The sequence below is a fragment of the Nicotiana tomentosiformis genome, chromosome 4 (genome assembly GCF_000390325.3).
Source record: "Nicotiana tomentosiformis chromosome 4, ASM39032v3, whole genome shotgun sequence".
In the NCBI taxonomy this organism is placed as follows: Eukaryota; Viridiplantae; Streptophyta; class Magnoliopsida; order Solanales; family Solanaceae; genus Nicotiana; species Nicotiana tomentosiformis.
The window spans coordinates 51,442,564-51,504,789 of record NC_090815.1 but is presented as its reverse complement, the minus strand read 5'-3'; the positions used below and the strand labels follow the sequence as shown (position 1 = coordinate 51,504,789).

Here is a 62,226-nt window from a genome sequence, read left to right as displayed (position 1 = left end):
ATTTATACAAACCCAACATACTGCACTAACCAACAGGATATGCCTACAAGCCTCTACTGATAGATGTACTGTGATCGGAACAGGGCCCCGACCTACCCATAACATATATACAGATATACATAAGATGTACACAAAACTCTAGTCCTGGCAACTCCGAAAGACGTGGAGCTTACCGATCAGGCAGAACTCGGAAAACACCTACTGAGGAGGTCTACCCGTCTGTCTGTCTGAACCTGCACGCATGAAATGCAGCGCCCCCAAAAAAGGGACGTCAGTACAAAATAATGTACCGAGTATGTAAGGCAATAAAATAACTGAAATCTGAAACTGAACTGATAATATGATAACTGAAATTAACTGGGAGTCAAAGATGATCTGGAGATATACTTACCTGCTGATACTGACTCAACTCCTTCAATATAGTAAGTAAAATAATTGTACGGCCTTATAAGGCTCGGTATATATATAACTGCTCTGCCATAGTAGGCTCGCTCATAGGCGCTCGGCCATACTAGGCTATGTATCTCGGCCATGCTGGGCTCGCTCATAGGCGCTCGGCCACAGTAGGCTCGGTATATAACTTTCCATCTGATCAGAGGTTGCCCAATAGGGGCCTGCCCATCGATTATAGCTCGATGGTAATGAAAATACTGTAATACTGTATATATAGGCTTGCTGCTCTCTTGACTGAAAGAAGACAATACTAAAATTGAATATAGAGTCTCGATAAGGAATAATATTGTAACTTATGAGACTAGAATAGTGTGAATAAATTCATGAATATGAACTTCTCTTTTTGTCTCATTACTAACACATGTAGCTACGAGATCATGCCAAAATGAAGGAAGGCTTAGCCTTAACATACCTTATCACAATCTTTTCAATCACCAAGTTGAACTCACCTCTTCGCACCTTAATCTACAAGAATGATAATAATACTATCGTTAAGTTACGAAAGGTACAACTATCGCACAACGAACGACAAACCTATTTTGTATTAAAACGGGCAGCATCTCCCTTATAATATGCCCTTCCTCCAACTTCAAGATAACACCAACAATACAAGGACAGAACAATAACAACATATATACATCATTTTCCAGCCCTATATACACCATCAAATACTACAAAACAGCCCAACACACCCCAATCTCTTCGTACACAAAACGACCACCGTAGTAGTGTCAAACGACCCGAAAATGTTATGACGAACGACCAGCCAACCACCCTACATTTATATGGTGTTTATAAACCCCCTTCCTCCTCCAAAACTCCACAAAATAGTAATAAAACACGCAGCCCAACAGCAACACAAAACAGTCCACAAAACAGTCCGCTACAAGTGAATAACTCGAACTCACGGCTTCCGATCACCGTCCCGTGAGTTCTTACAAGTATAGAACGACTTACCATGAATTTACAGCAGAAAAAATGGATGAAAGAGAGCAGTAAACTCACCTTATTTGTTGGATAACTCAGCTCCTATCTTGGTTCTTCAAACTCTAAGTTTTACCTCCAATTGGAACTTGAAAGGGAGAGAAAATCAATTAGGGTTTGTGGGAAATTTTTGGGAGGATTCTTTGCAGAGCTTATGTCTGGTTATTATGCTCTATTTTAAGTCTAATATATGAAGAAAATAGGCCCTTAAAAGGCCTCTTTGGACGACCCGAAATGGCCCATTTTTGGGCTTTCATTTAAGCAAGTAGGTGACACACCTACTTGTCACCTAGCAGCTTGCGCAGTATCGCAAAAATGCACATATCTCTCTACTCCGATGTCGTATTGACAAATGGTTTAATGCGTTGGAAAATAGACTCATAGATCTTTAATTTGATGTGTGGAACACACCATAACTCTAAGTATATTGGGAGAAAATTGCAGTTACATTTGACCCAAAGTTTTAGTAAAACTTATGAATGTAACTTGTGATGACTTTCATCGACTTTTGTTCCACAACTCGCTTGACTTAAAAACATAACACACGGATGTAATACGACTAATATAAATCATAACATAATCTCTTTATCATGTTAATCACCCTAGTCTCACCCCAAAGGTACATGTTATAACATTCCCAACTTGTCGACTTTCGATGAAACATTGTTTTATTTAATTGCTTTAGCTTCTGAACTGTCCAACCCTCTTTGTACTTGTTGTTCATGATCTTCAATATTTGTAACCTCAGAGGTAACATGATTAACTTACTTTATATGCTTTTAAATATTATCTCATTTTTTTGTCCTACATTAGTTTGCTTACGACGCATTTTTACATACGAAAATATAGGGTGTAACATCACTCCCCCTTGGGAACATTCGTCCTCGAATGTTTACTCTTGGAGACTTTGGAAACTTTTTCCAGAGTATCCTTCGTACACTAGGTTAAAACCAACCTGCACGTAGCCAGAAACATACTATGCATGCCACACATGGCCAATCTTTATAAATAGCAGCAATTTGCCTCTGACATAATCCTGTCTCGTAGCCCTGCTACATCTGGAACACACAAACGACCCTTGTATCTGAGAACCCCATCTCCCTTGAGCTCTAACAATGGCTTCTTCTGCTGCGGAACTCGCTCTCTCAACTCGACCAACTCTGGGTCCTCGTACTGCCTTTCCTTGACTTCAGCTATGAGGGATGATTTTGCAGTGTTTTGGATTACAACTCCACCATCCTCAGAATCTACTAACCGAACCCCCAACGAAGCCAATTGATGAATATCTCTAGCTAATTGTCTTTTCTCGGGCTCTACATGTGCTAAGCTACCCATAGATCGGCGACTTAAGGCATCTGCTACAACATTAGCTTTCCCTGGATGGTAGAGAATGTTAACATCGTAATCTTTCAATAACTCAAGCCATCGCCTCTGTCGCAAATTCAACTCTTTCTGCTTGAAAATATATTGTAGGCTTTTATGATCAGTAAATATATCAACATGAACACCATATAAATAATGCCGCCATATCTTAAGTGCATGGACAACCGCAGCTAACTCGAGGTCGTGGGTCGGATAATTCCTCTCGTGCTTCCTCAACTGCCTTGAAGCATATGCAATTACCTTCCCATGTTGCATCAGGACACATCCTAACCCGACACCTGATGCATCACAATACACGGCATAACCCTCTAGACCCTCTGGAAGTGTTAGAACTGGAGCTGAGGTCAACTTGTTCTTAAGCTCTTGGAAACTCCGCTCACAAGCCTCTGTCCATTGAAACTTAGTTTCTTTCTGTGTCAACTTCGTCAATGGTGCCGAAAGGGAAGAAAAACCCTCTACGAACCTCCGATAGTATCCTGCTAAGCCTAGAAAGCTACGAACCTCTGTCGGAGTGGTAGGTCTAGGCCAAGATTTCACGGCCTCAATCTTCTGAGTGTCCACCTTTATCCCTTCATCTGATACAATATGCCCCAAGAATGCTACAGACTTCAACCAGAACTCACATTTAGAAAACTTAGCATACAACTTACGATCACGGAGGGTTTGGAGTACCGCTCGCAGGTGGTCCGCATGCTCATCCTCTGAACGGGAATAAACCAGAATATCATCAATAAATACTATCACGAACAGATCTAAAAATGGCCGGAATAGGCTATTCATCAAGTCCATAAATACAGCGGGTGCATTAGTCAACCCGAAGGACATGACAAGGAACTCGAAGTGGCCATATCGGGTCCTGAAGGCTGTCTTCGGAATATCTTTTTCCCGAACTCTGACCTGGTGGTACCCCGACCTCAAATCAATCTTGGAAAAGCATCTAGCTCCCTGCAACTGATCAAACAAGTCATCGATCCTTGGAAGTGGATACTTATTCTTAATAGTTACCTTGTTCAACTGCCTATAATCGATACACATCCTCAGCGAGCCGTCTTTCTTCCGCACAAATAGTACCGGTGCACCCCAAGGTGAGGTACTGGGCCTAATGTAACCTTTCTCCAGCAAATCTTTTAACTGCTCCTTCAACTCCTTCAATTCGGCAGGTGCCATTCTATACGGAGGGACGGATATTGGTTGAGTTCCTGGAAGCAAATCGATGCTAAAATCAATCTCTCGCTCTGGAGGAATACCTGGAAGCTCATCTGGAAACACATCTGCATACTCTTTGACTATGGGAATAGACTGAAGTGTAGGTATCTCAGCATCTGCATCTCTAACTCGCACAATATGATAAATGCACCCTTTTGCGATCATTTTCCTCGCCTTCAGATAGGAAATAAACCTACCTCTGGGTGTTGGTGTATTACCTACCCATTCAAGGACTGGCTCACCCGGAAAATGAAATTTGGCTACCTTTGCTCGGCAATCAACTGTGGCATAGCAAGCTGCCAACCAGTCCATGCCCATGATAGCATCAAAGTCCATCATCTCTAGCTCAACTAGGTCAGCTGAGGTCTGACGACTACAAATTGTCACCGTACAACCTCGGTAAACCCGTCTAGCAATAATCGATTCTCCGACCGGTGTAGATACCGCAAAAGGATCACTTAGTATTTCAGGCACTATACCAAACTTCCTCGCGACAAATGGGGTAATATACGATAAAGTAGATCCTGGGTCTATCAAAGCATAAGCATCGTGAGAGCAAATGGTTAATATACCTGTCACAACGTCTGGTGAAGACTCCTGGTCCTGTCGACCCGCTAAAGCATAGATACGGTTCTGATTACCACTTGAACTGGAACCTCTACCTCTGCCTCGACCTCTACCAGCCGAAGACTGAGACTCACGCCTTGAAGGATGCACGGACATAGACGATCCTGTTGCTGAACTCGCTGGTTGTGCCATTCCCCCAGAATCTCTATTTGGGCAATCTCGCATCATATGCCCCGGACGCCCACATGTATAACAAGCATCAGAACCTGCTCGGCATTGACCCAAGTGTCCTCTACCACAGATGTCACACCGCGGAGGAAATGACCATGTCTGCGCAGAACCTCGTTGTCGCTGCAAACCCGACGCCCGTGAGCTCTCACCTGGTCCTGACTGAGTATAGCGGTCATACCCGTAACCCTGTAACTGAGGTGGCGGAGGCCTAGGTGGCCGTCCGAAGTACTGGGTCCTATAACTACCCTGAGATTGCTCCTGAGACCTGGGAAATCTCATCCTCTTACGTTGCCCTTGCTCAGCCCTCTCTGTACCCTGCTGCCGACGCCTACCCCTTTCTATATTCTGGGCGAATGCCTGAATCCGGGAGATATCCATACTATCCTGCAATGCAGCGGTGGCACATGCCTCGGTTAACTCTGGGGCTAACCCTGCTATAAACCTGTGAATCCTGTCCCGCATAGTAGAAACTATGGATGGTGCATATCTGGCCAATGAGTCAAAACGGAGACTATACTCTCGAACACTCATATTACCCTGCTTGAGGGCTAGAAACTGATCGACTCGAGCCTGTCGGATCTCCCGCGGTAAGTACTGGTCAAGGAAAGCATCTGAAAAATTCTCCCAAATAGCTGGAGGTGTATCACGTCCCCTGGACCTCTCCCATCCCTCATACCAAAGGATGGCTATATCTCGGAGTCGAAAAGCTGCTAGCTCAACTGCCTCTTTCTCCGTGGCATGCATAACATGAAAGATCCTGTGAAGCTGATCTATGAAATCCTGCGGGTCCTCCCTCTGATCTGTCCCCGTGAACTCTGGGGGACTCAAAGCAATAAACTCTCGGACCCTTGAACTCCCAGACCCCTCAGAAGTTCCTGCACTAGCTGATGCCCTAGCATGTTGCTGGGTAGCTACCAACTGTGTCAACAAATGCACCGCACTCCTTAAGTCCTGATCTGATGGAAGTGGAGGGGGAACTGGATGTGCGATTTCCCTAGGAATCTCTGTAGTTGGTGGAGGAGCCGGTAATGGCTGAGTAGGGGTCTCCCCTTGAGCCTCAGACTGGGCCCCATCTACTGGGGGTACCCTGTTGGTCCCCTCACCTACTACTGTATCTCTCCTCTGGCTAGCCGTAGTCTTCCTAGTCACCGTCATCTGTGCATGCAAACACCAACACATAAGTTTAATTCAAATTTCCTATAACTCAGTTCTATAGCACGATTTAGATTTCAAAGAAGTGTAACCAACTCCTAAATGCCCTGTAGTTCCTTGCTTATATAATGTGGTGCACAACACATCTATAAACAAGACCCTACTAGACACGGCTTGTAGACTCCCTAGGACAGAACTGCTCTGATACCAAGTTTGTCACGCCCCGAACCTAGGAGCGAGACAAGCACCCCGTGCCTCACCTAACCTGGCGTACCAAATTGCGACTAAGGGACTCTGAACACATAATGTCATACTTTGGCCATGGGGCCACCTTGCAAGACAATTTGCGAAGCAAAATATAAAACTGAATGGAAACTAGCACTAACTAAATATCAATATAAAGCTAGGCCGACAAGGCCGTCATAGCTACTACAGCTGACAAACCACCAATTTATACAAACCCAACATACTGCACTAACCAACAGGATATGCCTACAAGCCTCTACTGATAGATGTACTGTGATCGGAACAGGGCCCCGACCTACCCATAACATATATACAGATATACATAAGATGTACACAAAACTCTAGTCCTGGCAACTCCGAAAGACGTGGAGCTTACCGATCAGGCAGAACTCGGAAAACACCTACTGAGGAGGTCTACCCGTCTGTCTGTCTGAACCTGCACGCATGAAATGCAGCGCCCCCAAAAAGGGACGTCAGTACGAAATAATGTACCGAGTATGTAAGGCAATAAAATAACTGAAATCTGAAACTGAACTGATAATATGATAACTGAAATTAACTGGGAGTCAAAGATGATCTGGAGATATACTTACCTGCTGATACTGACTCAACTCCTTCAATATAGTAAGTAAAATAATTGTACGGCCTTATAAGGCTCGGTATATATATAACTGCTCTGCCATAGTAGGCTCGCTCATAGGCGCTCGGCCATACTAGGCTATGTATCTCGGCCATGCTGGGCTCGCTCATAGGCGCTCGGCCACAGTAGGCTCGGTATATAACTTTCCATCTGATCAGAGGTTGCCCAATAGGGGCCTGCCCATCGATTATAGCTCGATGGTAATGAAAATACTGTAATACTGTATATATAGGCTTGCTGCTCTCTTGACTGAAAGAAGACAATACTAAAATTGAATATAGAGTCTCGATAAGGAATAATATTGTAACTTATGAGACTAGAATAGTGTGAATAAATTCATGAATATGAACTTCTCTTTTTGTCTCATTACTAACACATGTAGCTACGAGATCATGCCAAAATGAAGGAAGGCTTAGCCTTAACATACCTTATCACAATCTTTTCAATCACCAAGTTGAACTCACCTCTTCGCACCTTAATCTACAAGAATGATAATAATACTATCGTTAAGTTACGAAAGGTACAACTATCGCACAACGAACGACAAACCTATTTTGTATTAAACGGGCAGCATCTCCCTTATAATATGCCCTTCCTCCAACTTCAAGATAACACCAACAATACAAGGACAGAACAATAACAACATATATACATCATTTTCCAGCCCTATATACACCATCAAATACTACAAAACAGCCCAACACACCCCAATCTCTTCGTACACAAAACGACCACCGTAGTAGTGTCAAACGACCCGAAAATGTTATGACGAACGACCAGCCAACCACCCTACATTTATATGGTGTTTATAAACCCCCTTCCTCCTCCAAAACTCCACAAAATAGTAATAAAACACGCAGCCCAACAGCAACACAAAACAGTCCACAAAACAGTCCGCTACAAGTGAATAACTCGAACTCACGGCTTCCGATCACCGTCCCGTGAGTTCTTACAAGTATAGAACGACTTACCATGAATTTACAGCAGAAAAAATGGATGAAAGAGAGCAGTAAACTCACCTTATTTGTTGGATAACTCAGCTCCTATCTTGGTTCTTCAAACTCTAAGTTTTACCTCCAATTGGAACTTGAAAGGGAGAGAAAATCAATTAGGGTTTGTGGGAAATTTTTGGGAGGATTCTTTGCAGAGCTTATGTCTGGTTATTATGCTCTATTTTAAGTCTAATATATGAAGAAAATAGGCCCTTAAAAGGCCTCTTTGGACGACCCGAAATGGCCCATTTTTGGGCTTTCATTTAAGCAAGTAGGTGACACACCTACTTGTCACCTAGCAGCTTGCGCAGTATTGCAAAAATGCACATATCTCTCTACTCCGATGTCGTATTGACAAATGGTTTAATGCGTTGGAAAATAGACTCATAGATCTTTAATTTGATGTGTGGAACACACCATAACTCTAAGTATATTGGGAGAAAATTGCAGTTACATTTGACCCAAAGTTTCAGTAAAACTTATGAATGTAACTTGTGATGACTTTCATCGACTTTTGTTCCACAACTCGCTTGACTTAAAAACATAACACACGGATGTAATACGACTAATATAAATCATAACATAATCTCTTTATCATGTTAATCACCCTAGTCTCACCCCAAAGGTACATGTTATAACATTCTCAACTTGTCGACTTTCGATGAAACATTGTTTTATTTAATTGCTTTAGCTTCTGAACTGTCCAACCCTCTTTGTACTTGTTGTTCATGATCTTCAATATTTGTAACCTCAGAGGTAACATGATTAACTTACTTTATATACTTTTAAATATTATCTCATTTTTTTGTCCTACATTAGTTTACTTACGACGCATTTTTACATACAAAAATATAGGGTGTAACAATATGCGCGCCCAGATTCGCGGCCGCGCATATTTGAGAGTTCCTGCCTCAGGTGCGCGGCCAATGCACGGCCGCGCATGTAGGAACCCATTAAATACCCCCAAGACCGGGTGGAGAGAGATATAAGTCATTTCTTTGAGCTAGGGCTTGTATATCCAGGGGAATCCGTCCAACACCTCCCTCCCATGAACCAAGGTAATGTTTTTGAAGTAATTTTGAGTTGATTACTACTCCTAAACACTTGTATTAACAAGGATTAATCTTGAAGATCCATAGATTTCCATTTAAATCCCCAGATTGGTCAAGAACACTACAAGTTAGGATTTTCATGAGTCTCACTACAAGAGGTATGTCTACCATCTCTAACTAATCTATGGGGATTATTTATGTATGGAATATGTGTTATAACTTAGGGTATGATGATTGGAAGCCATAAGTTCCCAATTTAAATACATAACCATTGTAGAGATTGAAAGGTGATTATTTGATGAAATTTTGTTGGTTGGGTGTGGATGGATGGTCATGTATATGATGTTGGAAGTTAAGAATTGTTTAAGAATGATGGTAGGATAAATTTTTGGTAAATGGTAGTATTTGGATGAACTAATTCTATGGTTAAGAGATGTATAAATTCATGCCTACTAGGTGTTTTATAAAATGCTTAAATGAGCTAAAACCATGAATATCTTCCTAATTTCTGTTCAATTTTGTTACGTCTCAAAATAGATTGGGATTGCTAGAATTTCCGGAACGTTGTAGTAATTTAAGGAAAGCTCAAAGTGAGGTATGTTGGCTAAACTTCTCTCCTTGAATTGAATCCCATGATGTTCTTGTAAGTCCCGAGTTATTCATTATAAATTGACTATTCCGAATAAGCTTTGTGTCAAAAGGTATATGTTCAAAATGTGTTACGAACGCTCTTGTCATATTATGATATCATACGAGAATGTGTTCAGGTATGGGATGTGTGTTAAGATGTTATGACTTCAACAAGTGTTTCGAATGAAGGCTATTATGCCAAATTGTGTAAGAAGTCTCGACGTGCTTAAGACTCTTAATTACTCGTGTGCATAATGAAAGTCGTGATTAGAGATGTTTTGTTGTTGATAATCTATAAAGATGCGTGAAAGTGAAAGGAGAGAATTGGGGATATAAAGTGTGGCCACCGTGCTAAGAATGAAAGTTATACTTCTGGCCAATGGTGCCAATGAAATAAAATAATGTGAAAAAGGTTAAGAAATGAGTCTTGATTCAACTATTCCAAATTGACTCCGAAAATAGAATTATCCAAAGGCTCATGTATTCAAGTCATGTCCAAATGTGGTTGTTCTAACTAATGTTATGCTTGGTAGGTATTTCCAATATGTTTCGAGTTCTTACATATTCATGAGTTGAGATTGTGTATTGCCCTTTTTGAGGAAAGGTATTTCAAGAGTATTCTATATGATGATGTTTATGATGATAATCCTTGAAAGCAAGGAAATAAAAGTGTAGAATATGATATAAGGCCACAGTGCCATGAATGAAGAATAATATGTATGGACAAGGGATCCAATGAAATAATGATGTTGTAAGTAGTTAAAAGTAATTGTGAAGTGATATATGGTGGGAAAGGTTATGAGACGAATGTATTTGTACTTATGTTTCCAATATGTTATAAGCTTTTACGCCCTCATGAGGAGAGGCTATAGTGTTCCTAAATATTTTAAATGTTCTTGATGTCCTATGATCACCTATGGCAAGTACAAGTAAGTGATGGTATGAACATGAAATGTTGCCGTTTGCCAAATGAGAATTATGAGGTGTTGTAAGTCCCTATGATTTCTATCATAGTATGTATGCTACTAAAATAATTAATGTAAATGACTTCGATGTTAAGGCCCCAAGATCATGAACATAGCTAATGACCATAAGTTGACAAGAGAGTATATATGAGGTGGAAGAGAGATGTCCTATGCTAAAATGATGATAAATCTTATGAAAACAAATTTGGGCCATACGCCACTGAAATTGGCTTATTGATTCAGCATACATGTGCTAATGTAATGAGAGATGTTTCTCCATAATGAGCATGAACATGAAGTGTCCCAATGATCCTATGGATGGTCTATGAAATGCATAGGTGTATTGTATATGAAATCTTATGAACGGTCTATGAAACACATAGGTGCATTGTATATGAAATCCTATGAACGGTCTATAAAACGCATAGGTATATTGTGTATGGAACCCTATGGACGGTCTATGAAATGCATAGGTGCATGGTATATAAAATCCTATGAATGGTCTATGAAACGCATAGGTATATTATGTATGGAACCCTATGGACGGTCTATGAAACGCATAGGTGCATTGTATATGAAATCCTATGAACGGTCTATGAAACGCATAGGTATGTTGTGTTATGAAACCCTATGGACGGTCTATGAAATGCATAGGAATATTGTGTTATGAAACCCTATGGACGGTCTATGAAACACATAGGAATATTGTGTTATGAAATACTATGAACGGTCTGTGAAATGCATAGGTATATTGTGTATGGAACCCTATGGACGGTCTATGAAATGCATAGGTGTATTGTATATGAAACCCTATGGACGGTCTATGAAACGCATAGGAATATTGTGTTAAACCCTATGGACGGTCTATGAAACGCATAGGTATATTGTGATATGAAATCCTGTGGACGGTTTATGAAACACATATGTATATTGTGTTATGAAATCTTGTGGATGATCTATGAAACGCATAAGTGCATTGTGTATGAGAAGTATAGGTGTACGGTATGAATAAACACTATAGACGGTCTATGAAACGCATAAGTGTATAATATGATATGTGAACACTAAGAACGGTCTAATGAGACACACTATTAATGCAGATAATAGGTGTCAATTTCGTTGTCCTTGTTTGTACATGTTGTTTCAATTACATTATATTATGTGTTCCACGTATAGATCATATGGGCATTCTATTTTGAAAGAGGATTTCTAGCTATACATACTAGTGATATTCGACAGTACTAACGTCCCTTTTGCCGGGGGCGATGCATCTTTAATGGATGCAGGTGGTTCTACAGCAGGCGGCATTGATCAGTGATAGCAGTACACTCTTTTCAGCTGATTTAGTGATCCCCACTTCATTTCGGGGTCATGTATCTTTTGTTTCTCATGTACTGTGTTTTGAGGTATAGCCGGGGCCTTGTTGCCAGCATTTCCATATTACTCTTCTATTGTACTTAGAGGCTCCGTAGATAGGTTGTGGGTGGTATTTGATGTTGGAAATTGGATTAGAACTATTGATATTTGGCAACATGTTTTTCATTAAATCTATAAACTCATACTATTTTGGAAATATTGAATGATGTTGTTAATTGGAATGAAATGGGAGTTGCTAATGAAATCTTTTGAAAGTTTGATTAATGGAGTACATCTCCTCTTTATTCAGGGATGAATTTGGCTAGAATGAAATCTAACAGGCTTGCTCAGTCGGGTTTACTCGGTTGAGCGCCGGTCGCGCTCCCCGAGTTTGAGGCGTGACAACTCTGAGACCCATGGGTACCTAAAACACCGTGCGAAGACTGAAGTGCAAACTGAACTGGCTAACCCACAAAACCTATACCATGTTGTACCCTGCCTCCAAAATAAGGACTAGTAGATCTCTCCGGTCTGCGAGACCTCTTAGCCTCCATGTCTTCTCTCTCCTGACCCCGCCTGTCCTCTCTCTCCTGGTCCCACATGCCCTTTAATCGATGAGCGATCTCTACCACCTGGTGTAATGGAACATCTGACTCCAACTCCTAATCCATTCTGAACCGGATATCATGTTTGATCCCCTCAATGAATCTACAGACTCGCTCTCTAACTGTAGCGACCAAAGCAGGTGCATGTCTGAATCTAACGGCATACTTTGACACGGACATAGTGTCATGGCACAGCTGCTCAAACTCCATGCGCCATGCATCCCGAAGGGTCTGAGGAACAAACTCTCTCCGAAACATCTCTGAAAACTAAACCCATGAAAGTGAAGCTGCATCTGCCAGGCTACCCAACACATACGCTCGCCACTATTGATATGTCGCCCTTACACTGGAACGTAGTAAAAGCAACCCCACTCATTTCCACAATACCCATAGTGCGGAGAATGCCGTGGCACTCCTCTAGAAAACCTTGTGCACCCTCTGAAGCCAAACCATTGAAAGTAGGAGGGTCATACTTCTTGAACCTTGCAAGCCTAAGTTGTTCTTCCTTAGATGATGCGGCCCTAACCATGGGCTGAACTGGGACCACAGGCTGAGTGACCATCACACCTGGAACTTGACCAATGTGGACTCACTGCTCTGGAGTACGGGCGGCGGGGGTCTGAGTCCCTCCCCTGATCTGTGAAGTAGCTGGTGCAACCGGAATCAACCCCGCTTGAGTCAATGTACCATACATGCTTAGGAAATGTGCTAATGTCTCCTGGAGTCCGGGGGTAACAGCAGGCGTCTCCGATACCTGTCCCCCAACCGGAGCTACTAGCGGCTCCTCAACTGCTCCTCTGGTAGGTGCCCTAACTGCGGCACGTGCTCCTCTTCGGCCTCTGCCTCTGCCCCTAGTGACACCTGTTCCGGGGGCGGCGTCATCAGTAATTGCAGCTCGTGTCCTCATTATCTGTGAGAGAATAGAATAATAAAAATTCAAACTTCGGGATCAATAAACTCGCAAGATAGGAAATGAAGAAGTAAAACTGTCCTAATAATTCTGTAGCCTCTCGAAGATAAGTACAGACGTCTCCGTACCGATCTACAAGACTCTACTAAACTCACTTATGACTCGTAGCACCTATGAACCTAGAGTTCTGATACCAACTTCTCACGACCCAAATTTCCTTACGTAGGATGTTGTGACAGAACCTAGTCTCTAAGACTAGGTGAGCCTAACACTTACTGAATTAATAAAAGAGTTTTACCAACAATTAATAATTAGGAAATAGAACCTTATTACACAACTTACAATTTCTAAGACCGGTAGTACAAGTCATAAGCTCTATTGCATTTGCTACAAAAACCTCTAAATTCAACTGTTTCAAAATAGAGATAAACAGTGCAAGTACAATAACAGAAGGTGACTCCGAGGTCCGTGAATGTAACAACAGGTTTACTTGAGTCTCCAAAACAAGATTCGTACAGCTAGCTAGCGATCGACTGACTCCGAATTACCTGGATCTACAAAAAAATGTGCAGAAGTGTAGTATGAGTACACCACAACGGTACCCAGTAAGTATCAAGACTAACCTCAGTGGAGTAGTGACGAGGGACAGTCAAGACACATACTGGACTAGATAACATGAACAAGTATAGGTATAGAACTAACCGAGTATGATATCTCTACAGAACTACGCCAAATGACAACAATAATACGATGCTTGCAGTAGGAAATAGAAGCAACAATTTGCAGCGGGACACCACAAGTAATAACACGGAAGAGTAAACTGGACATAGTTTAAATTCGGTGAAATACAAATAAAGGAAAGACAAGTAGCAACTTGATAAGAATAACCGCTTTCGCACCAGGTTTATTCAATAATCCCCACGAGGTACCAACCTCAAAACTCACACAATTTATGGGTCCCAATTAATGAACCCTAATAACTTGGTATCTTGTTCCCTCTGTTGATACCCAATTTTGCCCTCATATTTTTCAAATAGTATATATACTTTCAAAATATTATTTTTTACTTAATCTACAAGAGTTATACAAGTATTTTTATAAAACATTTTATGCTTTAAAATTGATTTTCTTACATTTAAATTACTTGAATATGAATTAATTACCCCTTAAATTATATAATTATAGTTGTATTTTATAGCTATTTTATATAATTTTGCAATAATAGCTTGTACTTTACAATTAATTGCATTTATCATATTGTTTAGGGTCAAAAAGTAATTTTTTATATTTTTGTAATCTTCAACTATTTTTTAAAAATGTTAAGTCTCACAAATAGTACTTATTATATTTATTTAGTTATTTTATTTAATTGTTTTCCCCTAATTTCTTTTATTTAAAATCTGGCCCAAAACTAGGCCAATTTTGGAACCAAAAGCTGGCCCAATACTCCCACAACCCAAACCAAACGTCTCTTTAAGCCAACCCGGTCGGACCCCTTCAAATAACCCTCCTCGATTCCCCTATGATCCTGGTCGTTGATCTCAAATGATCAACATCCAATAATAAACCAACCTATTTCCTTATATCCCCTCACCCAATCCCTAATCCCATTTTCCCCTTCGCAGGCGCCTTTATACTCTCTCAACCCCCCCTCCCCCCCACCCCACTTCACAAACCCTAGCCGTCTCACTCAAATCACAACCGCAATCCGATATCACATGGAAATTTTCCATGTTTCCTTTCCTTTCTTGCATACACGAAGATTCTTACCATTTCTTAAACATTACAATGTGTTTGGTACTGATTTATTTATGGAAGTTCATCAACATGCATTCATTCAACTCCGATTCTGTATTATCGCCATGTTCTTGACTTGAAACATTCACCACCGGGTTATATGGGTCTAATTCAGTGAGATTTGTTAACTATTTGGTTCTCCATCTTGAAGTAGAGTTTACCTAATTTTTTTCCTAATCCGATTCTAAATCGATTGAGCATGCTATTATTTTCTTTATTATGTTTAATCGACCGTGTTTCCTTATTTGCTCGTTCAATTTTACTACTATATAAACCCCTCCCCTAATTCCCTTTAACAGACTTTAATCATTGTTGTTTTCTCATACTCTCACTCAGTCGATACTATTCTGAATCTACTGCTCTTGGTCGGCTGAAAGGCAAGGCCGTCGGAACCCTCTCTAATGACCTCCCGAGTGCGAGCACTGCTCGGAGCTCATTTGAGGCTCCTGTGAACTCTGACGCACTAGGATTTGGGTCTTCTGGCTGTTCTCTTTGCTGGTGATATTCGAGCTATTTTTGACACTTAGCCTTCTCTTCTATTTGTTTGGTGAATCTACAAACTGGTGAGTGTCTTGACTTTTGCAATTCTATCCTCTTTGCTTGTTTACAGTGCTTCGCGTATCCATATTGTCTGTACCAATATGACTCCAATATTGTGTTATAATCATCGGCAATTTTACTTGCATTATAGCTATTCTGCAGTTCTGAATCTCCTAATGTCACAACCTTCCTAATTCTTTAAACTCCTATGTGTTCATCTTGAGTGACTTTGTATATTTAAGTTTGCTTTGTTGTTCTGCTGTTTATTATGAGTTTTTCTCACGCCTTGTTTTTGGATTCTCGCATTGAGATTCCTAGGGAATTGTCTCATATCCAGAATTTGCCTTAATGAACTTTTATTGATAACTCCTTTATGTGAACTCTATTTTTATATGTGCTTACATGAACCATAATTGTTGTCGTAATGTTTAACCAAACACGTGGCTTTAAGAATTGTATTGCGGTGTTTAGCAAACTCTGTGCTCTTTAGTATTGCCTAGGTTCCCAGTTGAATCCTAATACACTTGTTTTTATGTATTGTGTCTGGTTGACTTGTTTAAATTCTGAAATCCGTCTGCTCTGCTTGACCTTTTGTTGGCAATACCTTCTACCATGATATTTTTGAACTTGGGAACCACTGTGTTACACTCAGCACAATTAAGATTCTTATTAGCTGCTATAGACCATGCCTACTTGCTTGTTTACTTGCCATTCTTTAACTATGATCGTGTTAGACCTTCATACCTTAAATTCCTAGTTTTGAGTCTCTTTTAGGCTAATTCATGATTTATTGTAATCTTGTTGTTCTAAAAACTAAGCATGTATGCTTACTATGTTGACCTAAGTGATATGCCTCCTCAACTCTGCTAATGTTGCACATGCTATACCCTTTCGCTTGTTATGAACCTATATTGTCAGTCTTTATGCTAAAATGACTCTATTAAGGTTGTTATCTGTTGATCCTTCAGCTTTCATAATTAGATCCCCTACTTGAAATTGCTTTGATTGTTTTTGACCATATTAGTGTTTGAAACTTCTTTAGAAGTAGTCTTTTATCCTGTGATAATCAATCATGTCCTTTAAACATGGAAAATGTAAGCATGAACTCGTCTTGTGTGTGTCCTATCAACATGTCACATGAATTTATCTATACGTCTTGGTGATAATTAGCTTTACAACCCTAAGAAATAAGGTGCGGACTTCCTTCCTTGTTTAGTTAGTTCAACATATAGTCTGTTGCTTGTAATCATGTGTGAATCCTTCGTTTAGGCTTGGTGTCTGTTTTATGTGATGTTGGGCTTGGCTGTTGGATTCAGACTTACTGCTGGTCTTATGAGTTGGGTTTTAAGTCTACTGGAGTTGTCGAAGGTCTAGGAAAAGCACTGGGTTATCTTTACTGGGCCTATCAATCGGCCTATAATTGTCTTCTTCTGCAGCTATTCATATTTAATTTGTATTATTTCATTCGGGCAGTAATAACTTGTAATAACGAATGATGGGGAAGTTAATGAAAGGGGTTGAGGTATTCGAATGCTTGCACAAAAGGATAGAAAACATGCCTATATGGTCTATGTATTCTATTTGTTATTTCGTTCAGCATGCCTTATATGTTATTTTGTTTAGTGTGTTGTACACTAATAGTAAGCATGTCTATAGGAAATCACACATTTCACTTAACTTGTCTAATACTTGTACACCACTCAAAGAATGTTGGTTTAAGCATTTGATGTACTTGTTTCTCATTGTGCATGTTTAGACAGCATACCTATAGGATGCAATAGAATGTGCTTGGCTAGTCTATATACCATAAGGATCCAACTAATCAATCAATCAATCGCCTCTATTGCTTTTAGTATACTGCTCGTCTAGATATCATGACTATAGGACCTTAATCAATCAATCGACTACTTTCGCTACTCTCACCACACTGCCCTGCTTTATATGACATGCCTCTAAGGATAAAGCATTATAAAATCAATTTCAATTGTCAATTATTAGAAATTCTGCCTATAGGATACTGTCACCTGCCTAAGAAACATGTTTATAAAATCAGTGTTGTAAACCCTGAGTTTTCGAACAGCCTTACTGCCTCATCGCACGAACAATGTAGATGTCATGCTTATAGGTTTGTAATACCTTTAATCTGCAAATTCGTTAGTTTGAAGCTGCAACGCTCCCTGTACAATGCTGGAAATCAGAATCACATAGAAACTATGGCTATAGGACTTAATGACTCTAATGCGTCTAAAATTGTCTACTGTCTAACTGCCCGCGTGCATTTGTTGTTTATGTGTGGAGGTTAACTTGAGCCTTTAATTGTACTTATGTGTAGTCCTACACGTTTTTGAATGTGTGCTAGTTTTAACATTTTGAGCTTCCTAAGTAAAGTCTAGAACCACCCAAATAGAGGTCCAAAGCCTCCTAGACCATAGGTATGGGACGGGTAGTGCACGCATAGGGTACGACCTAGAATGGAATTAGAACGCCTTTAGGTAAACAACTTTAACATAGTAATCGGGTAGCAGGAGATGATAGTCTGTGCCTGCTGAATAATATGAGAAACCCCTACCTCAAAGGAGTTGCGAAATATTATTTATGTTGCACGGGGTGATCCTTTAGGCTTAAAAACATAGGACCCCCATTTTCTTTATGTATTTGTTATTTACACTTAGTCATTTAACATAGATCAATGTAGTTGTATTGCTGTAGTCATTAGGATTTGTGTGATTCTCACGTGCCTAAGACTCTTCGACTTCTAAATTTTCCTTTATTTATTAGATCACCTAGTCTAATTACATAATCCACATAGTTTAACGTTCGGCAGTGACCCACAGTTGTGGACCTCGAGGAGTGTTAACACCTTCTCTTTGAGGTAATTTGAGCCCTTACCCGATCTTTGGTGACGCGGACTAGTTAAAACAGAGTTAATTCACAAATAGGTGCTCTAACGCACTTTAAATATCGTTAGGTGGCGACTCTTCTCTTTTAATTACCTTCCTTTAAAAGAGTTGTCACATGTCGAAACCCACTTTTGCGAGAAAACGGGGGGCGACAACATGGCGACTCTGCTGGGGATTACTTAGGCTCTTACCATAATGAACTTGACTTATGTGGATTACTTTCTTTGTCTTAAACTGCTATTACAAGCACATCCCTTTCCCTATTCACCTTTATTTGTTTTAAAATGCTATTATATGAACATCCTTTCCTTTATTCTCCTTTATTTCCTATGACATGTATGATCTCTCTCCATCTCCTTCATCTCGTCTAAGACTGCTATATTATGACTCTCCCATTCCTATTTCCCTACCTACTTCATTACGTTCTCGCACATTTTTTCATGAGCTAAACTGACTTCTTTCTTTTGTCTTTCTTTTCTTTTCTTCTCATGTTCTCTTTTACTATTTACTGCTTTTATGTACTTTAATCATGCAAATACTTGGCAATGTGTTATTATTTCTGCATAAAGCATGCTCTGCATCATACTCCACTCGTGCCAATTATCAACATAGCGACACTTGATGAGTGCCCGCGCTTTCCTGTAATCACCTTTCTTAAATCGGAAAGGCTTATTTGCGGTAGACTAGTCGATCAGTGGTGCAGTCGACAGTCCCGTGCCTTACCCTCTCAAGTTGTCCACTTGGGAGTACCAGTCTAGACCCTTCTAGAAACCCTACTCTAATTTGAAATGTACATGCATCACGCTAAACCTAGTACCGGTTGAAGTGTTGTTAACGTAACAACCCGCTAAGATGAACCTTGTCCAAAGTCCGACGGGATTTCCACAATCCCAGTGGACACTATCATATTATGTGTATTACTTGGAGAAAATGTGCCAACTTGTTGATCATTATTGCGTAAGTAGTATAATCTGGAGGGGGAAAGGGCTAACCTTTGTTTGTTTGCAAAAAATGAAGCACGAAATCCCCATGTTTGGTATGGTCTAGAATATCACGCCTTTGCTACTTGACTGGTGGAAAGACCTTGTGCCTTGTGACAAGAATCATGTGAGGCTCTATTTGGTGACCTTCTCTCTTTGTTGAACATTCAACCAAATAGGGAGCTAATCGAGGCCGCCACCATATTCTCGGATGAGAAAAGAGTTGTTTTCTGATTTGGCAATATAGAAATGACTTCTCTCCTAGAAGAAATAGGAGGTTTCGCCAAGTTTCCATGGATAGTCCGGGATTACTGGTACCATAGAATCGTACTCCCCACAGTTTTCTGAAAATGATGGGTTTTAAGAAGAATGACGAACTGCTCTATCTAATGAAATCATACATCCCTTTTGAATTTGTCTACGAGCATTATGGGCATAGCAAGTCATATCGTTTTCACCATGATGAACTAGCAATTACTTCCTTAGGATGGGTGCACCGCCGGGTTTATGTGTTCATTTTCTGCTTCTTGGGTTTGTTGGTATTTCCAATAAAAGGAGGAAGGATCCACACTCTCTTAGCCATGGTCGCCAGGATCTTAATGGATGGCATCGAGGGACAAACTTACACTATCATCCCCATGATCTTAGCTGAGATATACCGCGCTCTAGATCAGTGCAAGTAGGGATTCAGACACTTTGAGGGTTGTAATCTATTGCTACAAGTCTGGCTGCTGGAACACTTTCAGAGAGGAGGGTATTGTCTAGAGCTTCTGCGAAGGCCATTGAATGACTACATAGCCAACCATCACCCAAAGAAAATGACATTAATTCCAGAAAGGTTTGCAAAGCATGGAAATATTGTAAGTTGGGTGCATTTCTTCAGCACTCTGACAGACGAGCAGGTACATTGGATGTTTGAATGGTTTCCTAGTAGTGGGTTCATCATCAGATCGAAGGGGACTACTCACTTGGTGTTGATCGAGCTGCGAGGTATCTACCCTTACGCTCCAATAAGGGTAATGAGACGGGCTGGAAGAAAATAACTCATACCTCGGGTTTTCAATATGGTCCAGTACAAGGCAGATTTCAAGGGAGATGTCATTCCGTTCATATTCGAAGCGCAACACATGTAGAACCAAAAGATCATTGTGGAAGGGGAAACTATAAAGCCAGACAGGTGTCACGCCGGTCATATGTACTACTATCTGTCATGGCTAGAAGACGACGTAGAAGGGGATATCAAGCTAGGAGTTAATCTAAAGGGTAGGATCATAGATGAAGTGGTTGAGGCACAGGTTAAGTACAAGAGGCTACTCAAAAGGGTGTTCGAGTCCGAAGCTAAACATCTGGAGCAACACTAAGTAAACACGGAAGCAATAAGGGAATGGAAGGATATTGCCACTAAGTCAACAGAAAGATTGGAATACCTGGAATAAGGACTGATGGAGCTAGAAGGAAAGATGAGAACGAGACTCTCGGATTGTCAAGGCATGGACGACGATGAAGGAGGAAATCTGGCAAAAGCTTACTTACTGTTTGATATGCGCGATCTAGGAAATCTCATTGATGGGGTCAAAAGAGCCAAACATAGAGAAGGTCCTTCAGGGACCCAGTAGATTAGGAGATGATATTCTTTACTGATTTCTAGCTTAGATTAGATTTCGATGTAATAAGGCTAAATGCCATTAGTAATTTTATTATATTATTGTCGATTTAGTAAAGTTTGTTTTGGCTCATTTTTGCATTAATGAAATGAAGCAAATGTTGGCACCAATTTTCTCCAAGTCTATGTGTTGCTTAGGCCTACCTCAGGCACAATGAGGTCCCCAAATTAAGACGCGAATTATTGCATGACTTTGTGAAATGTGTTTAAATATTGCGAACACTCTTTTATTTCACCTTACTAACTTGTATCTTTTGTTTTTTCTTTCTTTTTGATTACTCCCGTTCCTAAAGGTTGGTTCGTGCATACTGGCATCACCATCATACCACACCAGATCCAGAGGTCCTCCACCTCCTCCTCCACCTAGCGACCCGAAAAGCAAAAGCAAGGGCAAAGGGAAAATGGATGATCTTAGCGGTATCAGGAAAGACAATGCTGCTATGGCGAAAAACGTTGAAACTTCAAATGGCAGAAGTACTCCGGGGGAGAATGAGTTGGTCTTATGATTGGAGCAGAAAATCCTGGAATTACAGAGCGAGCTTGAGCAGGTCCGAAATCTGGCAAACCTCTCCCTTACCCTTAATGTTCCCGACAGCAATCAGCAAAACCCGACTACCTAGAACCAAACACCACCACAAAACGCACAAAATCAGAATCCACCACTCATAGTTCAGAACCCTCCCGCACAACACCAGTATCATAATCCCGCACCTCCCCAGAACCTTAACCCGCCACCAGTGCCAATCCCCCAACACCACCACCATCATCCAACTTAATACCCGCAAACCTCCATTTATCACACTCCCTGAAATGCACCACAGCCTACTCCCGATCCCCAAAACTAGACCAACGACCCTCCGTATACCCAAGTTCCAGGAACTCATCAAAGCAATCCGATATATGTGGACACCTTACCCCATACCCCGTAGCAAACCCTATACATACCCGAACCAACTGAGAAGGATCTGCTCATTAGAAACATGGCAGAGGAACTCAAAAAACTCACAGGGAGAGTCTGGAGTGTTGAAGGTGGGAAAGGCATTTAAGGTCTAAATTATGAGGACCTGTGTATTTAGCCGGATGTGGAATTGCCGGAGGGTTACACAGGTCCTCATAGTTTAGACCTTCAATGCCTTTCCAACCTTCTACACTCTGGACTCTCCCTGTGAGTTTCTTGAGTTCCTCTGCCATGTTTCTAATGAGCAGATCGTTCTCAGTTGGTTTGGGTATGTATAGGGTTTGCTGCGGGGTGTGAGGTAAGGTGTTCATTCTTACCCACTCCTACAAGCTTGTCGCAGTATGTTCTCAGATGCAACTTCGGATCACCAGTTCCTCATACTGCGACAAGCTTGTAGGAGTGGGTAAGAATGAACAAATCTGTATGAAACTATTTATGCGAAGCCTTACAGGAGACGATTTATCTTGGTATATCAGTCAAAACCCAATGAAGTGGGTTAATGGGGTGAATATGGCATCAGATTTCATGGATAGATTCAGGTTCAACACGGAAAATGCGCCAGACGTTTTCTACATTCAGAACCTCAAGAAGAAGCCGACAGAATCCTTCCGCGAGTATGCTACTCGTTGGAGATCAGAGGCCGCAACGGTAAGGCCAGCACTTGAAGAAGAACAAATGAACAAGTTCTTTGTTAGGGCTCAAGATCCCCAGTATTACGAAAGGTTGGTGGTCATCGAAAATCACAAGTCCTCCGACATCATCAAATTAGGGGAAAGAATAGAAGAAGGAATCAAGAGCGGGATAGTAACTAATTTCGAGGCGCTGCAAGCCACGAATAAAGTCTTTCAATCCGGGGGTATCTCAAAGAAGAAAGAAGCGGGTGCCGTGATGGTAGCCCAGGGCCCTAAGTCTCCCCTCACATACCAAACACCTCCACCCACATATCAACCCTCACCACCAAAATACCAATACCCTGCCACCACCTACCATACCTACACCGCTCAACCTGCATATTACCATTCACCTCCATTCGCCTGCCAAAACTACTCAAAGCCACATCCAAATTTTGACTGCAGACCACCTAAACAATACACCCCAATTATTGAACCCATAGCCCAACTGTATGAGAGACTGAAGGCCGCCGGCTATGTCACCCACATTCCTGCTGTTGTTGTGGGAAATCCCTCCCAATAGATCAACCCCAACAAAACATGTGCTTATCATTCAAGCATGAAGGGTCATACCATTGAGGAGTGCCGCACGTTGAAAGACATGATTCAGACATTGATCGACACTAAGGTTATACAAGCAAAGGAAGCTGCACCAAATGTTCGCAACAACCCTCTCCAGGATCACAGAGGTGAGGGAGTGAACATGATAGAAACTGATGAGGAGTGGGATCAAAAAGGGTCCATTAGACTCATTCGAGAGGGAGACGCTCCTAAAACATCTCCAGTCACCCTCACGCCAGTTTTGGTACAAACCCAGGCACCATTTGAAGTTAAGGTAGTTGCACCCTTCACTGTAATGGTAGCTCCCACACCATATTACAAGCCTGATGCCATCCCGTGGGATTATGTTGCGGAAGCAAGGAGAAAGGGAAAAGCCAAAATGGAAGAAACAGGTGCCGCGCAAGGTATGACTAGGACTGGCAGAGTTTACACACCTGAGAATCTGGGAGGAACAAGCAAGGAAGTTGTACCTAAGCCGTTTGTTTTTTAGACTGGCGTGGACGATCTCTGGAGGAAGACACAAGCAAGAGAGTACTCCATTATTGACCACCTGAACAAGACTCCTGCTCAGGTATCCATCTTATCACTGTTGCAAAACTCAGACGCGTACAAGAATGCTTTGATGAAGGTGTTAAGTGAAGCTTATGTACCCGTCGGCATCACTAGTGGAGAGATGGCTAGCATGGTCAGACAGGTACTGGAGAGCCACAAAATCAATTTCCACAAAGATGAGTTACCACCAGAAGGATTGAGTCACAACAGGGCATTGCACATCACAATGCAATTCGAGGACAAGTTCATCTCCAGGGTCTTGATAGATAGAGGTTCGAGTCTGAACATATGCACACTGACCACTCTAAAGAGATTGGGTAAAGGCATGCACGAGATACGAATGGGAAGCATGAATGTGAAGGCGTTCGATGGATCTCAGAGAGCCACTATCGGAGAAATCAACCTCGATCTACAGATGGGTCCAACTTGGTTTGAGGTTGAGTTCCAAGTGCTAGATATATCTGCTACTTACAATCTATTATTGGGACGGCCATTGATATATACAGCCGGGGCAGTGGCTTTAACTCTGCAACAGACTGTGAAGTTCGAGTGGAATCATCAGGAGGTGATCATTTATGGAGATGGAAGCAACCCCATCTACACCAATCAGACCGTTCCAGTCATCGAGAACAGGAGGAAGTTGGGCTGATAAACATATCACCGCATTGAACGGGTGAACGCAATTGAAAAGGATCGATGGTGGAGTAAGAAGATAGAAAGTATATTGCTATGGACAGGATATGAACCAGGCAAGGGTCTTGGCAAAAATCTTCAGGGGATCACCAAACCCGTACAACCACAGTATCATGGCACGACCTTTGGACGCGAATATGAATATACATGGCAAGAATATCAGGATTGGACACCACCATGACATGCCCCTTATTACCCGCTGGAACAACCCATACCATCGTTGCACCAGACATTCCATCAAGCCAACGTGATGTGGGGAACCGAAGAAGATGAGGTTTTGGCCGGTATGAGGAAGCTGTTTCTAGATGAAGAAGACATGGACTGCAGTGCAATTATTGGGGAGTAGGAGGAGAAAGACCTTACCATTCATACAATGGAAGAAGGAGTTGTTCCCAAAAACTCGACCGCTGCACCGACCCGGGCTCGCCGAGTTCCTGGGTAGCCTGGCAAATAAGCATGAATTATTTTCAAATAGTTTTGATCATTTAAGACATTTTCAGTATTTTGTTTGAAATAATTATTCGATCCATCGAGTCGTACTTGTTGACATTTTATTGCTTTAATACATTACTGCTTTTCATATTTATTACTATCTTTCTACATTCTTTTCAGCATAATTATTACATATCCCGATGAACCTACGACTGTGACATGTAATGAGACAACGCAACATAAGGACAGTGATTCGAAAGATCTGGAGGATGATATAATACCTCAGGAAATCGTCAAAGAAGCATAGGATTTTGAAAATAAACCGAAGTCTAATTTGGAAGAGACTGAGGCCGTTAACTTAGGGGATTCTGAAACAGTCAAGGAAACTCGTATAAGCATTCATCTATCACTGTCAGAGAAAGAAGAGTATATCAGGTTCCTAAAGGAGTATGAGGACATCTTTGCATGGTCCTTTGACGATATGACTGGCTTGAGCACATCCATAGTAGCTCACAAGCTACCCGTCAATCCCATGTGTCCACCGGTAAAGCAGCAGCTCAGATAGTTCAAGCCAGATATGAGTTTGAAGATAAAAGAGGAGGCCACCAAGAAAATCAAAGCCAAGGTTCTCCTAGTGGTCGAATACCTGATCTGGTTTGCCAACATTGTGTCAGTTCCAAAGAAAGATGTGCCTTCGGAGTCCTTGCTAGAAAATTGTTAGGTTTCATCGTCAGTCGCCAAGGTATCGAGTTAGACCGGTCAAAAATTAAAGCTATCCAGCACTTGCCACCGCCAAAGAATAAGAAAGATGTGATGCGTTTTCTAGGGCGCGTCAATTATATCAGCCGTTTTATAGCACAATCAACGGTGATATATGAGCCAATCTTCAGAATGTTGAGGAAAGATGTTGCAACAAGCGGGACTGAAAAATGCCAGAAAGCCTTCGATAAAATCAAGGAGTATTTTTCTAAACCGCCCGTGTTGGTCCCACCAGAACCAGGAAGATCTCTGCTGCTTTATCTATCTGTGTTGGAAGGAGCCTTTGGTTGTGTTCTAGGAAAACATGATGAAACTGGAAGGAAGAAGCAGGCGATATATTATCTGAGAAAGAAGTTCACGTCTTACGAAGCCCAGTACTCGTTATTAGAATGCACCTGATGTGCTTTGACATGGATAGCCCATAAGTTGAGACATTATTTCTGTGCGTACACTACATATCTCATATCAAGGATGGATCCGCTAAAATACATCTTTCAGAAACCCATGTCTACGGGTAAGTTAGCAAAGTGGCAGATATTACTGAGTGAGTTTGACATCATCTATGTAACTCAGAAGGCAGTCAAAGGACAAGCATTGGCGGATCACTTAGCAGAAAATCCCGTAGACGGAGAATACGAACCATTGAAAGCGTATTTTCCCGACGAGGAGGTATCGTTTTTAGGAGAAGATATTATCGAGGCATACGGTGGTTTGAGGATGTTCTTCGATGGAGCAACAAACTTCAAAGGAGTGGGTATCGAAGCTGTCTTAGTATCAAAAATCGGTCAACACTATCCGGTATCCGCAAAACTCAGGTTCCTGTGCACCAACAATATGGCAGAATATGAGGCCTGCATCCTGAACTCAGGTTGGCCATTGATATGAACGTTTATGAGTTGCTGGTAATCGGAGATTCAGATCTATTGGTGCACTAGGTTCTAGGAGAATGGGCTACGAAGAACACCAAAATATTGCCATACTTGCACTGTGTACAAGAGCTGATCAAGAGATTCACAAAGATAGAGTTCAAGCATGTTCCAAGGATTCAGAATGAGTTTGCAGATGCATTAGCTACTTTATCTTCCATGATACAACACCCAGACAAGAACTTTATTGATCTTATCCCAATAGGAATTCATAAGCAACCAGCTTATTGTGCTCATGTTGAAGAAATTGACGGAAATCCTTGGTTCCACGACATCATGGAATAATTAGAAAAAGGAGAATATCCAGAGCACGCTACACACACTCAGAAGCGTACGCTTGGAAGATTAGACAACCATTTCTTTTGAAGAGAAGGAATTCTGTATAGAAGGACTCCTGATTTGGGATTGTTGCGATGCGTCGATGCCAAGGAGGCATCTAGATTGCTCGAGGAAATACATGCCGGAACTTGCGAACCCTACATGAATGGTTTCATTCTGGCCAATAAGATATTAAGAGCATGATATTTCTGGATGACTATGGAAGTAGACTGCATCAAATATGTTCAAAAGTGTCACCAATGCCAAATACATGCTGATATGATACGAGTGCCGCCTAATGAACTTAATGCAACGAGTTCGCCATGGACTTTCTCCGCTTGGGTTATAGATGTCATCGGACCAATTGAACACGCTGCTTGAAACGAACATAAGTTAATTCTGGTGGCTATAGACTACTTTACGAAATGGGTTGAGGCCGCATCCTATAAGGCTGTAACTAACAAGATCGTAGCAGATTTTGTTCGGGACTGCATCATTTTTTGATTTGGAGTACCTGAGTCAACCATTACTGACAATGCCACCAATCTCAATAGTGACTTGTTGAAAGCCATGTGTGAAACATTCAAGATCAAGCATCGGAACTTTACAACATACATGCCGCAAATGAATGGAGCCGTAGAAGCCGCCAACAAAACATCAAGAAGATATTGAGGAAAATGGTAGACAATTACAAATAATGGCACGAGAAGTTACCATTTGCTTTGCTCGGGTATCGCATCACAGTTGATCCACTGGGGAAACTCCCTATCTATTGGTTTACGGTACTCAAGCCGTTATTCCCGCCGAAGTAGAAATCCCTTCCTTAAGAGTCATAGAGGAAGCCGAGCTCAGCGACGCAGAATGGGTACAAAGCCGGTATGAACAACTGACTCTCATTGATGGAAAAAAAATGAACGCAGTATGTCGCAGCCAACGATACCAGAATAGAATGGCAAGAGCTTTCAACAAAAAGGTTAGGTCAAGGCAATTCACACCGGGGCAATTGGTACTAAAACGGATCTTCCCACATCAGGATAAAGCAAAGGAGAAATTCTCACCCAACTGGCAAGGCCCTTACATGGTTCACCGAGTATTAACATGAGGAGCACTTATACTTGCAGAAATGAATGGAGAGATTTGGCCAAAACCTATCAATTCGGACGCAGTTAAGAGATACTATGTTTAATATTATGTTCTCACTTTCTATTTGATGTAACTGAACTACGCTTGACGTGATTCCCATTTAAGAAGGGATACATAGGCAGCCTTGTGGGTTCGGTCATATCATAATAAAATCGTCATTTCCTCTATGGTCAGAAACCGGGGCAAGAACTCGAGTTTGCCCGATCTCATCATGTTTGGAACCGCCAAGGAAGGTATCGCCAGAAGTACGGATTTAAACTGGGGCAGAATTTTGAGGAGGATCCTCAAAATTCCGAGTTAAGGAGGTTGCGATGTCTCAAAAGCATGTCACAGTCATCAATTCAACAAAACTATTTGCTCTCGTGTATTATCACATATTTCAAACAACTATGTTTTTATAAACAATTTATCAAATGTATGTTTTTCGAAAATTGTGTTTCTATAGCAGCCAGACGTTACCCGGGGTAACTCAAGCAGGGCCTCCAGACAAAAGCAAAGGCAAAGAAAGGAATCCAGATCACGAACCAAACTTTCCCCGCAAAACTCATGACTTTTCTTTGAATGCAGGCACAATGAACATAACAAGAACGTCCGCACTTACATACACACAACAAGATCACTATCTTCACATCGACAAAGGGCGCCAAACACAAACACAAACACATCAAGCTAGGAAATACTTTATTCTCTCACATTTAACCATTTGCTTTTCTTTAATAGGGCTAAGTACTGCCCTCATCATCACATAAGGCTAAGCATTGTCTTTCCTTTCCAGAGACTAAGCATTATCTCCACTCCTTGCATATGGCTAAACACTGCCCTCACATTGCATAAGGCTAAGCACTGCCTTTCTTTGCATGAGACTAAGCATTATATTCATTCATTGCATGAGACAAAACACGGTCTCCACTCCTTGCATAGGGCTAAACACTGCCCTCACATTGCATAAGGCTAAGCACTGCCTTTCTTTGCATGAGACTAAGCACTGTCTCAATTCTTTGCATGAGACTAAGCATTGTCTCCACTATTGCATAAGGCTAAGCACTGTCTTTCTTTCCATGAGACTAAACACTGTCTCCATTCCTTGCATGAGGCTAAGCATTGCTTCCATTATTGCATAAGGTTAAGCACTGCATTTTCTTGCATGAGACTAAGTGCTACCTCCATTCTTTAAGCGATGTCTCCACTATTGCATAAGGCTAAGCACTGCCTTTCTTTGCATGAGACTAAACACTGTCTCCATTCCTTGCACGAGACTAAGCACTACCTTCATTATTGCATAAGGCTAGGAATTGCCTTTCCTTGCATGAGACTAAACATTATCTCCGCTCTTCACATCGGGCTAAGCACTGCCCTCATCTCACACAAGACTAAACCTTGTCTCGTCTAGTTCTCGCATATGACTAAACATTATCTGTTTCCTCTCAAACGATCGATATCGCCGTATATTTGCATCTCATGGGCTGAAACATTGCCATATTTTCCGAAGGCGTCATAGTCTAAGGGCATCATCCTCATAGCCCGAAGACATCATACCATGGCCGGAGGATCTCTCGAAATTGCATATCATTACTCAAAGGCGTCATGGTCCAGAGGCACCATCTTCATAGCCCGAGGACACCATTCCATGGCCGGCGAATCCCTTGTCATACACTTCATCGCCCAGGACGCACTACAAGAAATTGAACTTTTTGTGGCGCCGAAAGTCGCTACAAAAGACCTGCGTAAGGCGTCATGGTCTCGTCGCTACAAAAGACCTGAAGACCTTTAGTGGCGACCTTAGGGTTGCTGCAAGTACAACCATTACTAAATGTTTTTTGGGACGACTGCGTTGGTCGCCACAAAATGTCTCTTTTTGTGGCGACTATATCGCCACAAACACTTAATAAATTCGCTACAAATAAGAGTCCTACAAAACAAGTTTTATGTAGGTCGCCACAAAATAATGACATTTAGTAGCGACCATAGTCGCCACTAAAACTATTAGAGCTTCAGTAGCAACTCTTGTCGCTCCAATAGCTTGAGATTTAGTAGCAATGTTGGTCGCCTCTAATAGAAATGGCTTCTGTGACAAAATCCTGTCGCCACTAAAACATATTTTTCCAACAATTATAATGATAAAAATTCTAATACATTTCCATCAATTAATACCACTATTAAAAGCATCCAAAATTATTCAACAACCAAACAAAATATTTCTGAAGTCAGAATATTATACATACTTTCATGATAAAAAGACAATTACATATTTACTACACAATACTTCGTTGGTCACTGTTATTGTACAAATACATACGATAAAAGAAAAAAACAAATATTAAGTGTCTTCAAACTCCTTGATCAACGCTATTTGTGATTGTTTAGGAATCTTGTCCATGTTATTAAAGAATAAATAACACAAGATCACTTTTACAAACTCATAATATAATGCTATTAGTAAAAGGGGTGACCACAATAAAATTTCACTCTAATAAAAATAGTAAAAGACATTTAAATAGTAATGTAAGCTGATTAGGAGAATAACCTTTTACATCAGAAGGACTATATAGGTTACGCTACCAATGGTAACAGTCCCAGTGCATACAAAATTTTAAGTTAAAAATGAGAAGAGGAGTCCGAAGATTTTCTGAAGGAACTCATCTAGAACTGTTATATTTAACTAACAGGGTATGAGGATTGCTTATTTAGTTCCCATTTGACCTTTCTCAACATATGTAATAACATCAGGTGGCATGTTATTTACTTCAACTGCATTTTCACTATTGTTTAAACTATAAACTATACTGCTTTCTTGAGGATAATACCTACATTTCTCTTACTCATATAATTTGCAATTGGGACATAGCACTGAATGCATTTGTATAACAGAGGATATTTCATGGTTTAATGGTCAGTAGCATTAAAACATTTAGCATATAAGCAGAGATGATATTCCTCATATGTTGCTTCTATCTGAACCCTGTACAGCAATATGCATTTGACATTTAAAATGAGAAAATGACAATTTGGATTCCCATGATGCAACAATCTCACAAAAGTTAGCATTGCAAGTATGGAAAAATAAAAAGTTGTAATGCAGCACAATGTCTAACCATAAGGAAGGTAAAGAATTCATTTGTCAGTGAATGACTGATGTCTTAGGTAATTTCTTCCAAATTAAAATTTTGCATTCACTATTTCTTCATAAGCATATATGCATCCTGACAAACAAGTAGTCCAAACAATCATTAAATTCATTACTTGGAAACATGATCATCATAATTTCTTAAAATAATAACGGAAGATTATACCAAGAAGCTAATGACTTTAAACGTTATGGCAATTCCTCTTAGGATGTTATGGCAAACTAATCTCACCTATCATATTTCTAATTTAAATGAAACATTAATTAAACTTTATAGACATGTCATTGTTGTTCAGAACAAGGGCACCAAATACCAACACACTGAGAAGCATTAGTAGGTTGTGTGTGACGGGTATCTCGAATCCAATAGACAAAAATTAAGTGTGTTGCTTTAGCATGATAGTACGGAAATCCTTCCTGCAATAACCACCACATAAATTTATGACTTGTAGCCTAAAAATCAGTATATCCAGAACATATCAATAGACAACTCAAACCAGAAGAAAAGCTTAGATAATGAATATATTTCCCAAACAAAGAAGGTGAAGCAGAGATAAAATACCAAATATTTATATTATACGGCAAAACTTTCACATTAAGTAAAGCCATCAGTTTGCCACAACCAATATCTAGTGAGAGATGAAAAACTAAAGTTGAATTAAAAATTAAAACCTAAGCAGTTATCAATGAGCAAATTATACAAGACCACGACTAACCAAGACACTGTAGATTAACAAGTCATCACTTGCGCTAAAATACCACAAAAGTTTTGAGATGATTGAACAAGATACTGTATGTTCCAGAGAGTTTCTCCTTTAAACAAATAGCAATTGGTACATCATATGCTTTTTCATTCGAAAAACAGATGAAAACTAACAAGGTAAACTACCTCGTCATAACCCTCAATATTGAAATGGTCAATTAGGTGTGGGAACATCATTATAACTAGTCTCAAATAGTCATAAAATCAAAATTATGTGTTTATCGAGCTCTACCTATAACTAATAGATCAAGATTTAGTAGGAAAATAAATGTGTTGATAACTAGAAAAGTTAGAGTTTCTTATTTTTACTTAGCACTAGAAAAAGTTAGCTTTGCATTTTAGATTAGGTAATTGTGGATTCTTAATTATTTTCTTAGCCTATAAAGGCAAGAGTTTTCATAGAGTGTCAGCCAGGGAAAATGAAACTTACTCTTAACTGTCGATTTTGTTTCCATTGTAGCTATATGCAAGAATAATCGTCAAGTTAATATCTCCCCTGGAGTAAATTCACCCAAACCGTATGAGAAAAATCAACTATCTCATATTTTTTCGATTTGCTGCTTCAATTGTAGATATACCATTGATTCTCTTCGAGCCTGAATCACATTATTCACACATCATTTGCTGCTACATTTGTTGATATTCCAGCTCAGAAAATAAAACAAATCAAGTATCATAAAAATAGAACCGTCTCTTGAGGATAAGAGCATGGTAAATAGGGATCACATATGGTGAATCTATAATAATACAATTACTAAATTGCCATAGTTCACAAGGAAATACTTTCTAGTAGAAGTCAACAATATGGATTGCCAAACGAGATGCACTCAGTAAATTGAATTTAACATAGGATACGTAAAGTAAATTCAAAATCCCCCATTGCACAAAGAAGCCCTAAATTTTCAAACCCCAAAAAGTAAAGCACACATACACAATAGCAAACTAAGTAAACCCTAAAATTTCAGAAAACCTCACCGTTGAAGAGCAAGAAACGATCAAAATAATTACGCTAACATCAAAAGGGAGAAAGGAGTAGAAAAAAAACCAAAACCCATTTGCTCTACATCAGCCGCTGAAAGAAAGGATGCTCAATAATCGTCAGTCGAACACATTGGCTCAGAATCTAATAGACCCGTTGTATCAACGATTGCAGGCCTTAAAGCAGAGAGTAGACTCATGGTTTTTTCTTAAAATGCTCGCATTGAGTCGATTTACTAGGGCTCGGGTAAATTTAGGTTAGATTTGTGCGGAAATTATGAAGGAGAGGAGATAAGAGAGGCGTGAGGGAAGGGAGAAGGCAAATCGCCGATTGAATTTAATAGAGCGATGTATGGAGGAATTTTGGAGAGAGGACATCGATTTCGCTGGGGAAAGGCCGAATGGGATTTCTTTTTTGGGGGGGAGGGGGATTTCTTAGAACTTTTATTTTAAGGAAAAGGAGAGAAATCATAATAATTTTACAAAATGAGATAATATATTGAAACATAAAATAACTAAAGAAAATGATAATGATTTTACTTTGTAAAGCTTTGAAAAAATAAATATATTACTCCAAGTATTTAAGCCTTTCAATATATGAGTACTTATTTAAATTTAATTTTTAAATATAAAAAATATCCAAGTACTTAGTTAGTACTAATAAAGTACATTAGTGGCGGCCTAAAAGATTGCAACAAAAGCACCACTTGTAGTAGCGACAAAGTCGCCGCAATTGACCTTTTGTGGCGACTAAATTATCAGTCGCCACAAATAGTTTTCCAGCCATATTTTATTAGAGAAATTAGTATGTATTAGTGGCGATATAAACATAGTCACCACTGATATTTTATTACCTGTAGCGACAAAAAGGTTCGCCGCTAAAACTATAACCTTTTGTGGCAATCTTTTTATGTCGCGACTAAAAGCCCTACTTTTGTAGCAACTAGGTTAGTCGCCACAAATGGTCGCCACAATAAATCATATTTCTTGTAGGGACATCATGGTCTAAGGACATCATCTTCATCGTCTGAAGGCGACCTTCATGGTCCAAAGGAAATTTGCATCATGTTTAAATTATCGCAATAACCCATATATATTCGCATGCACCGTGTTTTAAGTTTTACAGGTAACTCGGGAGTTAACCGTTCTACAAACAGGAGCAATTCTCGCTCCGATTTCCGTTCACAATGTCCACATTCTTCGATCACCTCAAATGTAACTGATGATCAACAATTGATTACCCTTTGTTCTATAACCGTTCAAATATTTGCCTAATATATCTGTAACGTTCAAATTCGCATTCATCGCTCTTATCTGTTACTTACGACACTATCCTACCCAAAAGATCCTTTTTGGAGCATATGACCACTCTTATAACAACTTTATCGGTTTTGTTCGCCGTTGGATCTAGAACTACACACGGTCTGATTCAAGTAACACCAGGGATATGTAGGCAACTCAAGAACCATGGTTCGGCCACTATTCTTTTAAAAAAAAACATCATCCCTCACTCAATTCAGATAAAATTGGTCATCATTTTCTTTACCTGACAACTCTTCCATCATTCCCGGGTAAAGAGTGACAGATGTTAATACCTAATTTTGCCCTCATATTTTTACTTAATCTACAAGAGCTATACAAGTATTTTTATAATTTTATTTTAGGCTTTAAAATTAATTTTCTTACATTTAAATTACTTGAATATGTATTAATTACCCCTTAAATTATTTTGTAATGACTTAATCATCCAAAGTTTTCATTTGCATCTACAAATATGTCTCATAATATTTTACTTTGTTTTTATATAATTATAGTTGTATTTTAAAGCTATTTTATACAATTTTGCAATAATAGCCTATACTTTACAATTAATTGCATTTATCATTTTGTTCAAGGCCAAAAAATGATTTTTTTATATTTTTGTAATCTTCATCTATTATTTTAAAATATTACTTCTCACAAATATTATTTTTTATATTTATTTAGTTATTTTATTAAATTATTTTTCCCTAATTTCTTTTATTTAAAATCTGGCCCAAAACTAGGCCAATTTTCGAAACAGAAGCTGGCCCAATACTCCCACAAAAATGTATATGGGTCTGATTAACTGAGATTTTTTAACTATTTGGTTCTCTATCTTGATCAAGGGTTTACCTAATTTTTCTCCTAATCCGATTCTAAATCGATTCTGTGTTCTATTATTTCCTTTATTGTGTTTGATCGACCGTGTTTCCTTATTTGCTCGTTCAATTTTACTGCTATATAAACCCCTCCCCTAGTCCCCTTTAACAGACTTTAATCAATGTTGTTCTCTCATACTCTCACTCACTCGATTCTATTCTAAATCTACTGCTCTTGGCCGGCTGAAAGTCAAGGCCATCGGAACCCTCTCTAACGATCTCCCTAGTGCGAGCACTGCTCGGAGCTCATTTGAGGTTCCTGTGAATTCTGACGCACTAGGATTTGGGTCTTCGGGATGTTCTCTTTGCTGGTGATATTCGAGCTGTTTCTGACACTTAGAATTCTCTTCTATTTGTTTGGTGAATCTGCAAACTGGTGAGTGTCTTGACTTTTGCAATTCTATAGTCTTTGCTTGTTTCCAGTGCTTCGCATATCCATAATGTTCGAACCAATATGACTCCAATATTGTGTTATAATCATCGGCAGTTTTACCTGCATTATAGCTATTCTACAATTTTGAATCTCTTAGTGTCACAACCTGCCCAATTCTTTAAATTCCTATGTGTTCAGCTTGAGTGACTTTGTATCTTTAAGTTTGCTTTGTTGTTTTGTTGTTTATTATAAGTTTTTCTCATGCCTTGTTTTTGGATTCTCGCATTGAGATAAAAATAGAAAAATTAACCCTCCGAAAGTAGGTCTGCGGTCGCATAATGGACCGCAGAATGGGTATGTGGGTCGCAAAATGCACCGCAAAATCGATGCCCAGAAATGGGCTTCACTGGACAGGTCTGCGACTATTTTGTGGTCGCATAACTACTTCTGTGATCGCATAACTACTTCTGCGATTGCATAATGGTTCTGCGATCGCAGAATTGGTCGCAGAATCGTATTTTTTCATCCTTTGGTAATTTGATCATAACTTCTTGTAGGAATATCCAAATGACGAACGGTTTGAAGCGTTGGAAATGAGACTCAAAGAGATTTAATTTTATAGGTAATACATCATATAACTCTTCATATCAAGAGAGGTATGCTCGTTTGAAGTTAAATCTTGTGCGAACTCACTTGAAACTTTATTCTATCATGAAAATTTTAACTTGCCTTAGTCTTAGGGCTCTTCTTAGACCATAAACCATTCTTAGTATACTTCATACATATATTATCAAGATCAATTGATATCATTCATATAATAGCCCTTGTCAGCACATAAAATAATATAATTAGCGCACATCAACTTTCTAACTAGCGCTCAAGTACTTCGAAAGTTTCCGGGGTGTTACACTTTTCTTTCCCCTCGGGCCCAATTTGCAATATTCATGAGAGAAAATATGTTATATGCAGCACAACCCTAAGGTCTTAATATACTTAGGCCAGGTTGTCTTCCAGTCCATAACTCATATGAAGTTGTATTAACTGACTTTGTAGTCACCCGGTTAAGTACATAGGTGGTCGTAAGCAACGCATCACCACAATAACTAATTAGAAGGTTAGCTTGTGTAATCATTAGCCATTTCTAGGAGCGTTCCGCAACACCATTTTGTTATGGAGCATTTGGGATAGCCAACTGATGAACTATTCCCCTTTCATCATATAACCCACTAAATTGGGTTGATAAGTATTCACAACCACGGTCAATTCGAAGATCTTTTATCTTCTTGTCTGCTTGATTTTCCAATAAGCTCATATAGCGTTTGAAGCAACTTATTACTTCTGATTTGTGAAAACTTAAATAGATATAACTGAAAGAGGTAATGTCATCAATAAATGTGATGAAATAACTTGCTCCATGACTAGCCCTAACAGTTAAAGGACCACAAATGTCCGAACAGACTAATTGTAAAGAATATTCAGCTCTAGTCGCTTACTAAAAGATTTTCTTGCAGATTTTTCTGCTAGACAATTTTTACAAAGTGGACAATTCTACATGTTCAATGCTGGAAAGCAAAACATTTTTTGCTAGCCTTTGCTTTCATTGTTGGCCAATATGACCAAGTCTAGCATGCCAACGTTTACATCACTATCATATTTGTGTGAAGAAATAAACAAAGAAAAACTAGTATTATTAGTAAATGAATCATAATCCAAATCAATAATAATTAAACTTCTGATCACATGACCAAAATTAAATAAAGTTGAACCATAAGTCAACTTGGCAGAATTGCCATGACAAAACGAGTCAAATCCTAGCTTAAGCAAAATAGAAATTGAAATAACATTCTGACGAATTGCTGGTGCAAATTGGACATTATGTAGTATTAGGTCTTGATCGCCACGCAAGACTAACTTGCATGTATCGATCCCTTCAACAGTAACTCTATTGTTGTTGCCCATATATACCCACTTTGTTCCACATGAAACTCGTCAAAATTCAACAAAGGCATTGTGTTGTCAAGCTATATGGTTTGTTGCTCCTGAGTCTACAATCCACAATCCACAAAGGATTAGATTAATTTATAAAAATAAAACTAGAAACAGAAAGTTCACTAATTCGAGCATTATGAAATACCTTTCTAGGAGGCTCAGAGGAATCCTTGGCATAGTGACCCCTTTTGTCACAATTGTAGCATTTTACTTTAGAACCTTTGATACATTTGGGACGTCTGTTCTTGCTTTTTTCAGCTCTTTGCTCTTTTAGTAAGCTCAGCTGGCTGAGGACGAGGTGGCCCTCTCTTTTTTCCCCAATTCTTTTCCTTTGAATCACTCTTAGTTTTGGAGGTTGTTGCTATGTGCAACTCAGTTATTGGTTTTGCAGCCTCAAGTCGTTCATCCTCTAACTCAAGATGCCTTCGGATATCTTTCAAAGTTGTGATTCGCTTATTATCGGTTAAATAAATTTTTATATGATCTCAAGAATTAGGTAAAGAGCGTATGACAACTTGAATCTGTTGTTCATCAGTCAACACTTAACCAGCATCTTTCAACTCTCTAATCATATTTGTCATTTGCCTCATATGTGTTCTAATTGAGTGTTATGGGCGTTTCTTATATGAATCAGATTTGATCGTTAAGGATCGTAGCCTTGCAGTGGAACATATATGAAACCTACTCTTTAAACCATTTCAAAGATCCATAACTCTTTGGTGATCCTTAAACTCCCTTGGAATGTCATCATCTAAGGTGCTCAACAACATAATACAAGCAGTGGAGTTATTTTTCTTCCAACTGTCATAGGCTTCACGTTGACGCCTATGCTGAGCAGTGTTGCCTTTCTCATGCTTATTCATGACATTGTTAACGGCCTCTAGAGCCTCTTGCTCCTCTAGCACATACTGGACTTTCAAGCTCCAGGTCTCATAGTTATCGCCATTGAGTTTCAACCCTTTGTTGAGCTCAACAACAATATTTTTCGAAGCAGTAATCATTCTTTAACAAGATAAAAATATTATGAGGATCATATAAACAAAAATAACGTAAGGCATTATATTCAACATACATACATATTATGACATAAAGTATCAATTGATTAAGTTAATAAACACATATTAATCATGGAGTTGAGAGTTCACTATGTTCCCATTCATCGTTCAAAAATTAAAATATTATAAATATTAACCTATTAAATTATCTAGTCAAGCGTCTTAATCATGTTTAACAAAATATATATCTATCATGATTTTGTAATCTCATATGTATTATAAGTTAACAAATGAACTTATATAAACATGCAAATAAAGTTAATGTCAAACTAATTAATATTTATTACATGCTATACAAATTCACATAAATTTTTTAACGTTAAACTAATTAACATGTTATACATGTTAAACAAATTAACAAGTAATATTAATATTTAAAATAATTAATATTAATTTCATGCTCAATAAATTAACATAAAGCATGTGTTAAACTAATTAACATGAGTAATGTTAAAACAACTAATATTTAAGCATGTTAAATAAATTAACAAATAAATTTATTGCTAAATAAATTAACATTTAAAGCAATTGGGATATAAAATAATTATAATTTTCATTAAAGAATATATACAGTAAATTTATATTCGAAAAATTAGGTTCATATGACTAATTTTATAATCTGAAATTTTAGTAGAAAAAAATTAGAGCTTAATTTGAATTTTAATTAGGCCATTAGCCCAAAATAAAATGAAATAATACATTTAAAAGTAGGCCTTTAGCCATTTTTGTAAATTCTGCCCAGCATTAAAAAGAAAGAAAAGTGAAGAAGCTCTTCTTCAGCTATTAGTTTCAGCATTTAAAGTTGGTCTTAAGCCCATGTTCATAAATCTGCCAACACATGCAGATCAATTTTAAGTGGGCCTTTAGCCCATTATCTGAATTCTGCCAATATCTAAATATTAGCCCTTATGCAAGAAACCATATTTTAAACTAAAGGCCATGCTTCTTTAATACTGGGCTTTTTAAAAATAAAAAAATAATTTAATAATTTATTATCAAAGACATAAGAAGAAAGAGAGAAACTCTTTCCTCTCTCCTCTTCCATGTTTCAGCGCCGTCACTCATTCCACTGGAGCACCCAACTCCAGATTTTTTTAAAAATAAAATCTATTTATTTTTCAATTAATAGAATATTTAGGATTTTGAAGAGAAAACCCCTAGCTTCTCATGTTCCTCCATTCATAACCGTTGCGCTGCTATTATTGTGTAAGAAGAAACAAATTCTTCTTTTCTTTTCATCTGCCATGGCTATTGGAGAATCAATCTCCAATCTTTTTTGTTGGCCATCAGTAAAAGTTGAAGCCTTTCTTCTCTCAATTTCTTTTGCTACTTTGTAACGAATTGATGAAGACATGGCTGGAGGATTTATAGAGTATTTCGAAGTTACACTTTAGTCCTAAAATTAGTTATAATTTTTACTTTTAACCCGTAGTTAGCTTTTGCATATTTGTTTTCCCCTTTAAATACCTATTGTACTGCACTTACAAGAGGTATTTGATCAATAAAAATCTAATAATTTCTCTGCATTTTCCTTTCCTTCTTCTTTTGTATTTCTTGTTTCTCTTCCATGGACTTTCCCATTTGGGAATCGCAACAATTGGTATCAGAGCCGATGATTCTCGGCTGTTTATCGGCGTTAATGTCAGAGTCCGGCGGAGGTTCAAATCAGTTGGAGCAACAGATTCAAGCTTTTATGGAAAGATCGAACAAAAAACTGTAGTATATGGAAGAATGGTATCAAAATTATTTTAGGACTTTCCATAGTTCAGAAAATCAGTATAACCTTCAAAAGTCGGAGTGTGAGCAGTGGGTTTCCGACGACCCGTGTGCATATCATCAGTATCCTGGTGCAAATCCATGTTTTTATCAAGATTCATGTAGTGATTTCACTGGTGGATTCGCTAACCCAACGAATGGAGGATGGAATTATCTCAATTCACCCACAAATGCTTACACTTACCAGATTCCATATGCTTACCATTTTGACGGTAACTATCTAGGTTTTCTATTTGGTTTGGTTGGGTGATGGTTCTGTAGTGACAGTGACAGCTGCTGGGGCTACTCCTACACACAGAGGACAGCAGACAGTGACGAGTAGGTTCATGAAAAATAGGAAGACGAGAGCATACGTCAGTGCCTGCCATGGCAGTATTAGAAAACACAGGAAACATGCCATAGGTTGATGAAATGCTGGTGGAATGCACCATCACAGAATGCTCTTTGACAGATGCCATTCCAGTAACTTAGGGAAAGTGGGTATGAGGTATTTTCACTATCACAGGGGCTTGTCTGTGCAAGAAAGGACAGGAAACTCAATGGAGGACCAACTGTTTGATAAAAGTCCCAACATAAATGAGACCGTGGAAGTTAGCCCTAATGAGATGACCAATATTCAGTTTCAATTGTGTGCAACTTCAATGACTCTAAATTATGTGAGTGAACTTAATGATAAACTGATTCCTGGTGACTATGAAATTGCTTTGATCCAACATGATGGAGAAGATGATGTAGTAAAAAGTGAGATTCAGAAAAATTCAGAAAGTGAGGTGGATCAAGTGTGTGATAAAATGCCTCAAAGGGATGACACCAATGTGTCGGATAAGCAATGCGATGACAGTGTTGGGGATGTGCCTTTGGAGATCGAAGATGAATATGTTAATGTTGTAAACTCCAGTAATCTTGTGGACATGATGTTCTATGAAAGTCTTCAAAAGGATGAAGAATCTCTCCCTAAACAAACAACTCTTAATGAAGGACAAGAAGTCACTTTCAAGCATTCTATCACCGGCATTAGTGAGCAAAGAATGCATTCCAACCCTCGCATAGTAGCTATTCCAAATGGTTTCAACCTCTATTCTAACGAGACAGATTTGGATGTTAATAATCTCTCATTGTTGGTCGAGGTGCATGGAAATTATACTTTACTTGAGCTAAGTCAGTCTCTACATGCTTTGTGCGTGAACGTCAGTCATGATTCATCCACATTTGTGAAAAAGTCCTTGATGGTTTTATATTCCAAGTTTAGGATGGTTGAAGATGTTTATCGTCCTTTTAGAAATCTAGGAATGTCGAATACACCATCGATTGTTTGCACTCAACACTATCGAGAATCACTATTTTTTGATATTTCAAGCAATCATGTGCTTATTTTCTTTGGTGACATATTGTGTTTCTGGTCCGAAGGTTTTGGGATCATTTTTGGCTGGATAAAAGCTGGTAGAACATCACACGTTGATTCCCTACGCAGAGAAGGCCAATTAAATTTTCCTGCAAGTCATTCTAAGTGAAGTCATTTAGTTAGATGTTTTCTGGCTATACATGGTGATATCAAGCTTGGACTTTTTTATATTGGCTCCTCTGCTTTGGGAGGTTCAGGAGCTGGTGTAATAGTTCCTTGGATGTCGAGCTGGCTGTGGGATTATCTAAGAAGAAGTGGTGCGTATGATTTTATATTTTCTCTTTCTAGTGGTGTTGATAATTTCTCAACTGCTGCTACAGTTGGTTCAATGTGCCAGCTTGTAGTAAAAGAAACTGCAAATGGCGATGAGCAGGCTACAGCTGATGTCTTTCGAATTGGCCATCACGCTGATGGTCAGTTTGCAACGGATAGCAAATAGTTAGCTAAACACATCGTTACCACTATGTTTTGGGGAACTAGAAATAATTTAGAAGCCACAATAGCTCAAGCAAAGGTGTTAGCCGATAAGATTGCACTTGTTGGTTTTCTTGTGGATTGCAGTCAGAATGGTTGGATAGAAAAGGATTAGTACTTATTTGAACTCATGGATAAACATTATGGAAAACATGAGCACTCACCGACAAATGAGGAAATCTATGTTGTTTTGTCATTAGTCTTTTGCGCAGTAACTTTTTATCCTCTTCTGAAGTATAGGATATTGATGCATATAACTAATGATAGTGGAGTAACATGTACTCGGCGAAGTAGAATATCTACAGAAACATGGGAGTTGAAAATTCTCTTTATGTGTAAACAATTTGAAAGCTCAAATGCTCTTAGCTTCTTCTGGCAAATCTCTCAGTATGCTTTAATAGGAGCTACAAATATGGTCTTGTGTGTTTCTTTATTGTGGTCCATCTCACAAATGTCTGCTTGGATTAAGGGCATTGGAAATGCATTATCCATATCTCTGTTAAGCTATTTGAGGGATGAGACTTTATTATCAGTGGAGGAAGTAAGAGGTTCCATGGTTGAACAATGGAGTAAGAAGGTGGTGGGTGGACTTTTTCATCTTCCTAATTCATTTACTGTTTTGGAGTTGTTCTCCATTGAAATTGTATGGAGCGATATGATATTTCCATTACTGTCAAGGGAATCACTTTATTCAAGGTTATGGTACAAACCAGAGACATGGTGGTGCGGTCCAGATATTGTGTTATTAGTGCCAAAGAGCTACTATATAATAGATAATGTGGGTCGTGGATGTGACAGAATGCAAGTCTGTGATGGCATTATCGATGTATTAGCTTGCAAGTGTATTTCACCTCTATTCTGGAGCCAAAGTGATGTTGTATCACCTGCTCATCTTTGTCAAGATTACTGGTGCAAAATATGTGGGTCTCTGCAGCATTCAAGATCACTAATCCATTGTCTATACTTTTTGCTATCTATTGTGACAGCTTATCCATTTCTTATTAGTGGTGCCTTGATATCTTTAAGTGGTGTTGCAACTGTTATTCTTAGGATGGGGATTTTTTTGGCTTCCACATTGGTGCTAGAAGGTGTTGAATGGCTTGTGTTCGGACTTAGCATTATTCTTAAGGTTGTTGCCTCATTTTATTAGTTAAAGACTCTTGCTTGAGGCATCAGTATACAAGAAGTTGAAAGTGTCAGTTGCAGTATATTTCATTTTTTCCATTGTGGAGTTGTTCAGTAGTGTTCACATCAACCTTGAGGACAAGGATGCTCTAAGGGAGGTGGAATGTAACGAATTGATGAAGACATGGCTGGAGGATTTATAGAGTTTTTCGAAGTTACACTTTAGTCCTAAAATTAGTTGTAATTTTTTACTTTTAATCCCGTAGTTAGCATTTGCATATTTTCTTTTATTTCTTTAAATACCTATTGTACTGCACTTACGAGAGGTATCTGATAAATGAAAATCTAATAATATTCTCTGCATTTTCCTTTCCTTCTTCTTTTGTATTTCTTGTTTCTCTTCCATAGCCTTTCCCATTTGGGAATCCCAACATACTTTGGTAGTGATTTTTCATAGCTTCTTAATTTTATTTATTTTCATCCATGATTGCTGCTCAAGTCTGCTTCTTCTCGGAGCTTCTATGGACGATGTACAGCCGGAAAAGGCTTTTAAGAGCGCCACCGTCTGGTCTAGAGGCGACAATGGTTTCTGGCGGCGACGGGAGAGCTAATCTGGAAAACAAAAAATTAATTTCCTGCGTTTGGGCAACAGAAATCGATAAAACTTAAAATAAATTATTATTATTATTATTATTTAATCGATCAATGTTCTACTAAATAAAACTGATTTGTTCTTTCATAAATAGTTTAGAAAACTATTTTTTTTAAGAAAAAAAAAATGGTTAAACTGATTAACCTATTCCAATTGTACGCCGTACACATACAAAAATACAAATATACAAAGTTCTAGATTCACCAAAAAATTAAACTATTTTATATTTGTTCAAACAAGAAAATTAGCCTATGACTGCTACCAATGAACGAGATAAATTAAACAAATTAGATTAGTGCGTAATCGTAAAACGAAAACTTACTTGTTCACATAGCGAAAACGGAAGGAACTAGATGAGTCGCGCCTGGAATTACTCGTCAGCAATGATTATTACGGTGTGTTAGAGCAATCCCCAATTTCACAATCTAAACCCTAATATTATTGATAAAGAGAACGTAAACTACTTTAAGAATACATTGTAATGTCTTTATATTGAAAATATTAGGATTAATCTTTAGTTACTTTAATTGGCCTTAAAGCACTCATTATGGCTGGACCCAAATTTCATATAACCGGGACGCCTAGCTTTATTTTGAAAGATCAGGAGGTGAATTAATTATTACATGTGTAAATTTCTTTTTCGGTCTTAGTTAAGTTTCTAATTATGATCCTTTTTTACTTTTATTTTGTCTTCCACATTTCCATAAAAGCATATTTTTTAATCTTGTGTTGGAAGTTGGCTTTAAAACCTTAATATTTACTTTTTTATTTTTGCAGATTACTTCTGCATAGAAGAAAATGTTCAACTATTATCATTCTCGATTTCCAACACATCCATTTGCGATTTCATGGAAGATAGTCCAGATGGATGAAAACAGACTTGGATTAATTTTAGAAGATATAGCTTGTTTTTAGGCTATCAAATCTGTGTAATTATAACTGAAGTGGAAACACGTAAAATACATTTTTGTATAATCATGTTGGGCCAGTGCAATGCACTGGCTTGCCGTGCTAGTACTATGGCTGTCCAACGGGACGGGATGACATTTAGTCAGGACAGTGGCGGGACGGGACGAAATGCGACGGGACAAACGGGACGAAACAGTAGGCCCATCCCGTCCCGCTAACAAACGGGACGGGACGGACGGTAGGCCCATCCCGTCCCGCTAACAAACGAGATGGGACGGGACGGGACGGGACGGACGGTAGGCCCATCCCGTCCCGCTAACAAACGAGATGGGACGGGACGGGACGGGTTCGCGGGCCTTAAGTGTCATTTTAAAAAAAATTATTTAAGCATTGAGTTTGACAACGGATATTCTTTTGGCAATGATTAAGTTTTTAAAGTTTGCAACATCTAGTTTTTTGACTTATTCAATAAATTTAAAAATTAAATAAAAATTAGGAAACTAAGTAAAGAATTATAAAATATTAAAACAAAAGACTTGTAATAAAATATTCTAGCAATTATAAATATATAATAGAGTTATAATTTATTTAATATAATTTCAATCCATTAAGTAACTAAGTAAGAGTATAAGAGAATTCATAAAACAAATTCAACGCTTAGAGCCTTTTATTTTATTAATAGAACTTTCAAATCTCACATACAAATATAATTCTTTTGAAGAGCACCTAATCTATGCAGCCACCTTTTAGGAAGGGTTCTGTTTGAACTTTGAACTAGGCCTCTTAGTAGCCAATAAAAAATTATCATACTAATATTTGTAAGCTCCTATATAACTTCGTTGTAACTTATCTATAATTTCTCTCGGACATTGTTCTGGAATTGGCAATGTTGATTGATGTTCCATGAGTTCCATGTCGTCATCGCTCCCAGTGCTAAGTATCTCATTGTATTCTTCTTCTTTCCTAGTGGTTAATTTTTCAAAACCAAGATTTCTTCTTTCTGAATTAATCCAATCTCTGAATAATACGGAAATCTCTAGGCTGTCCTCCGCTAATGAATGTCTATGATCTCCGATTTTAAATCTTGCCGCGCTAAAAGCACTCTCCGATGCTACTGATGATGCTTGAATAGCAAGGATATCTCGAGTCATTATGAAAAGTGTTGGAAAAGCCTTGCCACGCTTCCTCCACCATGCCAAAAGTTGTTTGTTGCCTTCTTCGTCTTTAATACTTTCCAATCCTTGATTAAGATAAGAATCAAGTTCATCATCAATAGAGGAATCAAAACCTGTTATATCATCCATATCTTCCCATAGAACTTCTATACCAGTGCTAGGATCCGGTATTTGCCCGACTTCTATTTTAGCTTGTATCCATAAAACTTTGTGGTCCCTACCTAAATGCCTAGATAAACCCCCCGTCCCATCACTTTTGGTGTGCACAAATCGTTGCTTACATATTTCACATGTAGCACGTTGATTGACTTTATCATGTTTAAAATATTTCCATACAAGTGATGTTTTGGGACGTTCACCCTTAGGCTTACCCCTTACAGGAGGTACAGGGGGTAAAGCTCTAGATCGAGATTGACTCTGAGTTGGAGCTTGTGTTGTGGGACTAGTGGGTGTTTCATCTAATTCTTCTTCCTCATTTTTTTCATCCTCATTTTCTTCGTCCTCAATAAAAATATCCTTGCCAAATTGTCTTTGTAAAGTTTCATGATCTAGTTGTTCTCCGAAATTAATATTATAACATGCGGGGGGTTGGAAAAATGAAGTTTCATCAACATGAGTCATTTCATCTATATATTTTCTAATTATAGGAGAAGGGCTAGGATTAGGACTAGGATTAGGATTACTACTACTTTCACCTTTACTACTTTTTTTACTAGTTTTTTTAAATACGCCAAATACATTTTTAGGTGCCATAATTTAAATACGAAATTAAATTTAAAAAGTTAACACAAAAATTAAAAACACAAATGAAATACGAAAATAGAACACGTAAAGTAAACACAAAAATTAAGCACTAAAATAATGCGCAAAAAATATATATTAAAATTAGGAGATGGAACGAGTGCACCGTGATTAAATATTGAAACTTGAAGAAATTGCACAAACTATTGCTCCAAATACTTGATAAATTAATTTGAAGCTTGAAAGTTACTCCAAATATTTGTCAAAATATTTGAAACTTATCACTTGATTGCGAGAAAATTGAGAGAATAATATAGATAGAATGAAAGGGATTTGAGAGAGAATAATTTATTTTTATGGGAAGAAATGAAGAAGGATTGGGGTATTTATAGTAGAAAATAAGGCCAAAGTGTAATTTAATAAACTTAGGGATTATATTAAAAGTTTGGGGGTAGGGGGGTGTTTTGGTGGGAGTGGGGGCCAAATATGGCCTTTTTGGCTGTTGGGAACGGCTATTTTTGCAATTATAGCCGTTGCCCAACGACTATAATTATAAAAAAAGGGACACGGGACGGGACAGGTGGGACGGGACGGGACGGACGGGACGGGCGGGACGGGACAGACCGGATGGGAGGGACGGGATGGGCGGGACGGGACGAAACGGGACGAAATGGGACCGGATAAATAGGACGAAATAGCCATCCCGTCCCATCTCGTGTCCCGTTTAACATGGGGCCATCCCGTTTAAAATTAAGTGGGACGGGATGCGGGACGGGACGCGGGACGGGACCGGGACGGGATGGGACGTTCCGTGCCGTTGGACAGCCATAGCTAGTACTGACAGAAATGGACAACAACTATTTGTAGTTTGTTGTTGCGAAAATAAAATTAGAAGTCATCTCCAACCATTATCTTTATTTTCTCCTCCAAAATAGAGTAAAATTACTGTCATTTTTCAAAATACTCCCTAAACGTGACTGGCACCCAGCTAACACCACCCGCCTGACGAACCACCTTATACCATACACTTAGCATTTATTCAAAATTCAATTGAAATAAATGTAAGTTCTAACATTTCGATAATTAAATATGAATAATTAATGATCCAAATTATTCCATAAATATTTATGAATAATAATTACCAAAGTGGAAGAACAATACTCTAGCCCAAATCTCACACTAGACCATAGAACATCTAAGAGAATTACAAAAGACATCATAAGAATAAATGTAAAGACTCTTTTGGCAGCCTCCATGAATAATGCAGTGGTTCACCTCAGCAATAGGATCCACTCAAAATTCCCCATCACATTAGTAAGATCCTCGACCCGCCACTTTAAATACCTCTAGAACAAGTGTTAGAAAATATAAATACACCACAAGAACAATATAATAAACATAATAATTATACAATAAAATAAAATATAGTTATCAACAGAGTTAACAACAATTAACTAACAAGAATACACATATCTCAACCCATTACCCACTAAGGACTTGTCATAACTGCAATGAAAAAAATTAACCAATACATTTATAAGTCCACAACGACACCACAATACCTCAAATATGTAATAGAGCATACACAATGCTTACTGAAGCATACACAATGCCCCAACATCATGGCTCACAGCCGTATCAAACTATCAAACTCAACACCATGGCTCACAGCCGTATCAAAATATCAAACTCAACATCATGGCTCACAGCCGTATCACGTCATCAAATAACTAATAAAATATTTTTTTATTTTTATTTTTCATAAAATAATATATTTGCGGCTAGTCTAAGATCACCGATTCTGCCAAGCACACACTTATCCCAACACATGGACCAGGCAGAGAAAATGCATATTTCAAAACGGGTTTTAGAAAAGCAAGTATCAAAACTTAAAGTCTCACTTACCTTGCTAATGAGAAATTCCCCAACCTTCTGATATCCAAAACACCCACCAAATGGCCTTCAACAACCTCAGTCTATGCAAAATATTAATTGACAGTGTGAATTATGCTAGTCGAAATTATTTTAATTTTTTTTAATAATCAAATCAAAGTCAACTAAAATGTCAACTTCCCGTAACATGGTCAAATTCTCAAACCAATCATATTTTCGAGTTACCCATAAGTCGTAGAGTTCAAATCTATAATCAAGTTTCAATCTTGATGTTAATTTATTTGTCGAAACTCAATTTTTTCCTAATTTTAAGCTTATGACTAAATCTTAAGCTTATGACTAAATCTTAACATTCTACACCTCACGTCATGAATTTAAAGATGATTTACATATACTATATCACGAATTACCCTAAATATTCAATAAATTATTCACGTGTAATAGTATTCATGTCCCAAGAGAATAATAATTAATCGCAAGGTAAAGTAAATATCTCAATACCCTTATGTTTTTTGATTCACCCATAACATGTGATTCTCTTGATTCCCTTCATTGTTTTCTTTTTCGTTGATTTTCTGAGCAACCAAAAGAATTTCTTTTCCAAGATTTCTCCTAACCAATATTAGTAATAGAGACAACCCAAATAGCAGCCTAAGTTATTTCCTCATTGCTGTCGTTCTGTGCGTTCTCAATGAACTAAGGATTTCAATAATAAATTTTACTCCCTTACGTTACCAACGGGCAACAACAATTGTGGGCTTACTCACTCTCTTTCTTCTTCTTTTTTTCCAACCCTATAACTTATTCAAAATCACGTTATAACCCAACCTTAGATGTAATGTGAATTAAGCCCACTAACTATTTACATCTATTTAAAATGACATTCTTCATATCCCTCAAAATGACATATATAAAACTTTTTTTTCCCACAAGGTATAAGAAATTATAATTAATAATATACCTTAAAAGTTCCCTCTTAAAAAAATATTAGGTTATTACATTCCCCCTCACTTGAATTCTCGTTCGTCCTCGAACGATGTAAGAAAATATACTTGGATACTTGCTCCGCATACCTTCTTCGGAATCTCATGTAGCTTTCGATATCGGATGGTTGCACCAGAATACTTTCACTTAAGCAACCTTCTGTGATCTCAATTTTCGCACTTGTTTATTAACTATAGATATTGGACCTTTCTCATAAGTTAAATTTTTATCTAGTTCCACTTCTACGGGTTGAATTATATGATTCTCGTTGTGAACTTACCATCTAATCATTGACACATAAAAGATAGGATGTATAGTCAAAAAAATTTAAGACAAAGTAAGTCTATATGCCACCACTCCACTATAAATCTCATGATATATCTTGAACTTAACTTACCTTTCTGACCGAATCTCATAACTCTTTTCGCGAGGGAACCTTAAAAAATATGCTCTCTTTTTTTCATTCCTAAAATATCACAAATTTTCTCATAAAAAATAGGACCTTTGCCTACTCTGTGATGTTCGATGCCATTCTCACATTCACCACAACTTTCTCTTCTCACATTCACCACAACTTTCTCTAAGGCTTTGCTAACCCAATAATTATAACTCACCAGGTTCAAACCATTCAACTTGAGAAAGATATCACCGTCTATATTAAGCCTCAAATAATAAGATCCGCATAATAAATTAGTAACTATTATCAGGTACAAACTCTGTCAATAGCAACTGATCATGAATCATTCACTATATATCGTCAGGCTAATTTTAGGAATGGATACCCATATATACTCTTATGCCCCCATTATGCTGGAACACATCCAAGCACCATGACCATAATCACAAAGTGGAACACATCCACCTTTCTTATATAGACAGCGATGGAACACTTCCAAACACTACTACATAATACTCTCATGTGCGGCGGTGCTGAAACACATTCATATACCTTACGTAAATATTCCATGCAATGTTAATCTTGTCATGCATAACGACACAAGCATCTCATGCAATTACAGTATCTCTCGAATATATTGCTTCATAGGCTAGTATGCTCTATAAGCAATCAGGACCGAATTAGATATGTGATCTCACTGAGCCTATCATGTCCACAAAATTAGGATCAGTACCTCCTCAACGAACGTGATAGACTAAATACGAAGTCTATAGTGATCTATTTTCATTTTTTTTCAGTCAATTATGGTTGCGGTAATTTCCTGAGTCTGTAGCACTCTGTATTTCACATGTGAATAGTTCAAACACCAAAGAACAATATTTGTGTTACCCATATCACCCTATACATTCATTAGCGCATTTTATCAGATCCCAATGCATAAATGTGGGACTCAAATGTAATAAATTTCATAAAAATTGTATCTTGTTGAGTACTTATCTCCTTAGCCACCACTGATGTACACACATTCGACACTAGTAGGCCTTGCCACTAAAAGCTAATCACAAACCCCCAATAAAGTTAGTACTCTCATAGTGGCGGATATTGACCGCTCAAATAAAAATAACTGTAATATCTCACATGCTAGTGGCTTAGTAGAAATAATACCATCCACATCTCACCCTTCGTACTATACATCAGAAGGCACAAAACATCAAAATATAAAAATAAAACTTCACCCTTAAGACATCCAATATTTGATTAGTATATCTCAATATCCATATTGACCTTCTCCAGCCATTGCATATACTCCTATCAACTACGAATTTTTTTCCATTGATGAACATAATCACAAGAATGCTAAGGAAAAGTTTGAATACTCGGTTCATCTAGTCCATGACGACTACTAGTTCCTTTAATTATATAAAAGATATTACTAGATGTTCACACTTACCATAATAAATCTTAGAACATGTCTTCAGAATATCTATCTCCTTATCTTCCACTCATGGTGTCTCAGTTATAAGTATATCTTGGAATAGAAGGTAACACACTATAATTGAGGTTATAGATTATCTAGGTGTGACAAAAGATTCTCTCTTCATGACACTCTAAGTTATCTATCTATTATCGACAGAAATATGCATAGATCTATCGTTCTTCTCAACGAACATAACTTAAGCACCTCAATGCGATATACTTGGTATGGTGGCCTCTTAATCAGAAAATCTTCTAACTTGCTCTTTTAGTTTGTTTGACTCACTAGATCCACTCTATAATACCAAATATAAATAGACTAAGTTTCTGGTAGTATACGGTACCCAAGTTTATACCCCTTTTAAGTGGTAAGCTCAGTAGGTTATACACAACTACATGTAAGGCAAGATAAAGTCATCCAATCTAAGCCCAAGATAACCTCAAGGTCAACTGTACCAAGTTATAACAGTATGTAAGCGTACCACAGCTCTAAACTGTGTCAACACATGTTTGATAGACTGACAACATAATAGACTCTCCCACTTAGCTCGAATAAAAAAAATGGTACATCTAAGTGTTGCACCCTATTTTGCACTAGTCAAGACATGATTCAACTTGTGGTTTCTCTGTGGTCGATGAAAGAGAATCATCACCTAATATTTAAAGGTATACTAGGGTACTTATTTTATTACTAAGTCATGTTCTTTATTGGTCTTCTAACCGGTGAGATTATGGGTAAGGGTTCTTATTATTCTAAGGGGAAGGTGTTAGGCACCCCTTAAAATCCATCTGAGGTAGCTCCATAGGATTTAGACTAAGTTTGGGATCAAATATTCACAAAATGCTTTGATTAATATTAAGGAAGGTTGCTTACTGTACACCTAAGGATGATATTGATAGAAAGAATACAGAGTCTTAAAGAGATATGAATTTATGAAAGGGTTCATAAGAGATGTTTAAAGAGTTTTGAAATTGGTACATAAGTGGTCTAGATTTTATAAGTTTATAAAAGAGATTGAGTTATGAAAACACTTGATTTGGGGGATAATTATTTACATAATGCTAAAAGGATGTTTGTGAGAAAGCATATCTAGAATTTACCTTAGATTCGAAAGATTTTCAAAGAAAGGGTCATTTGCTGAAAATTCCTTAAAGACGACGATTTTCTGAAGTTCTAATTTTCTTTTGAGAAAACGAAAGTTGAAATCTGGTTTTTCCTTTAGCAATAGAGTTATTTTTCACTAAGTTCCGGATTTTAAAATCTTTTAAAGAAGAGAAGGGTGAGTGAAAAAATATAATAATTAGCGAGCAGATTACAACTAGCGAACTAAGGATCTACTATTAGCTAATTTCCCTTTTTTTAAAATCCTATATTGTTTAAGGCTTGCCTAAGTTCACATGATACTAAAGCATAAAGAAAAGAAAAGAAAACATGTGTTCTAATATATGCGTGTTATATACACGAGAGATAAAACAACAATAAAGACACAACAAATACAACTAACATTAAACTAGTAGAGGCAGTAAACTAAATTAACGAGGCAGTAATAATGATAAAAGGACCTGAGGGAAAGAGGACTGGACTCTGGGATCGGTCCTCAAGAAGATAAGCCCAGCAGTAAAGAAAAGCGAACACAGCTGACTTTGGACCCCTGGATGCGGTGCAATAGAGATGGAATTGGGCCTGAGTTCATTAAGAAGTCAGAGGCCCAAACGGATGTACATGTGAAAAATAAGAAAGTCATTAGATATATATCCAATACATTTAATATATTCCAACTACAGAATATATTTCAATATGCACAACAAACATATAAACAGATAATTGAAGCAGGAATAAGATTAACATGGTAGAGGAAATTATATATTGATGTGGTGGCTTTACTTAACAAATAATTCACATTGGAAACCTTTCGTTGTCATTAAACACTAAACCCTTAAAGAACTGGATGTGTCAATGAATTAAGAGCTAAGGAGGGAACCCCACTCAAGGTCGATGCTCCCTTTGGATCCCCCGACACTTCAAAGTTTCTAAGGGACTCAAGGCCCATGGCAATGCTTGTGTTGGGGAGGGCAGCCCAACCTAGAGTCGAAATCTGCTCCCAAATACCCTTAATCATTAACGACAAATTTCTTATGGGTTTAAGTGCCAATGAGGCCCTTCCAATGCGAACTAAATACTAAAGTATTATCTACCCCCCCCCCCCCCCCCCACACACACACACACATATATATATATATATATATATATATATATATATATATATATATATATATATATATATATATATATATCTCAATAATAATAACGCATGAGAATACATATTACTATGATACTAAATAGGGGGACCTATCAAGGAAACCTAAAGGGAGAGGGACCAAGTTCAAAATATACATAGATACAAGGAGGTTTTATAATCACACCATTGTAGGAATGAATTACTAAGTCATAGCATAAACAAATATTAGTAATATTATTTGGTACCTTGAAGACATCAAAACAGATTCAAACCAACAGTCATAGTCAGCAATTGTTTCAGAGATATAATCAAGGTCATGTGACCGAATTCTTATCATGATTACACACTCACAGATTTAAATATAGCATCCCTAATATCTCAACAAGATCATACTTCTAAGAGTGTTAGCCAGTTATCATGTTCAAACAATATCAACAAATGGACTTCACAAGATTAGAGAGTCAGATTCAGCTTTAGATTAACAGTAAGAAGAAGGACTGAGCATGGTTCAAGATAGAGCATGTGTTGCAGAATTCAGCAAAAGGCTAGCAACATTCAGTCAATTGCTCATGGGCAGAATAAAATGAGGTAATGACCTCAAATAGGTATATGAACTTTACACATTACAGAACCAAACTGATCATGCAAGTGGAGAAAGGAGATGAAGACATCATATCAAACAAGTTCAAACTCAACATGAATCTAGCTCAACATATAGGTATGAAATGACCATACTTCAATTCTATCATTTGGTTTTAACAATAGGCCTAAATCCTTTCCTCATGGGAGATAAGCTAATTATAGATGCATGCAAACTTTTCAAAAATCAACAAGGGGATCAAAGGCTAAGGACAGGGATGTATTGCACATGTGTATGAAGATCTCAACTGATTATAGAATAGACAAACCTAGTTATGCAACAATTATCAGTTTTCTTTATCCAAACAAATCTTGACTTACACAAAGAAGAGGAAAATAGTTAATCTAACAGAATGTATATGCAACAATGATTCATGAGGAGAAAACTGCTTGATGTAAGTAAGATAGTTTTCCTATGCATATAACAGTTGAGCATGATCATGGGAAAAGTCATAGTGGCAGCTCAGATATCACTCTCAGAGTTAACAAATACAGATACTAACAAGAAAATATCTGAACACTCAGATTCCTTTCAACTTAGTTAAGTGACATGGACATGTGGAATATCAGTTAAGATTACCAGATAATGAACCTGATCATGAACATATAGAATGCAGTGAAATAATATGCAGAGGTGGGCATTATAACATTATCATTGGTGAAAGGGAAAGATGAAAATGATTGGTTTATCAATATTAGTAGTAGCACACTTAACTTCTAAAACTCATAAAATTTCAGATGTGTGATAAAATAAGAATGAGTTCATTGTAAGTCATTGAGAACTATGAAGTTTACATTGAATATAAACATGTAGAATTTAGGCGTGGAGACTGTAAGAAAGCTCATTGTAATGATCAATAATTATCATTCACCTAATTGATTATCACTCAGGAATCATAACAGAACATGCTAATCATAAAGGATTATTACACTAACAAAACATAACTATCAAACAGTCAAACACATACAACATAATTATAATCTTCAGTACTTAACATCGACATATCTAAATCATTCAGAGAGATGAACAAAAGAAACAGGGAATAAAATGTGCTGACCTTCTCAAGGGCAGCAGACCAAACGAATTTCTTTTGTTGCTCAGAGATCCCAGAAAACCTTCAAGCTTGAACCAGCAAAGAACTCGGCCAAAGAGAGGAAAAGAGTAAGAGACCTAATTATCAGAAACCCTAATTTCTTAGTGTTTATGTCTGTTCAGTGTTTAGGTTGCTCTAGTTTGTGTGTTAGATTGTGTGTTGGTAAGAACATTAAAAACCCCTTTTTATAGTGACATTCAATGCTCTAGGGCTTCACAAATTCAAAATCAGTAGTGGTAAGTGACGCATGGTAGATGATGATAGCTAATCGAGTGAAAATCAGAAGACAGAGGGGGGGAATCTAGTAATGATTTTACCTGTGTACTGGAGTGGAGTGAGTCGTTGAATGTTGAAGCACAAAAAACCATCGGTTAGAACCCTAATACCCAGAGATCATTGCATTTGACCTCTCGGTGTCGAATATTGATGATGAAGCCAGCTAACACCTCCTGCTTGCTTTGATTTGAAAGAATGAAGGAAGAAACAGACGAGTTTGAAGTTTCACCTTTGAGGTCTGATTTCTTCGACTAGGGTTTTAAAATCAAAAGGCGAAAATGGAAAGAACGACGGGACAGAGAGTGCAGAAACAAATGGAACAATCATGCATGCCATGGATTTGAAAGGTCAGTAACGATTTGAAGTTTCATCTCTGAGATTAGGGATTTGTGAAAGGTTTGTTGATTGGTGGGGTTTAGGGCAGATAAGAGAAAGAGAGAAGAAGAGAACAGAAAGGCGGCTGGGCGAGTAGGAAATGAATTAGGGTTTGGGGAGTGAGACTAGTTGGTCTCTGAGTTAAAATGGGGGGAAAAGATCTGGGACATTTGATCATTTGATCAACGGCCCTGAGAACTCGGGGCGTTACTTATTTAAGAAAAGCAATTTTAGAAAAATATGGGGACCGTTGGATCTATGTGATCCAACGACTGAGATAATTTCTAATAGCGGGTCGAGAATAAACAGAAAATAGGGATAATTCATGACCGTTAATGATTTGGATCAACGGTTCAGATCGCTTGTGTTTGTTTTGTGAGTGGGATTAGCGGGTGACGTATCAAACGCTGATTGGTGCGAATAGAGTTACTTGGATTGCCAAGTTGGAAGGGGATGGGGTGTTTGGACCGGATTATTTTCCGGATTGGGCTTTACATTTGGGCTAAAGTAATTTAATAAATAGCCATTTTGTACTTAGTTAGAGAATTGCAATTGTAGCCTTTTAGTTTTAAAATCAATTTAGATAAACTTAACAATTTCAAAAATGTGATAAAATTATAATTACTATATATTACTAGTTATTATAATTAGTTATCTATAAATGACACATATTTCAGATTGTAGCACTAATTTCAAAAATATTAATAAAGTAACCTAATTTACTGGAAATTAAAGAGTAATTTTGTCAAATTATAAAACCTATGTAATGTATATACAAAAGTTATTTTATAATAGTAAATATATTTATAATTACACAATATTAGTACTATATAATTAATTTTAAAACTAATACTTAATTAATTTATAAAAAATAGATATTCATTAATAAAAAAAATACTTTTAAAGCATTTATTGTAATTAGTTAAGCGTGAATAAATTAATTTTAAAAGAAAGGGTCAAAATTGACCGTCAACACTAAGTACTCAAGTCATCTATTTATCCTCATCTACATTGTCATCTCATTAATGTGTTGTTTATCTTCCTAAAATATATGTTTTACCAAACATAATATATTAACAGAATCGTGTAAACTAATTACCTTTCTTAGTAATAGTCATGTCTTTTTTTTTTTAGTACTCAAACTTCCTATATGGTTAATCTATTTTCATCATGATGCGTGGCAATCTTAATGCTCTGCGTCTTATCCTTACTTTAATAGCTAACAATGATACAATGTGCTAAGTTTCATAACCATGTTGGTACATATAGCTTTATACTTAAGTTTTATTCTATCTCATATGATGAAATTTATCTATGAACCTCTACCATGAACATGTTGTGCATCAAGTAGTGCCATTATCTTGAACATACGCAATGCACTTGAATTAGTATAATCACGCCACAGTCACACTAGTTACATTACCATCGTGATATGACTAATAACAGTGAATTACTTCAAGAAGCATTAGGCTGAGAACCGTATAAACACTTTCCTCAAAATGTCTATCACTATCAAGACCAATAGGCTAGACATGGCTAAACTATTATATTTCACATCTTATTTTTTTTTCCACTCAACTCTTTCCGTCTCCCGTTAAGATTCGTAACGGAGAGTTGCACCTACAATTTCGAATATTGAATAAATCGCTCATAAACAAAAACCATATCCTTAAAACAACTTTACAATTCACATAACTTCTCAATATTCAAAAATTGGACTTGCTCTCAAACTTCTTAAGAATTCTGGTAGATGTTCCTTTGAAAACAGAGCTATTCTAAATTTTTCAATCTGTCCAATCTCAACTACAACTAATGTAAATAGCATCCCGTGAACTCAAAGTTACTCTCAGTTACCTATATAGTATTATTTAGAACTTACAATTCAACTATGTTGTTCAACAGAATAGGATACACGTGTCCTAGCCATCTGTAAAAGGGACATCTTAAGGCTCAACTTAATTTAATTTAACACACGAATGAGGAATGAAAGGAGGGAAAATATCCTAGATGTTCAGTAGCCTCAAGGTCATAAGTATGATATTATGGGCTGCTTTCCATTATCGACCCATGACCCCTTGGACGCGCACCGTGGCATCCTGGCAAGCCTCCCAACGCCTAGCGTCACGGTCGGCCCCGTGGTCTCGGCAGCGCCAAGTGACAAGCGCGCATGCACCTCTGTCGCCCCACCGATAATCAGTTTCAGCGGCTGGCGAATGCCAACAGTGCCGCGCGCACCGATAATGCCGCATTGCCAACTGCGCCGCACGCACAGACAGTGTCCCGCGCGCAGATCCAATGCCAAGCACCAGCGCCCAGCCGCTGGCAGATCCAAATAGTGTCGCGCGCGCCAACAACAATGCGCGCGCAGACCCTGGTGCTCAAGACAAAGTTATTGCCATCGGACTTGCTTCCACCATGTAGAAGACTAAGTCCTTTTCATTATAATTATAGAGTAGTTTTACATTATTTTCCTTCAGTGTAATTTTACAGCTTTTTTAGATCAACTCATGTAAATTTGATTTATTATTTTTAAGCATTATTAAGGGGACCAAAGCATTCAAACATTCAAGCATTCAAACAATTGTCTGTACTGGTGTCTCTCCCCCCCCGACACCGCATAACATCTTGTAATAGTTTTCATCATCATCAATACAATCATCAGCTTTCATCATCAATTGCTCATTTTTCGCTGCTCAATTGCTCACGACATTGGAATTTTCCCGTACGGCACTGACAATCTAGTCTAGCGTACGGAGGGGACCTCAGTTGGCGTATAGCAACCGCACTGACATCGGTTGCTTAGCCTTACATCGCCCTTCCAAGGAATTTCAGGAAGGCGCCGTGTAACAGTTGGTATCAGAGCCTAGGCTCGACATCAGACGAGGGAACTCATTGCCATCATCATCACCATTTCTGACCATGGTGAATTATGGGGATCACATCACGGTCCTCAAAGAGACGGTTGATGTACTACGACCCATTGTGGATACGATGCCTGATCTAAAAATCAACCTAGTGCAAAGGTTGGACGACCTAGACCGCAGAATGCGGCAGGCCGAAATTGACATAGTAAACATCAGTCACAACTCTGAGGAAGACCGGCAAACGGCAGCCGTCGAGGCAACCGAAATTCATGGCAAATTCGAGGACCTCCAACAGGAACATGCCGAGGATTTAGCCCATCGGGAACTAGAGGCAGACAGACTGACCGTCATGCAGCAAACCATAGACAACTTGACAGGCCAGCTCAATGTTGTCAATGCTGCCCTTCAAAGCCTGCTCAAAGGAGGCGAAAACCAAATTAGGGGTGCCATGAATATTGCCCCCATGCCACAAAAGCTGAAAATTTCGGAGCCCAAGCCATACAACGGAGCCCGGGATACTAAAGAAGTGAAAAACTTCATCTTCGACATCGAACAATACTTCGATCCGTTGGACAGTTGGAAGAATCCAAAAAGGTAGCAACTGCTGCCATGTATCTTCAAGGCGATGCAAAACTCTGGTGGCGAGTCAAATACGAAGCCATCAAGGCCGGTGAAGATACTCTCAACACATGGGCAGAACTGAAGGCAGTCATACGCATGCAGTTCTTCCCCGAAAATGTGGAATACAATGCACGAAGAAAGTTGCGTGAACTCTGCCACACCAGGTCGGTGCGGGACTACGTGCGTGAATTCTCCGCACTCATGCTAAACACACGGGATATGGGGGACAAAGACAAATTGTTCGCATTCATAGAAGGTTTGAAACCTCATGCTCGTATGGAGCTGCAAAGACAAAGGGTGGATACCCTGCCCAAGGCCATTCAAGCTGCAGAGTGCCTTGGGGATTATCAGTTGGAAACTCAGAAGGATAGGCCTTAGCTGCCTATTCGAGGGGGATACAACGGGAGCCAACCTAGCAATGGTGGTCCTAACAGAAATGGAGGAGATCGAGGTGCATCCAAATACAAGACTCCTTCATCAAGCAGTAACAGTGCTGCATCAGTCAATGATAATCAGGGGAGAAAGCCCCCTTCAGAATGCCGTCATTGCGGCGGGGAACATTGGTACAATCAATGTCCCAATACACAGATCAATGCTCAACAGACTGTTGAAAATGAGTCAGATACCGATGACTCAGACGGCCCCGAACAAGTAGGTGCCTTCAACGCATTTGTTGGCTCCATTCATGATACCTTGGCGGGAACCAGTGCTGGGAACCCCAAGAAGAACGCATGCCCAATCGTCAAGAAAGGGAAAGGAAAGGCGGACGAGAGGCCTCCCACAACACAAAAGAGGACCTTAATGTTCGTTGACATGAAAGTAAACGACAGACCTATTCGGGCATTGATAGACACGGGTGCTAGCCACAACTACCTGGCCTCAACTCAGGTGCAACGCCTAGGTCTAGCAGTGCAAAAATGCAAGGGTCGTGTCAAGGCTATCAAATCTCCATCTCATCCAGTGAGTGGAATAGCCAAAGAAGTGCCAATGAAGCTTGACCTATACAAGGGAATATTCGACATACGCATAGCTATCATCGATGACTTCGAACTGATAGTGGGATTGGAATTCCTCAGGCAGACCAACACCATCCCGGTACCATATGTCAACATGCTCCTAATGATGGGAGAAGCATCATACCGTGCATACCCATAAAGATGGCCGCTGGAAACATCTCGGCCATGCAGTCAAAGAAGGGAACCAACAGACCTGAACCTACGGTTCTGGTTGCCGTCAACATCATCAATCAAACATCAAATCTTCGACGTCCAACAGCTCTTGGCGCCCCTCATTGTTTGAAGACTTGTCAAGCATTCCAAAAGGACAAGTCGGATCACTCAGTACAAGCGAGACTCTTGGAGCCGCTACCTGTCCCATAGAGACCTTGGGAAAGCATTTCCCTGAATTTCATCACAGGATTACCCAAGGTCGGAAATCATGCAACCATCATGGTAGTAGACCAATTTTCCAAGTATGCTACCTTCATCGCAGCCCCACAGAACATATCGGCAGAAGATACAACTTGACTCTTCTTCTCTCATATTGTCAAATATTGGGGTATGCCCAATAACATCATTAGTGACTGCGACTCACGCTTTACTAGCAAGTTTTGGACCCATCTATTCAGGTGCCTCGGATCCAAATTGAGTCATAACTCAAACTTCCATCAGCAAGATGGCCAGCCAGACCGGTTCAATGACATGCTGGAGGAATATCTCCGCCAATTTACAACCGGGTCATAAACACATTAGGTGAAGCTTCTGGATGCTGCTCAGTTGTGTTTCAATTCACAAAAGTGCGCTCATACAAACAAAAACGCTTTTGAAATTGTTATCGGACAACAACCGCTACTCCCACAGACAGTGAATGCACCAAACATGCCAACATCTCCTCGAGCTGCCAGTTTCTCGACAGAATGGGAGCAAACTTTAAAGATAGTGTGGAGCTATCTTGTCAAAGCCTAAGAGAGGGCAACGAGGTATGCCGAACAAAACCTTCACTTTGCCCAACATCAAGCAGGGGACAAAGTGATAGTAAGAACCCCGAGGCGGAACTTGTTTGCAAAGAGGACCCAAGATCCTCGCCTATTGCAAAGATACATTGGGCCTTTTTCCATTGAAAGGCGCATCGGGAAATCCACATACCAGCTGAACACACCAGCCTGGTGAAAAATCCATCCAGTCTTCCATGTCAGCCGCCTCAGGTCATTTCAGAAATACATGGAAGATCATTCAGAAAGCCACCTCACTATACCGAGGAGAACAGACCTCCCAGCCAACAAGAGCCTGACCAATCATCATCATCATGCAGGTAAGGCTCCGAGGACGTCGCCAACTCAGGTGGGGGAGAATGTCATGGGCTGCTTTCCATCATTGACCCATGACCCCTT

The 62,226-nt window shown here is 38.7% G+C and overlaps 1 protein-coding gene and 1 long non-coding RNA gene across 2 annotated transcripts; one reads left to right on the top strand and one right to left on the bottom strand.

The window, feature by feature from the left end:
- Positions 1-21,653: 21,653 nt before the first annotated feature.
- On the top strand, positions 21,654-24,643 carry LOC138909664 (uncharacterized). The gene is made up of 5 exons (XM_070200875.1): positions 21,654-21,726; positions 22,459-22,478; positions 22,562-23,014; positions 23,405-23,908; positions 24,014-24,643. The coding sequence occupies exons 1-5, from the start codon at positions 21,654-21,656 to the stop codon at positions 24,641-24,643; spliced, it is 1,680 nt and encodes a 559-aa protein (XP_070056976.1).
- A 6,834-nt stretch (positions 24,644-31,477) lies between these two features.
- Positions 31,478-33,626, bottom strand: LOC104114392 (uncharacterized). Its single transcript, XR_690385.4, has 2 exons — positions 32,583-33,626; positions 31,478-31,806 (listed from the first exon to the last, which is right to left on the bottom strand). It is a non-coding gene; the product is annotated as an uncharacterized lncRNA (long non-coding RNA).
- Positions 33,627-62,226: the final 28,600 nt, after the last annotated feature.

Coding starts and splice junctions, on each gene's coding strand:
- LOC138909664 (XM_070200875.1), top strand. CDS start 21,654: ATGGATGATCTTAGCGGTATCAGGAAAGACAATGCTGCTATGGCGAAA. Junction 21,727..22,458: donor TGAAACTTCAAATGGCAGAA/GTACTCCGGGGG, acceptor TCTAATGAGCAG/ATCGTTCTCAGTTGGTTTGG. Junction 22,479..22,561: donor ATCGTTCTCAGTTGGTTTGG/GTATGTATAGGG, acceptor GTATGTTCTCAG/ATGCAACTTCGGATCACCAG.